This window comes from Macaca fascicularis, chromosome 13 (assembly GCF_037993035.2).
Source record: "Macaca fascicularis isolate 582-1 chromosome 13, T2T-MFA8v1.1".
In the NCBI taxonomy this organism is placed as follows: domain Eukaryota; kingdom Metazoa; phylum Chordata; class Mammalia; order Primates; family Cercopithecidae; genus Macaca; species Macaca fascicularis.
The window spans coordinates 93,413,735-93,485,823 of record NC_088387.1 but is presented as its reverse complement, the minus strand read 5'-3'; the positions used below and the strand labels follow the sequence as shown (position 1 = coordinate 93,485,823).

Sequence of the window (72,089 nt, the reverse complement as noted above, 5' to 3'; positions counted from 1 at the left end):
TGGCCTAAACAGTCTCCTGCAGGAGAGCTATGCCTACCGGATCCAAAGTGTCTACTTGACTCCACCCCATTTCACTCGTGTGCCAGTTCCTGCTAAACATAGCCCAGCTCCCAGCTGGCAAGGCTCTGAACTATTTTTAGCTGGGTCCAGGGCTCAGGCCAAGAGATCTAGATAGGTAGCTGAGATTCAGCTCTAGTGTTTTAAAAATAATAACCTTTATTGTTTTTCTTTTCATTATAATTTATGTCTTCAGTTTAAACTTTTGGAAATATAGCCGAGAAAAAGGTGTGACCACTTAGAAAACAGCAAAAAGAAGAAAATTAAAATTTTCTGTAATAGTCTTTATCAAGGTATAATATATATAGCAATGTGTACCAATCTTAAATATACATTTTGGTACACTTTTATGTAAGTATATTCTTGTTTAACTGCCACTTCGATCAATATAAAGAAGACTCTACATAGTGGGACACCATCTCTACAAAAAATTTTAAAATTAGCTGGGCATGGTGGCACACACCTATGGTCCCAGCTACTTAGGAGGCTGAGGTGGGAAGATCACTTGAGTCCAGGAGGTGGAGGTTGCAGTGAGCCATGTTCATGCCACTTCCCTTCAGCTTGGGTGACAGAGCAAGATCATATCTTAAAAAAAAAAAGAAAAGAAAAGAAAAGAAGAAAAAGAAAAAAAGGACATTCCAGCACTCCAAAAAGGTCTCATTCGTCCCTTCCCAGCCAATATCCCTATGACCCAGAGATAAATCCTTTTCTGACTTATAGCACTTTTTATTAGTTTTACCTATTTTGAATTTCATAAAAATGAAATCATACATACTTTTTTTGAAAAAGGGTCTCACTCTATTGTCCAGGCTGGAATGCAGTGGCATGGTCAACAGCTCACCGCAGCTTCGATCTCCCTGGTTTGAGTAGCTGGGACCATAGGTACATGCCGACATGTCTGGCTAAATTTTTTATTTTATTTTTTGTGTAGATGGGGTCTCACAATGCTGTCCAGGCTGGTCTTGAACTCCTGGGCTTAAGCAAACCACCTCCCACCTCGGCCTCCCAAAGTACAGGATTACAGGTACAAGCCACCGTACCCAGTCCATATATACTTTTTAAGTCTGTCTTTGTTCACTCATAATGTCTGTGGGGTTTATCCATGTTGTTACATGTAGTAGTAGATGGTTTTTTGTTTTTACTGTGAAAAATTCTACCACATGAATAAACTGTAATTTATTTATTAGTTCCCCACTGAGTTATTTGGCTTATTTCCAAATTTTGGTTATTAAAAATAAAACTGTCAAGAACATTTTGTCCACATCTTTTAATGGTCATATGCATTCATTTTGGGGGGTATATACCTAGGAGTGAAAGTGCTAAGCCATAGAGAAGGCTTAGATCTAGCTTTCATAGATGTGCCAGTTTTCCAAAGTTGTTGCACCATTTTACAGTCCCACCAGCAATGTGTGGAAGTTCTAATTGCTCTATATCCTCACCAACACTTGATATCATCAGTCTTTTCAATTTTAGCCATTCTGGAGAGTGTGGGTTGGTATCTCATTGTGATTTGCATTTGCATTTGCCTGGTGACTAACGATGTCTTAAGTACCTTTTTCACATACTTACTAGATATTTGGACATCCTCTTCTGTCAAATGCTTGTTCAAGTGTTTTGCCCATTTTATAATTGGGTTGTCTGTCTTTTCCTTATTGGTTTATAGAATTTGAATTCTTCATTGGACAGAGAAAGAAAGAGGGGGATTGCAAATAACCTTCTCTCAGTCTGTGACTTGCCCTTTCACAAAAGTTCTTAATTTTAATGAATCCATCAATCTTTCCTTTTATGGTTAGTTTTTTTTTTTTTTTTTGGATCTTGTTTAAGAAATCTGGCTGGGTGTGGTGGCTCATGCTTGTAATCCTAGCACTCTGGGAGGCCGAAGCAGGCAGATAATTTGAGGTCAGAAGTTCAAAACCAGCCTGGCAAACATGGTGAAATCCTGTCTCTACTAAGAATAAAAAATTAGCCAGGTGTGGTGGCAGGCGCCTGTAATCCCAACTGCCCAGGAGTCTGAGACAGAAGAATTGCTTGAACCTGGGAGGCGGAGGTTGCAGTGAACCGAGATCACACCACTGCACTCCATCCTGGGCAATAGAGACTCCATCTCAAACAAAAAAAGAAAAAAGAAACCTTTGACTGCCGTAAAGTCATGAAGATATTCTTCGTGTATTCTTTCGAAGCTTTATTGTTTTGCCATTTAGGTCTACGATCCATCTCAAGTTAATTTTTCCCATACGGTATGAAAAAAGGCCAAAGTTCATTTTTTTTAATAAGACCATTCAATTACTCCAGAATCATGTATTGAAAAGACCATCTCTTCCCATATATATATATATATGTATATATAAATAAAATTATAGTGTATTCATGTGGTAGAATTTTATACAGTAAAAACAGGCAACTCTATACTGTCTTCTATTGATTTCTCTGTTCTTGTACTAATATCACACTGTCTTAATTACTATAATTTCATATTAAATTTTAAAATCTGATAGTATAATCCACCAACTTTGTTCTTTCTCTTCAAGATGGTCTTGTCTATTTTAGATCTTTTGCAGTTCTATATACATTTAAGAGTCAACTTGTCAATTTGGGGGTTTTGGGAGGTTGTTTTGTTTTTGTTTTTGTTGTTGTTGGTTTTATTTTTGAGATAGAGTCTCACTCTGTTGCCCAGGCTGGAGGGCAGTGGTGTGACTTTGGCTCACTGTAACCTCCGCCTTCTGGATTCAAACGATTCTCCTGACTCAGCCTCCCCAGTAACTGGGATTACAGGCACCTGCCACCATGCTTGGCTAATTTTTGTATTTTTAGTAGAGATGAGGTTTCACCATGTTGGCCGGGCTTGTCTCAAACTCCTGACCTTAGGTGATCTACCCGTCTCAGCCTCCCAAAGTGCTGGGATTACAGGCGTGAGCCGCCACGCCTGGTCTGGGGCCTTCTCCATTTTAGTAGGAAAGAGTAGACCACATTCATTTATTCCATGAAGTTTGGATTGTGAAAATTGAAGGAGAATCTCAAACTTGAAAAACTAACAAGGAAAGATATCTTGGAATCATCTTGGACTCATCATTCTCCTTTGTCCCCGTGAATCCTGGGCCACCAACTTCTGGCAATCCCAGCTCCAAGGCAACTCTAGATGCTTCCTCTTCTCCATTCCCATCACTGTGGAGTAGCCTGGGTTAGCCCATTCCTTCCAAACCTGGTCTGATACCAGGCGAAGAATGTACTGTTCTTTGCTCATTCTGCTGTTTCTCTGATGAAGCATTTTGAGAAGGGATTCTTTAGGATTTTCTAAGGCAATGGCTTCCTAAGCAGTCTTGCTGCTTCCACTCGTTTCCATCACCTTCTGCTCTCAACCTTCTTGTGGCTCCCAATACACTCCGAATGTAATCCAATGTCCTTGACACAGCTCACTCCATCTAGACCTTCTCTACTTCTGACTTCTTCTTCTATTCCTCCAACCTTTCTACCTAATTGCTGTTCTTCATCTATGTCAAGCATGTTTCCAGCTGGGGGCCTTCACAAGGTAGTTATTTTTGCTGGTAATAATCACTGCCTCCCCAACCCACTCTCAGATATTTACATGGCCTGCATTCTCATTTTTTTTTTGCAGATTGCTGCTTATTTATTTATTTTGAGATGGAGTCTTGCTCTATTGCCCAGGCTGGAGTGTTGTGGCGTGATCTGGCTCACTGCAACCTCCACCTCCCAGGTTCCAGCGATTCTCCTGCCTCAGCCTCCTGAGTAGTTGGGACTAAAGGTGCCCACCACCTTACCACACCAATTTTTGTATTTTTAGTACAGACAGGGTTTAACCATGTTGGCCAGGCTTGTCTTGAACTCCTGACTTCAAGTGATCCACCCGCCTTGCCTCCTAAAGTGCTGGGATTACCGGCGTGAGCCAGATTGCTGCTCATGTGTCACTTCCTCAGAGAGATCTTCCATGACAACTCTGTCTAAAGCAGCATTCTTCTTTATCCCAACCTCTTATCCTGTTTCATTTTTCTTCCTAGCCTTTAGCACTAGACACACACACACACACACACACACACACACACACACACACACACACACAGTGTTATCTCCTAGAGAACCAACCATTCTGGTTTATCCAGGGAGTTCCTGGGCAGAATTTGAGTGCTAAAAGCAGGAATGTCCCAGGCAAAGTAGGATGGATTGGTCATTTCTCCCCTCCTACCAGAATATAAGCTTTATGAGGGAAAGAGCTTTATTTAATTCTCCACTGTCTCCCCAGTCCACGACACAGTGCCTGGCACAGAGTAAGTGCTCATAAATATTTATTGAACAAATGAATGCATGAATAACTTCTTATTTCAAACAACATCTGGTTTAAACTCTCTGACCTAGCATTCCAATTTCTTCTTGACTTTCCCATCTTAATTACCCCAACCTATTTCCTACTACTTCCTCTGATGCACCCTCTGCTCCAGGCACCCCAGTCTCCTCTCTTTCACAATCCTTTCACATGAAGAGCCCTCCCCTATCTCTTCTAGCTGAATCAGTCTCTTTCACATCTTTTATTTTTTGAAATCTTTATCAGTGAAAAGGCCTGAGGGATGAATGGGTCCCTATCAGAATTTCCTTGAATATTGTTACAAAATATATGCTCCTCTACTCCCAATGCTGAGAAATAGTTAAGATGTTCTTGGGGGAGGAGGATAAATTAAACATTGATATTTTGAAAAAGCTCCCTAGGTGATTCTGACAACAAACATGCAGCTACTTCAATAAAAAAAATCACTTATCTAGTCCATCAATGGATTAATGGAAAAAGAAAATGTGGTATATATTCTACAAAGGAATATGATTCAGCTATAAAGAAGAATGAAATATGGTCATTTGCAGAAACATGGATGCAACTATAGGTCATTATGTTAAGTGAACTAAGCCAGAAGACAGAAAGACAAATATTGAATGTTCTCACTCATATGTGGGAGCTAAAAAAGTTGATCTCAGGGAGGCAGAGAGTAGAATTATGGTAGCTGGAGGCTAGAATAATCCCCAATGGGTTGGGGGGATGGTGGTGAAGAGAGGTTGGTTAATGGGTACAAATGCACAGTTAGAAGGAATAAGTTGTAGTGTTCAATAGCACAGTAAATGACTATAGTTAACAACAATATACTGTACACTTCAAAATAGCTAGAGGAGAAAATTTGAAATGTTCCCAACACAAAGAAATGATAAGGTTTCAGGTGATATATATCCTAAACACCCTGCCTTGATCATCACACATTGTATTCATGTATCAAAATATCACACATATCCCATAAATATACAAGTATTATGTATCAAGAAAGCCACCAATCCAAATCCCATAATATTTCACAACCCAGTTCAAATCCTTTAGTGGAATAACTGCTATTAAGGCTTTGCCTGACCTCATTGCCTCCCCCTCTTTGGGATTCTAAAAAACTTAGGATCTGAACCACACCTCTGAGCACTGGTCATACAGGTCTGGCATAGGAATGTGGACAAAACTCCTCCAGCTTTATTTTTTGCTTAGGATTGCCTTAGCTATTCTTTTTTGGTTCCATATAAATTTTAAAATAATTTTTTCTAGTCCTGTGAAGAATATTGTTGGTAGTTTGATAGAAATAGTGTTGAATCTGTACATTGCTTTGGGCAGTATAGCCATTTCAATGATATTGGTTCTTCCTATACATGAGCATGGGATGTTTTTCCACTTGTTTGTGTCTTCTCTGATTTCTTTGAGCAGTGTTTTGTAATTTTCTTTGTAGAGATTTTTCACCTCCCTGGTTGGCTGCATTCTTAGGTATTTTATTTTTGTGTGTGGCAATTGTGAATGGGATTACCTTTCTGATTTGGCTTTCAGTTTGGTTGTTGTTGGTGTATAGGAATGCTAGTAATTTTTGTACATTGATTTTGTATCCTGCAACTTTGCTGAAGTTGTTTATCAGCTGAAGGAGCTTTTGGGCTGAGATTATGGGGCTTTGTAGATACAGAATCATGTTGTGTTCAGAGATAGTTTGACTTCCTCTCTTCCTATTTGGATATCCTTTATTTATTTCTCTCACCTGATTGCTCTGGCGAGGACTTCCAATACTATGTTGAATGGAAGTGGTGAGAGGCCATCCTTATCTTGTGCTGGCTTTCAGGGGGAATGCTTCCAGTTTTTGTCTATTCAGTATAATGTTGGCTATGGGTTTGTCATAGATGGCTCTTATTATTTTGACGTATGATGTTCCTTCAATACCTAGTTTACTGAGAGTTTTTAACATGAAGTGAGGTTACATTTTATCAAAAAGCCTTTTGAGAGAATTTTATCAAAAGGCTTTTATTTTATTTAAATTTTATCAAAAATCTATTGAGAGAATCATGTGGTTTTGTCTTTAGTTCTGTTTATGTGATGAATCACATTTATTGATTTTTGTATGTTGAACCAAACTTGCTTCCTGGAGATGAAGCCTACTTGATCATGGTGGATTAGCTTTTCAATGTGCTGCTCGATTTGGTTTCAAACTACACTACAAGGCTACAGTGACCAAAATAGCATGGTACTGGTACAAAAACAGGCACATAGACCAATGGAACAGAATAGAGGCCAGGTGTGGTGGCTCATGCCTGTAATCCCAGCACTTTGGGAGGCCAAGGCAGACGGATCACGAGGTCAGAAGTTTGAGACTGAGTTTTGAGTTTCAGCCTGACCAATGCAGTGAAACCTCATCTCTACCAAAAATACAAAAAGAATTAGCTGGGTGTGGTGGTGTGTGCCTGTAATCCCAGCTACTCAGGAGGCTGAGGCAGGAGAATTGCTTGAACCCAGGAGGCGGAGGTTGCAGTGAGCAGAGATCGCACCACTGTACTCCAGCCTGGGCGACACAGGGAGACTCTGTCTTAGAAAAAAAAGAATAGAGAGGCCAGAAATAAGACCACACATGTAAACCATCTGATCTTTGACAAAGCTGACAAAAAACAAGCAATGGGGAAAAGACTCCCTATTCAATAAATGGTGATGGGATAACTGGCTAGCCATATGCAGAAGATTGAAGCTGTACCTCTTCCTTACATCATACGCAAAAATCAACTCAAGATAGATTCAAGACTTAAATGCAAACCCCAAACTATAAAAACCCTGGAAGACAATCTAGGCAATATTATCCTGGACATAGGAATGGGTGAATATTTTATGACAAAGACACCAAAGCAATTGCAACAAAAGCAAAAGTTGACAAATGAGAGCTAATTAAACTTAAGAGCTTCTGCACAGCAAAAGAAACTATTAACAGAGTAAACAGACAACCTACAGAATGGGAGAAAATATTTGCAAACTATGCATCTGATAAAGGTCTAATATCCAGCATCTATAAGGAACTTAAATTTACAAGAGAAAAACAACCCCATTAAAAAGTGTGCAAAGGACATGAACATCTAGACACTTCTCAAAAGAAGACATACATGTGGCCAAGAAGCATAAGAGAAAAAGCTCAATCATTGGGGAAATGCGAATCAAAACCACAATGAGATACCACCACACACCCGTCAGAATGGCTACTACTAAAAAGTCAAAAAATAACAGATGCTGGTGAGGTTGCGCAGAAAAGGGGACCCTTATACACTGTTGGTGGGAGTGTAAATTTATTCAACCACTGTGGAAAGCAGTATGGTGATTCTTCAAAGAGTTAAAAGCAGAACTACCATTCGACCCAGCAATACCATTACTGAGTATGTACCAAGAGGAATATAAAGCATTCTAAGATAAAGACACATGCATGTGAATGTTTACTGCAGCACTGTTCACAATAGCAAAGACATGGAATCAACCTAAATGTCCATCGATGACAGACTGGATAAACAAAATGTGGTACATATACACCATGGAATATTATGCAGCAATAAAAGAACAAGAAGATCAAGCCAGGTGTGGTGGTTCATGACTGTAATCCCAGCACTTTGGGAGGCCAAGACAGGTAGATTATCTTAAATCAGGAGTTCGAGACCAGCCTGGCCAACACGGCAAAACCTTGTCTCTACTAAAAATACAAAAATTAGCTGGGCATGGTGGCAGACACCTGTAATCCCAGCTACTCAGGAGGCTGAGGCAGGAGAATCACTTGAACCCAGGAGGCAGGGGTTGCAGTAAGCTGAGATCATGGCACTGCACTCCAGCCTAAACAACAGAGTGAGACTCTGTCTCAAAAACAAACTAACAACTACAACAAAAAAACAAGATCATGTCTTTTGAGGGAACATGGATGTATGGACAGAGCTGGAGGCTATCATACTTAGCAAACTAATTCAGGAACAGAAAACCAAATATCACATGTTCTCACTTATAAGTGGGAGCTAAATGCTAAGAACTTATGAACACAAAAAAGAAAACAACAAGCACTAGGGTCTACTTGAGACGGAAGGGTGAGAGGAGGGAGAGGAGCAGAAAAGAGGACTATTGAGTACTGAGCTTAATACCTGGGTGATGTAATATATGTACAACAAACCCTGATGACATGTGTTTATCTATGTAACAAACCTTCACGTGTACCACCAAACTGAAAATAAAAATTTTTAAAAAAGGAATGTGGACAAAAGAGAGTTGCTTATTGTGAATGTTTGTCTGGCCAAGAAGCCCCCTCAGATGTGCAGGGAAGGCATTCCCTACTTTTCCCCTGAGGTAGCTGGGGATGACCTCTCCTTCTCATTTCTGAAGACTCTGTCCCACTGCCAGAACCACCCATATTCTGCTCCGCCTCACCCATTTTCCTGCTGTAAGTTAACAATCCTTGCCATCAAGTTACATCCGCTGCCCCATCCCACCGCCACTCACTTTTTCTCACAACAGAGTCCCAGTTCTACTCCCTGCCACTCACTTTTTCTCACAACAGAGTCCCAGAGCTAGTCCACCTAACTAGCCCAGCATCTCTAAATCACACTGAGTGGGTATTCCAGACAGGGCTTTAGAATTGGACTGACCTGGTGCCTAAAGACAAGTCAAAGCCTCTGAGCCTTGATTCATTACCACATCTATAAAAGGGAAACAACTTACTTCGCAGGATTTTCTGAGGGATTAATCGTGATCATGTCAATAAAAATTCCCAGCACATGGTACACTTACGAACCTCCAGCCAGGAACCTTTCTGACAAAGGAGCAATGCCTGTCACCTGGGCATTGGGACATAGGCTCTCCCAGCCAGGTTGGGCTCTACTAGAAGTACCCAAATGTTCCTAGAGCTTGGGATCACTCAATCACATTCTCTAGGTGGTTTGTTAAAACCTGGACTGGCATATTAGGGGCGAGAGCAACCTCTTTTTAACAACAATAAAGTCATTCTTTGAGCTGATGGCACCATTAAAACACACAGGGGCAAAACAGAAAAATGCTGTGCTAATCGCTGACCAGGTTGGCCTGAAAAGCACAGAATGAAAAATAAGAATAAGGGTGGGCATGGGGACCCGAGGTTCTAGGGTGTTCTTGTGCAGGAAGGAGAGGGGACAAAAAGAGTAGGCTCTTGCACAGTATGAAAGCTTTCGAGTAAAATCTTGAGATGGAGAGACTGAGATTCAAGTCCTAGTTTTCTCAGCAAATCAATGCAATTTAACTTTCTTTTTGTTTTCTAGAGACAGGTATTGCTGTCACCCAGGCTGGAGTACAGCAGCATGATCATTGCTCACTGCATCCTCAACCTCATATGCTCAAGGGATCCTCCTGCCTCAGTCTCCAGAGTATCTAGGACTACAGGTGCATGCCACAGGACCTGGCCAAGTTTGAAATTTTTTAGTAGAGATGAGGTCTTGCTATGTTGCCCAGACTGGTCTCGAACTCCCGGGCTCACGGGAGCCTTCTGCCTAGGATTCCCAAAGTGCTTGGATTACACATATAAGCCACCACGCCCAGCTATAATTTAACCTTTCTAGATCACAACTTCCTCAATTGCAAAGTGAGTGAGATTAAAAGTAATTGTATAATTTTTTTAAAAGTTCCCAGCACAATATGTTCACTGCCTTTCTTCCTTCTTCCTTCACATTCCCTATCCTTTGGTTTGGGAGCCAGTTCCCTCCTGGCAACCAAACCCCAAGACGTCAAGAACTGTGCTCAGCCCACCACGCCCTGCCCTCACCCCCCCACTCGCCCTGCCCTCACCCCCCCGCCCCCCCAAGGATTCAAAGGTATCAGAGCATCCCTTGCCCTCCATGCTGCCAGCCCAGCCTTTGTCTCCCATATAGGGTCCAGGTCTGTCTGTAAATTGGAACTAGAATTGTCTTCACGCCTATTGCTCAAGGTAGTAGAAAACACTGAGAGATGTTTTCTGACATGCCAAATAGGAATCCTCAATAGATTTTCCCCATCAAGTCTGTTATAATTGGTGGCTAGAGTCCATATTGCCATGGACCCTCTTCTATAGTTACATTAAGGACTAAATTGATTTTGCAGACTGATCTGAGAGTTTAACCACCATTTGTACCACAGTCTCTGTGGGAAAATATATTCCATGTTCCAAACAATTGACCCTTTGGAGTTGATCCAGTTCCTGAGCTGGGGACGGCATGTACAATATTATGTTACATTTTGGGTTTTATTTGTATGTCTTAGAATCATAGACTTGTTTGAGCTGGAAGAAGCTTTGGGGATCATTTATTAATGGGCACATTTTGTAGGTAATGAATCCAAGGTTCAGAAAGATAGAATTGTCTAAGGTTATTCAGCTGCTTTGGTCTCCCACCTCCAAGCCAATGCTTTTCCCACTATCCAAATCATTTTGTGGTCATTTTTCCACATAGTCATTAAACAACTTGAAAGTTGGGAAGTCATTTCTTCTTCAACACAGACTCAGACTCACTAAGTGTTTCATAAATACTTAATTGGTTCATTATTCTTTTTGCTTCAGAGTTCTATTCACTGTAAGGTTTTCTTAAATAACAAGTACCATAGGGCATTTCAATTAATAATTTATTATGATAGACTGGATCTGGTTTAAATCAAGATTTAAATAATAATTAATAAATATTCTATTTAACCAGTGTTTCCTACATCAAAGACCTATTGGTGTTGGATGTAACCCTGATGAATATATTTCACAGCTCACAAATAGTCTGGCTTTAGTTTTAACAGACATATGCTATTAATTTTAATGTGGTCTCATATATTATGAGAAGCTACTCATTTTATAACTACATAAAAAAATTAATGCTTTCCTTGTCTTATCTACCAAAATCCAATTGAAACAGAGACTTATAAAAACCATTTAGGGCCAGGTACGGTGCCTTACGCCTGTAATCCCAGCACTTTGGGAGGCCAAGGTGGGAGGATTGCTTCAGCCCACGAGTTCGAGACCAGCCTGGGCAACACAGCGAGACCCTGTCTCTACTAAAAATAAAAAAATAGCCAGGCGTGGTGGCATATGCCTATGGTCTCAGCTACTAGGGAGGCTGAGGTAGAAGGATTGCTTGAGCCTGCGAGGTCAAAGCTGCAGTTAGCTGTGAATGAGCCACTGTATTCCAGCCTGGGTGACAGAGTGAGGCTCTATCTCGAAAAAAAAATTTAAGCCATTTAGCAGTAAACCTCCAACTGAAAAGGTGAATTATATGTGATTTGGATATACTACAGGAGAAACAGAGCAACAAGAAACAAAATATTGGCCAGGCGCGGTGGCTCAAGCCTGTAATCCCAGCACTTTGGGAGGCTGAGACGGGTAGATCATGAGGTCAGGAGATCGAGACCATCCTGGCTAACTCGGTGAAACCCCGTCTCTACTAAAAAATGCAAAAAACTAGCCAGGCGAGGTGGCGGGCGCCTATAGTCCCAGCTACTTGGGAAGCTGAGGCAGGAGAATGGCGTAAACCCGGAAGGCGGAGCTTGCAGTGAGCTGAGATCCCACCACTGCGCTCCAGCCTTGGCTACAGAGTGAGACTCTGTCTCAAAAAAAAAAGAAACAAAATATTTACAGTACATTGTTTTATTTGTAACAAATATTCACGTATTGTATACTTTCCTTCACCAAACAGTTATTTCCTGGTATCCGTTTCAGTGAGCACGATGGGGGTGGGGGGGAGGCAATAAAAGAGAAACATTCTTACCTGTGTAGATGACTTGCTTTTCTTGTAACAAAGGCAACTGGCCCTGTAATCTAATTAGGAGAAAAAAAGGCCACAGATCAACTCTTCATCAATTAAATAGTCATTACTTGTGGTAGCTGTTCATCTAGCTTTAATTGCCTTATAGTTAACAGTTCTAAATAGTCAGTTAACTCCTTCAATTACTAGACATTTATTTTTCAACCAGTTTATCTTGAAAGATACGGATATACTATGGAGTTAGCTTAATACAAACAGAGAGAGAGAGAAGAGAGAGTGGGTTGGGACCACAGGAGAGGTTATTGACCAAGGGCAGGGAAGGAAGCATTTATTTATATTTGCCTTATAATAATAACTTTATTAAGACCCCAAAGTCATGATGCCCAAACCCCTTACAATCAGGAAGTCTAGATAAAGAATAGGAGTTTCCCTTCATAGACATTTCTGGAATTACCCAAGTATATTAACATGCATGACCCAGATGCCTCCCTAAGCCTAATGGTGTGCTGATAAATGTTTAACAACCATCGTTCAGAAATAAGACAGGAAAACTGCCATCTATGCCTGGTGAGATTACAGGTGATTTTTAAATTTTTTTTCTTCATTTTCCCAACTTCCTTCAGTAAACACATTTTACTTTGAAGGGGGTTAGGGTGGCAGATAATGTTTGGGGTTATGGTGAGCTGCCCCAGAAACTATTGGGTTATTAAGTAACATTTAATTTATGTACCAGTTTCACTTCAAAATCTGAAGCATTCTGAACTCTTAGATAATTATTTTGGAGGGAAATCCCACAGAAAAGTTGGCTGAGCCCCTAGGGATAAAGCTCTTTCTTACAGTGGCCCATTCCTGCCCAAGACTCCAGGCACTGGAAAACCTGGTGGGGGTGGAGAAGGTAACATCAGCAGGTAAGTACTCAGAACCACTCTCCTATGTCTTCAGAACCACTCTCCTATCTCCTATCTCTTCTTCTCACAACCTCCAAAACTCTGCTGAGACCCGCCTCCCTCTGCCTCACTTGTGATCTTCTCTCGGATGCTCACTTTCTCAATGTGCAACCGTTTCCTTTGGGTGTCCTTTGTCCTTTAAACATGTCTGCATACACTTGAACTCTAACGTGGACAGGGTTCGAAGTTCTTTTTCATGGGATTCATTGGCCCCATGAAAATTAGAGGCCAAGTAGGCATCTATTTACATGCTCCCAGGCATTCTGTTACACTTAAAGAGGCTCATGGAAGAGATCTGGGCAAGCGGCATAACTCCACAAGCTGCTATATTCAAGTCCTAGTTCCAGCTTAGCCAAAACACCTACTCTACTTGCAACTGATCTTTTTCTTGGTTGCTAGAAAACTGGGAGTCATATGTGTGGCCTATCTCCAGCAAACCAATAGGACCTTACACCATGCATTTTGCATACGAAACTGCTGGCTTAATCTTATCTTTCCCACTCACAGTTTTCTTTCGTCCTATTTTTCTCTGTACTCATTTTTAATTTACCCTGCTGTACACATTTATGTAAACTACGTTAAATCCTTTCCTCTGGAATAAAGTAGGGTGTAATAAATTTAATAAAACAACAAAGAACGATGATGAGCCAGGTCTTCACTCCTGAAGGCCTCAAAATGAACTGGCAGTGATCTGTGAAAACCACAGAGAACTGCCAGTTCATCTCCACAGATTACTGCAGAGTCTGTGAAAACTGCTCCAGCGAGGACCACCATTATAGCTTGCTGCCTGTTGTGTTCACAATCGATGCACAAACTCAGTCCTGAAATGGAGAGAAAACTAGGGGGAAAAAAGCATTAGGAAATCCTAGCTCTATGTCATCTGGACATTGGAAAGCACTTGGTTGGACAAAGCTGCTTCTCCCCCACAGCACATGCCTGTTTCAGCATCTCAGCCCACATTCACGGAGAGGGAGAATATCGCAATTGTTAAGAATGCAGACTCTAGCACTACATGCCTGGGTTTGAATCCCAGCTCTGCTGCTTATTTGTGTGATTTGGGCTAGGTTTTTTAACCATCTGTGCCTCGGTAAATCCCATCTACAAAGCAGAGATAATAATAGTACCTACCTCACAGGGCTGTTATAAGGATTAAATGAGGTAACGCGGGTGTAACATTTAAAACAGTGGCACAGCACATAACAGGGATATGAACAAATGTTAGCTACTATTAGTGATATGTGAGTGGGGGAAGTACTGCCTTGGACTTGGGGCAATATCAGATCTGAGTTTCTGGAAAAACACCTGTGGAATAAGTAAGGGTTGGCCACCTCCTAAAACAGGACAAAAGATCTGGCTTGCCTAGATCCTTAGCGTGACTGCCTCTCCTCCTGCCTTTCTAGAAGCAGTATTACGTGATGGAAATATTTGGTGGGTGCTGTGGGCACAAAGATAAGTTAGTGTGTTTTTATCCCCTAGGAGCTGAGTCGAGAGTGGGAGAAAAATGCATAAATAATTACCAGGTAGGATGATTAAGCAATATACTGGAAGCAGCAACAGAAACACACTGTGGAAAAAAAGATACCCACGGCGTGGATGGAGATACAAGATGTGTGAAAGCGCTAAACACAGGCAGCCATATGCACCCATGTAAAATTGTATTATTGCTGACTCCTACAGGGCCCACTTTAACTCTTCTTTCAAACAGAATCCCTGCGGAACTAATTTTGTAGAACCACTGGGGGTAAAGACCTTTATTTGCAATGTCGAACTCCAGCAGAGTTAACCCCTTCTTGCTTTTCACAAGCGCAAACCCGGGTTCCAAACGCTGCAGTTCGCGTTTCCCGGCTAGGAAGAAACACGAGGAACTGCTTGCAGATCTAAGGTATGAAGCCATGAAAAGGAAAGCGAGGCCAAAAGGGTGCAACCACCACGTCTGGAAAGCGCCAGTGAAGCAGAGGAGGAGGAAGGTGAGCCCTGCCCCAGCCCGCTCTGCGTAACCGGGGCTTCCTCCGAGCGGCAAAGCCGGGCACCTCCTTGGCGCCTGCGCCGCGGCGGCGAAACTCGGCGCCGTGGACGTAGAGAGAGAGGGCGACGCACCTGCGCGAAGACGGCGGCGGCAGAAGCCGCTCCAGTGCGGCTGCGCGGAGGCCCAGGCGTCGAGGGGAACCTCGGCGGGGAGCGCGCCGGGCGCCTGCGCGGAGAGCTGCGTGACGCGGTGGCGCGCAAGGGACGTGCGGAGTGAGTGGCGCTGCGGGTGGGGCCGTCGGCGGCGCTGGTGAGCTTTGCGGAGCTGGGCGGTGCCGAGGACGAGGAGGTGGCGGCCTTGGTCTGACGCGGCCCTGTTTGTGGGGGCCCCTCTTGTTTATTTATTTATTTTCCGTGGGTGCCTCCGAGTGTGCGCGCGCTCTCGCTACCCAGCGGGGAGGGGGTGGGGGGAGGGCCCGGGAAAAGGGGGAGTTGGAGCCGGGGTCGAAACGCCGCGTGACTTGTAGGTGAGAGAACGCCGAGCCGTCGCCGCAGCCTCCGCCGCCGAGAAGCCCTTGTTCCCGCTGCTGGGAAGGAGAGTCTGTGCCGACAAGATGGCGGACGGGGAGCTGAACGTGGACAGCCTCATCACCCGGCTGCTGGAGGGTGAGTGCGCGCCGGGCCGTGGGACGGAGGGAGGTCGGGCGCCGCCGCCGACCCCTGCGTCCACCTCCGCCGCCGAAACGCGAGGGGACCTCTTTCCCGCCCCGAGGCTGTCTCTGGGAGCGCGGCGCGGCAGACCAGCCGAGGAGGGGGCGAGGAGGCTGCTGGGCGCCGGGGAGCGGCCTCCGGGAGCGCGGTCAGGGGAAATCGGGGGAGAGGGGGCCGTCCCCGCGGACCCTTGGTGGCCAGGCCCGCCGGCCGGCAGCTGTGCGGAGCGGGTCTGCGGGAGACAGCCTTTCGGAAAGGCCGCCGGGCTCCGCGCGCCGTCGTGCTCGCCTCCGGTGACTCCTCCGAGGAGGGGGAGAGGATGCCTGCCACCGGGCTTTGTGTGTCCGTGGAATCAGTGTTTCTTCTCTCTTTGTGCATTGCCCTTGGCTGCCTCCGATTGTCGTTCCGCGAGTGAATTTTATGTATATATATAAAAACCTGTCCGTAACAGGAATGCTTCGTCTGCTCTGCATTTTTACACGATGCCATAGAATGGATTCTTCTTAGAGAGGATAAAATTAGCGGGAATTTATCTACCATTTGTTATTCGGCCTAAAAAAATTGTAAGACAAAATATTTGATCAGGTTGAAGATGCACGTAAGAAATGTGATGTATGTAGATGTTGGCTTTTGCGTTTGATTTGAGCAGAGCTTAATTTCTGCACAACTTAGTGAAGATCTATTTTTAAAGCCTGTCTTGTGTTCGAAAGGTATTTGCAAGTCTACGCAGCATTTGAACTTTCCGGGCCCTGGTGTTCTTATCGAATAGTTTTATGTTGGTGGGAAGGCAAGGGGGGGGAAAGCCAGGAGTTAAATGTATTGATTCATTGCAGGATATTATTCAAAGTTAAATGCCAAACAGTCCTTCTACCCTAAAATGTTCGTCATCACTAATTGTTTTGTGAGTGTGTAGAAAAGCCATTAATCCCTTTTAAACAATTTAGAGGCCTCTTTGTTAGCCGCCATCGAAGGATTGCATATGTACTGTTTGCTTTCAAATTACCTTAAGATAATTGTTTGCTACAGTAAAGCAACATGTACTTATATTTGGAAAATCATCAAAGAATATTTTAATGGGGGAGGGGTAACTCGTTTTTTTCAACGAATGTGTCGGTATCTAAAACCCAAGTTCTGTGTGTAGCCGTTCTGTAACTAAATACTGTATATTTGCTCCAGAAGTGAAAGCCATCCAGCAGTCTTAAGACTGAATAGGAAGCAAAAGTTTTACCAGGAACTCTTATTTACCTTTTCCTTTACTATCAAGTTATTCCTGGGAGGCCCCCTGGTGCCTGCAGTCAGTGTTCACTACCTAAGACTTTGTTTCAGATGTGAACGTCTTGCTGGGTATTTGAGAAATTTGCTTTGAAGAAAAATTGTATTTTGTAACTGTTCTATGAGAGAAATACAGTTAATTTAAAAATGTATATGTCTTGTTTACATTTGGGAAAGTAGAGGCCTACTCTCCCCCCCCCTCCCCCCACGGAGTCTCACTGTGTCTCCCAGGCTGGAGTGCAATGGCACGGTCTCGGCTCACTGCAACCTCCGCCTCCCGGGTTTGAGCGATTCTTCCGCCTCAGCCTCCCGAGTAGCTGGGATTACAGGCACTCCGCCATCATGCCCGGCTAATTTTTTTTTTGTATTTTTGTAGAGACGGAGGTTTCACCATCTTGGCCAGGCTGGTCTTGAACTCTTGACCTCGTGATCCACCCGCCTCAGCCTCCCAAAGTGCTGGGATTACCGGCGTGAGCCATCGCGCCGGACCCAATTTTATATATTTTAAACTTTGCTTGTAAATTTAAATATTTTAAAAATATGTTTGTATCTCAACTTTATATTTTATTTCATTTTCCATCTATTTTATAGGCATAAAACAGATTTATGTTTTAAAATGTTTGTATCCTTTTAAATTAGATGCACCTTTTTATGATTACAGGTACTTAAACTTCACGAGTGGGTTGTGCAAGGTTACTGGAAAAGACATTGGGGGAAAAATAGTCTAAGTGATTCAATTTGTTTTTGTGAATTCAAATTAAGTATTTGGTTTTGTACAATCTTTTTTCCTTTTTGGGGGGCGGGGGTAAGAATTGTAGTCCAGACACATTTCTCTCAATTTAGCAAGCGTTAACATGTTGACCTCCTCCTTGCCAGGCACCAGCAATCCTAAAACAAGACACAGTCTCTTCACTCAAGGAGCTCCGAGTCTAAACAAGTGGCTTTCAGGCTTTTTCAGCCTTCTCTCTGTCCTGTGTTCAGCACACATTCTATCAGTAGATTTCAGTACTTCTTCATCCTACAGAAGCATATTTAGTTTGACAGTGCTACCCAGGGATTCTTAAATATTCTGGGTTTTTCACCTCCTTCCCAAATCGAGGCCTATGGAAAGACTTGTCCAGAGCAGACTTGAATTTTCTAGTAAATAATTATTTTTAATCTTCAAAGAAAATTTTGTCCACCTGGATTTTCAATGATATTACATTCTAGTTCATGATATTTCATAAAGCTGCCTAGCAAGAGTAACTGTGGTTAGTGTTTTTAGTGTCACATGAACGTGTAAGTAAAAATTTGGCAAGAATTTCTCTGCATTGGGAAGAACATTCAGCAGGATCTGATCTCATTTTAAAATGCTGATTGTAGCCCCACAACATATTCCTGATTGTTTTTTCTTTTTTACTATATAATATCGCCGATCAGTTGTACACACTTCTGGTGACTACATTTTATGAGTTGCTTTTTGTTTTTCTTTTTTAGGTGGACGTATTATTGATACGGTTTTTTTTTTTTTTTTTTTGAGACAGAGTTTTGCTCTTGTCAGCCAGGCTGGAGTGCGGTGGGGTGATCTCAGCTCACTGCAACCTCCACCCCCCCAGGTCCAAGCGATTCTTCTGCCTCAGCCTCCCCAGTAACTGGGACTACAATCGCGTGCCACCACACTGCGGCTAAGTTTGTATTTTTAGTAGAGTTTCACCGTGCTAGCCTGGCTGGTGTCGAACTTCCGTCCTCAAGTGATCCACCCGCCTCGGCCTCGCAAAGTGCTGGGATTACAGGAGTGTGCTACCATGCCCGACCTTGATATGATATTTTCAAAGAGTCCTTTAGGTCATTTTAATACATACATGCCATTTAATGGAAAACAAATACTGATTTTATTATTTGGATGGTGCATATTCTTTCAGTATGTTTTCTTGGATTAAGTTTTGCTTGGAACTAAAAACCAAAGACTTCTACTTTATCCCCTGTAGTGACCCTGTTGGCCACATTCTTGTGGCTTATCATAGTGTTTTGATCATTTAAATTGAAGCTAGTTTGTAGACTATTCTGGAAAATCCCGTAAAAGCTTCTTTCTTAGATGAGTGGTTCTCAAAGCGGGGTGGGAAATGAGAGTATAGCAGAATCACCTGGGGGAACTTCGTTCAAACTATAAGTGCTAAGTTTGTTTTGGAGGAAGTGAAGTGAAATGAGTAGAATCTAATGCATTTGGGAGGAAGTTAGTATGGAAAACTGCTGCTGGGTGAATAAGATAGTGCCAGCTCTGTTCCCAACCACAGTCTTGATCCAGGTATTTAAAAACTGGAATGTGCTAGTTCATATAGTATGTCTATTATGTATCATATATGTTATAATATGAAACTGTTTAGAATTTGCTTTTTTCTGATTATGAAAGGGCAGCATTCTTTCAAGAAGTCCCCTGTAATTCCACAATCAAGAGCTAACTTGTTGAAATTTTGATATGTTTTTGTTTAAAGTGTACTTTGTAAAATTCATGTGCTTTACGTCATTAGAATATTTCTTACATAGCTTTATGAGTTAATTTTTCATGTAGTGTTACATCATGAACATTTTCCCTTGTCATTGAATTGTCTTCAGAAATACCCAAAAGCGATTTGCTGTGTGATAGAAAAGTTTTTCTTAAAGTGTTTTTTAACATATTACCACGAAGCCGAACTTGACTATTACAATATGAGTTGTAGAATATTAGCACTGTGTAAAGTTCCATAGCAAAATGTGATTGTGTTACATTTTTGGCCCACTTAACAGTTTTATGAAAATCTTGGGATATGTGTGTACCTGTTTTGTTTTTTAAATTCATTTTTCATTTAACTTTGACCTGTCAGATGTCTGAATTTGTGACACTGCTTGTGATCTTTTAGTGTCTTTTCTTTCTTGTGAAACATGTATAGTACTCTTAAGATTTAGTTAGGCTGACAGGCTACACTTTTAACTTTTCCTTTTCAAGACAGGCTGGAGTGCAGTGGCTTGATCATGACTCACTGCGGCCTCTACTTTCTGGTCTCAATCAGTCCTCCTGCCTCAACCTCCTTAGTGGGTGGGACCACAGGCACATGACACCTCGCCTGGCTAATTTTTTTTATTTTGGTAGAGATGGCATCTCCCTATGTTGCTTGCCCAGTCTGGTCTTGAACCCCTGTGCTCAAGCAATCCTCCAGCCTTGGCTTCCCGAAGTGTTGGGATTACAGGTGCGAGCTGCTGCACCCAGCTTTTAGTGTCCTTTTGAAGGCTAAAAAAAATAAATGAATGGATTTGAAAAGTGAAATAGATTTTTTTTTTTTTTTAAACAGAGTCTCACTTTGTCGCCCAGGCTGGAGTGCAGTGGCACGATCTCGGCTCACTGCAAGCTCCGCCTCCCGGATTCAGGCCATTCTCCTGCCTCAGCCTCCCTAGTAGCTGGGACTACAGGCGCCTGCCACCACGCCCGGTTAATTTTTTGTATTTTTAGTAGAGATGGGGTTTCACGGTGTTAGCCAGAATGGTCTCGATCTCCTGACCTCGTGATCTGTCTGCCTCGGCCTCCCAAAGTGCTGGGATTACAGGCGTGAGCCACCGCACCTGGCCGAAAAGTGAAATAGATTAATGAAAGCATATTAAAGCCCTCTGTTTTAAGATGACAGCTTTATCCAGATATAATTCACATACCATACAGTTTGCCTATTTACAGTATACGATTTTTAGTATACTACAGAGTTGTGCAGCCATCACCACAGTGAACTTTATAACATTTTCATACGCAAATACCCCCCAAAAAAACCCTGTTTCCAGTAGCAGACACTTCCCATTTCTCTCCATTCCCTCCTGGCTCCCACTAATCTACTTTTTTTGTCTCTTAGGTTTGCCTATTCTGGATGTTTCATACAAATGAAATCATACAATATGTTGTCTTTTGTGACTGGTTGCTTTTAATGTTTTTAGCATTCATCTTTGTTGTAGTATGTATCAGTAATTTATTTTTTTATGACTGAATAATATTCCATTGTATGTATATATCATATTTTTAATTCATTCATCAGTTGATGGACATTTTGTTTTCTTTTGGCTGTCGTGAATACTTGTAGTGCTGCTGTCAACATTTGTGTATAAGTTTTTTTTGTGGGCATATACTTTCAGTTCACTTGGGTATATAGCTGGGAGTGAAATTTCTAGGTCATATGGTAACCCTGTGTTTAACTTTTTGAGGAACTGCCAGATTGTTTAAGGCCACTTTACTGATTAAATTGTTTAATTCCGACCAGCACTCTAAAGGTTAGGCAGTTTGAAAGAAGTGTCAGTTGTTCCTGACAACCTCCACTTCTGTAGGGAAAGTGTTGTGTGTGGATGTACAGCTAGACTTGTTAGAAAAAAAGAGCACGTTGGGGAGTGGGGGAGATCACCCGAGGAATATTTTATCTCGTTGATTCTTCTGGATGAGATACTCGAGGAGACATAAAGGTCGTGGTTTATTTTTTAACTGATTCAGAGATTAGGTGTTTGTTTTCTCTGAATTAGTTCAGCTAGTAAGGGAAACTGACAGTTTGAAGAAGTAGCCCAAGGGTGTTTTTATTTTGCTATCTGAAGGCAGACCTGGAGCTTTTCTGGTCAATATCTAAATCCAAGATGAAAATTCGTTGGAATTTATACATTATTTAAATTGAGTCTAGAGACAGAACTATATTAAGATTCAGGATTAATGGGGAAGATAGTTGCATCTAGTAGGTCTTTTTCTTTCTTACTCTCCAGGTTTATTACTTTTAAAAGAGTATACATTCCAATGCCATGCATTTTTTATTTATTTTGTTTTTTTTTGGTGGCAGGATCTGGCTCTGTCACCAGGTTGGAGTGCAGTGGCATGAACACGGCTCACCTGCAGCCTCAACCTTCTGGGCTCAAGTGATCCTTCTACCTCAGCCTCACAAGTAGCTGGGACCACAGGCATGCACCACTAATTTAAAAAAATTGGTAGACACAGAATCTCACTTTGTTGCCCAGGCTGGTCTCAAACTCCTGGGCCCAAGCAGTCCTCCCACCTTGGCCTCCCAAAGTTCTGGGATTACAGGCACCCAGCCCCATTTTCAAACATTTCTAACAGAGGTAAAATAATACAGGTATGAAGGAATGTTAAGCTGTTTAGAAATACTGACTAAAATTCTGTTATATATTTCTGAAAGGTTATTCTGGAATCTTGGTGGCATATAGGGAGGCAAGGGGAAGAAATAGTTCATAAATGTCATTAAGTTTAGCAGTGGTGTGGTGGATAGGGATTCCCAGTCGAGTCTTCTAGGATTTGTGATTGGATACAAATTTATACCCTTAGGCAGCAACCACTGCTTCTAGCAGTTTTAAATAGCCATTTCAAGGCTTATTCAAGTGTAAATAACCAGTAGCCATTTTTTTCCTGGTTTGATAGAGGAAGTCAGTCTTTGGTCTAGATGGGTACTTGTCATACAGGAGGGAAAAGGGCGGGGGCTGTTGTCCTTTATTCTGCCTCTAAACTATTCATGTAGAGCACAGTGATTTATGAGAGTATGTATAACCCTCATGAATATCACTGGCCTCAGAACCCTCCCTTGCCAAAGTTACCTGCATCTGTGCAAAGACAAATGGAGATATTAATGATATGTGCATATCCTAGAGGGAATAGCCTTTGGTTTTTGATGCATAACCACACTTGCATAATTGGGAGGTTTTAACATAGCATATTTCACCATAAAGGAATTTTGTTCTAAGAATGTTAATCAGAATATCCCTAAGTAACAGAAGTTCCCATCTGGTCAGTTGCAGGGTGACCAAAACACTTTCTTGCTTTGAGTATAGTCATATGCTCCATCAAATGATGTTGTGGTCAACAATGGACTTCATGTAAGATAGTTAGTGGTCCTGTAAGATTAGAATGGAACTGAAAAATTCCTGTCACTTAGTGACATCATAGGTATAATGTCGTAGTGCAACGCATTACTCGTGTTTGTGGTAGTGCTGGTATAAACCTGTTGCACTGCCAGTTGTGTAAAAGTATAACACAGGCCAGGCGTGGTGGCTCATGCCTGTAATGCCAGCACTTTGGGAGGCCAAGGCAGGTGAACCACTTGAGGTCAGGAGTTCGAGACCAGCCTGGCCAACATGGTGACACTCCATGTCTACTAAAAATACAAAAATTAGCTGGGCTTGGTGGCATGCATATGCCTGTAATCCCAGTTACTCAGAGGCTGAGGCAGGAGAATCGCTTGAATCTGGGAGGTGGAGGTTGCCAAGAGTGAAGATTGCACCACTACTCTCCAGCCTGGGTGAAAGAGTGAGACTGCATTTCCAAAAAAAGAAAAAAGTATAACACAATTATATAGAATACATAATGTTTGATAGTGGTAATAAACAGCTATGTTATATATTTACTTTTTTTTTTTTTTGAGACGGAGTTTTGCTCTTGTTGCCCAGACTGGAGTGCAATGACATGATCTCAGCTCACCACAACCTCCGCCTCCCGGGTTCAAGTGATTCTCCTGCCTCATCCTCCTGAGAAGCTGGGATTATAGGCGTGCGCCACCACACCTGGCTAATTTTTTGTATTTTTAGTAGAGGTAGGGTTTCACCGTGTTAGCCAGGATGGTATTGATCTCCTGACCTCAGGTGATCCGCCCACCTTCGCCTCCCAAAGTGTTGGGATTACAGGTGGGAGCCACCACACCGGGCCCTGGGCTCTGGAGTGTATTCTTATTCTTAAAAACTAGTTAACTTAAAACCACCTCAGGCATGTCCTTCAGGTGGCATTCCAGGAAAAAAAGCGATGTTATCCTGGGAGGTGATGGCTCCACGTGTGTTACTTCCCCTGAAGACCTTCCAATGAAGATGTGGAGGTGGAATATTGATGATCCTGACTCTGTAGGCCTAGGCTAATGTGTGTGTGTATGTCTTAGTTTTTAACAAATGTTTAAAAAGTAAAAAATATTTTTAAAAATAGGAAAAGGCTTATAGGATAAGGATATAAAGAAAATATTGTACAGCTGTATATGTTTTTGTTTTAAGCTAATCGTTACTGTAAAATTCAAAACGTTTAAGAAAATTTTTAAGTTTCTAAAGTAAAAAATGTTAACAGTAAGCAAAGCTTAATTCTGGAAGAAAGAAATATTTTTATCTTTATTACTGTATATATATTGTGCCTTTTCTGTGTTTAGATACACAAGCACTCATTGTGTTACAGCAGCCTACAGTATTCAGTACAGTAACATAGTGTGCATCATGCTTTGTAGCCTAAGAGCAATAGACTATACCATCTAGGTTTGTGTGAGTCCGCTCTATGATGTTTGCACAACAACAAAATCACCTAACTGCATCTCTCAGGAAGTATCCCTTTGGTAAACGTATAACTGTATTTGTCTGACACCATTTTAACCTTTCCCCTAGTCCTACCTCTCATTCTCAAGATTTGGAGAAATCAAAATCTAAGTTTTCATATCAAAGGTTAGGGATGTTGGATATTACATAACTTTCACTAATGTCATATCTAGCAGTTGTAATCACTTATTTTAAAACTTTAAATAGTAAATTAAGAAGGAATCTTTATAGGTACTTGTATGTTTCCTCAATGTGGTTTGCATCGAGCCTTTTATTTGAATTACTATCGATACTTGAGCCAAACTAGCGAGACAAAAAGACCAGACTTTTTTTTTTTTTTTTTTTTTTTTTTTTTCTGAGACAGACTCTCACACCGTCGCCCAGGCTGGAGTGTAGTGGCGCAATCTTGGCTCACTGCAGCCTCTGCCTCCTGGGTTCTAGCGATTCTCCTGCCTCAGCCTCATGAGTAGCTGGGATTACAGGCGCCTGCCACCAGTGGGCCCAGCTCATTTTTTGTATTTTTAGTAGAGATGGGATTTCAGTATGTTGGCCAGGCTGGTCTTGAACTCCTGACCTGATGATTCACCCACCTTGGCCTTCCAAAGTGCTAGGATTACTGGCATGAGCCATCGCGCCTCTGAGGGGGAGAAACTTGCAAACCTGTCAGTGAGAAAGAGTGAGGTCTAATTTTAGATGACAGGAATCGCTTTTGTGAATTTCGGACCCCCAACTACTAGAATTATGTGAATCCTGAATGATAATCAGATGTTTACTCAGTTAAGTGTTTACTCAAGAAATATTAGTAAATATTGAGACATTGGGATGCCATCTTATATAATGATTAAGGACACAGATTCTGGGTGTATTTCAGCCCTGCCCCGGTTTCTTCTGCATATATGATAGTGCCTTCAAACAATTCTTGACACATTAAAGGTCAGAAAATGTTAGCCGTCCTTATTGCTTAGTACAAACCTGAGCTAGGAAATATGTAACAGAGAGCTCTTTGTGCCACTGAGTCCTGGAACTTCCCTATACTAATTTCGAGAAGGCTTTCTTGTAAGTATGTGACAGATACTGTTTCCTGCACTTTCTGTTTATTGCATATGACCATCATTCTAGTATGTAAGTATGTATAACAGTTTCGTTACTATTCCCGTTATTCAGTGTTTATAATCTGGTTTGACATATCAGTGTTGGTGCTGAGAGGGACAGGTATTTCTAGGTAGGTTAAAATGGTGAAAAGTGATTTTGTGCTCTTGTGTGCTTGCTTTTGGCCAAGAACTATAGGGCAGTGTTTCTTAAACTTTGAGTCTTGAGACCCCCTTACTCTCAAATTCTCCATATGTATAAAGAATTGAAAACGAGCTTTTATTTATGTGAGGTATTTAACGGGCGGATCACGAGGTCAGGAGATCGAGACCATCCTGGCTGACACGGTGAAACCCCGTCTCTACTAAAAAATACAAAAAACTAGCCGGGTGAGGCGGCGGGCGCCTGTAGTCCCAGCTACTCGGTAGGCTGAGGCAGGAGAGTGGCGTAAACCCGGGGGGCGGAGCTTGCAGTGAGCTGAGATCCGGCCACTGCACTCCAGCCCGGGCGACAGAGCCAGACTCCATCTCAAAAAAAAAAAAAAAAGTTAAAACTGAGAATTTAAAACTTTCTGTTCTTGGCTGGGTGTGGTAGCTCACACGTGTAATCCCAGCACTTTTCGGGAGGCAGAAGCGGGTAGAATTGCTTGAGGCCAGGAGTTCAAGACCAGCCTGGTGCAACATGGTGAAATCCCATCTCTTCTAAAAATATAAAAAAGTTAGTTGGGCATGGTGTCACATGCCTGTAATCCCAGCTGCTTGGGAGACTGAGGCACAAGAAGTGCTTGAACCCAGGGGGCAGAGGTGGCAGTGAGCTGAGATGGCGCCACTGCACTCCAGCCTGGGCGACAGAGCGAGACTCTGTCTCTAAATAAATAAATATCTGTTCTTTAAGTAGCAACTTATTACATTTTAGCATAAATGTTTTTTATGAAGATAACTTTTCTAAAGCAAAAATGTGAGAAGAGTGCCATCATTTTACACAAATCTAATGTAGTCTTTTAAACAGAAGACAGCTGAATTCACATCTCTGTTTTGTTTCAGTCTTTTGATACCTTGTTTTAGTTGAATATGAAGAAAATCTGTATTCCTACAGATACGTAGTTAGAAAAAGGAGTAGTAGTTTAATAGCTCTTTTAGATGATTGTGGGTATTCTCTGATGTTTTTACCAACAATCAGCAAGTGGTGGTTTTTTAAAGGTTAATTTTAAAAGAGATGTGGAATCTGAAATTATATCCATGAATTTTTTTTGTTCTCTTACATTAAAATCCATTGATCTTTCTTGTACTTTAAATGGATCTTACACATGACTTTATAATATGCATTGTTCATTTGGATAATACTGATTCAGCTGAGTTATGCAGATGTCCAGATGTTGAAACAGCTTGTTACGTAATACAGTATACAAAAATGACATTTGTTGATGTTACAAGATCTCATCAGAAGAGTCCTTAACTACGGGGAGGCTGTCAGATTCATGGTGCTGATTTCTAGAATTTTGGTTTGTAACTTGAAAGCTTGAATTTTACTGTTGGCAACAAGTACTGTCAGTTGTTTTCCTTGAAATGACAGGGTCACTTTGTTCATTTTCACGCATATCTGTTGAATATCTAAGTCTGAATAACCATAGTTTGTCAGTTATACTTTCCAGTAAAAGTGTTTAGTGAAAAAAAGTGTCTAGGTCAGCTTGGAACTAAAACAGTCACAGGAGTGCTTTCCTTTGCGACAACCATTGTACTTTGGGATGCAGTGGGAGTGCTTTGTGGGCATTTCCCTTTTATCATGTAGATTGTTAAATAGGTGTATTCAAAGATCGAAGTTTAATCAAGTTGATCATTTTTACTGCTTTACCGAAGGGCATACATGAAGCTGCCTTTTTCGTGTTTCACTTTTGTGTGTTGCAATGAACAACACAGTGACTACCAGTGGGGTTTGGTGCCACTGACTTGGTGTGTATTGAGACACTAACAGTTTTACCCATCCTTGCTTTTGTACTATCAAAGCAGATGTCAGTGCAGTTAAAAAAAAAAAAAAGTCCTTTATTCCTGAAATGTCTAGCCCTCACCTATATCTGTCACTTTTCTTCTTCACCCTTTTCTCGTTATATTTGGTATTTGTTTACCAGTGTACCTGAACTGATTTTTAACTTATGCTTTGTGAATTCATGAAAGCCATGGGCCTTCTCAGAAAAATATTTTTATATATACACAATGTTACAGACAATTTGTGGTATTATACAGAGCTGCTAAAGGCCATTTTGGGCTCTGAATCCACGTTAGTTATTCTTTTGTTTTGAGGCGGAGTCTCACTGTCACCCAGGCTGGAGTGCAGTGGCACCATCTCAGCTCACTGCAACCTTTGCCTCCCAGGTTCAAGTGATTCTTCTGCCTCAGCCTTCCGAGTAGCTGGGATTACAGGTGCCCGCCACCACACCTGGCTTATTTTTGTATTTTTAGTAGAGAAGGGGTTTCACCATGTTGGTCAGGCTGGTCTTGAACTCCTGACCTCATGATCCGCCCACGTCAGCCTGCCGAAATGCTGGGATTACAGGTGTGAGCCACCGCGCCAGGCCCACATTAATTATTCTTAACAGGCAGGCCTAAAATGAGAGGGAAGTATGGCAGCTGCCTAATTTTTTTTCACTTAAAACCATGTGTGTGTTGTGTGCATAGAGAAAGACGAGGAGGAAAGGAAGACAGAGTGGGAGATGGAGAAGGAAAGCGAGAGAGAAAGAATGAAAAAACAAAGGGGGCCGGGTGCGGTGGCTCATGCCTGTAATCCCAGCACTTTGGGAGGCCGAGGCAGACAGATCAGGAGGTCAGGAGATTGAGACCATCCTGGCTAACACAGTGAAACCCCGTCTCTACTTAAAATACAAAAAAATTAGCCAGGCATGGTAGCATGCACCTATAGTCCCAGCTACTTGGGAGGCTGAGGAAGGAGAATGGTGTGAACCCGGGAGGCAGAGCTTGCAGTGAGCCAAGATTGCGCCACTGCACTCCAGCCTGGGCAACAGAGCGAGACTCCATCTCAAAAAAAAAAAAAAAAAAAAAAAAAACAAGACTCCACATTTTAGCCAATGGTAGAATTTTTATTTTTCTGCCTTTTTGTTACTTAAAAGCAAGCTTTTGTGCTAAATATGGCGAAAATGCTAGGAAAAAATTAGGATGTCTAGATTTAACTGCCATTAATTAGTAGGTAATCTTAGGGGTGGGGGTTGAGTGAGAGTTAGAATGCCAGTGGTCAGTGAAGATTACTAAGATTTTTTGAGGCCAAGGTGGGCAGATCACTTGAGGTCAGGAGTTCGAGACCAGCCTGGGCACAAGACAAAACCCCGTCTCTACTAAAAATACAAAAAATTATCTGGGCATGTTGGCACACACCTGTAATCCCACCTACCCAGTAGGTCGAGGTAGGAGATTCACCTGAAACCAGGAGGTGGAGGTTTCAGTGAGCCAAGATCATGCCATTATACTCCAGCCTGGGCGACAGCGTGAGACTCTGTCTCAAAAAAAAAAAAAATTTTATGAGACACCATGCATAGGTGTTGGAATTAGTGCTTTTTTCTTGCCATCCTTTCTGTTTTAGGTAAGTAAGAACTTGCTGGGGAAAGTAGCAGAAGGTTAGTGAAAAATTTAGTATACACACAACACACAGACACGTATATATCACATCCCTTGGATATGTGCATTGGAAAGACAAACCTGCAATGGAAAAATTTTTACACTGATACAAAATGTGAAATATAACGGTTGAGTAAAGGACAGAATTCTTTTGGGAGAGGATAAACATTTTGCTTAATTAAGATTCAAAGTTAATGTTCTCTGTCATCAAAATTGATTGCAAGTGGTCATCTCTTGATGCTGATCTGTAGTGAGATTCTATTTATTTCATGTTAGAAGATGTCTTTTTACACAGATAGGAACAAACTGCATATTCATCACTTGGAAAGCATTTATGGAATTCTCCTGATATTTGCCTTTTAGCATGTCATTACATTGCAGATTAATCACTTCCAATAGAGGGTTAGGTGGAAGCTCCTCAGCTGCACAGTTAAATGGATTTTGATATATGGAAATTTTTTTGCACTTGAGTCAAGGTTTGAAGAATGCTAGTTTGAGTTTGAAAAATGTGTCTGCTGCAAAATTGTGTGGGAATGAAGATCTGACTTGTTTTAACTTGACAGCACGGGTTATATATATAAAGCAGTTTGCTGACCGGGTGTGGTGGCTCGCACCTTTAATCCCAGCACTTTGGGAGGCTGAGGCAGGACGATCACTTGAGCTCAGGAGTTTGAGACCTGCCTGGGCAACATAGTGAGACTTGTCTTTACAGCAAATTAAATTAGCCAGGTGTGGTGGCATGTGCCTATAGTCCCAACTACTTGGGAGGCTGAGGCAGGAGAATGTCTTGAGCCAGTAGGCTGCAGTGAGCCTGATTACACCACTGCACTCTGGCCTGGGCAGTAGAGCAAGACCCCATCTCAAAAAGTAAAAAATTAAACAACTTCTTTAATTCAGACAGTATTAGTTGTCAGAATGACTTACCACAATAAAACTTTCTCATATATATTTTTTTTGCATTATAATTTTAGGCTGAATTTATTTTAAAACATTCAGGGGAGCTTTCATTCTATTTTGTAGAATGGAGGCTACCTGAAATTAAAAGGGTGAGAAATTACTAGATTTGCTGCAAAATCTAATTTCTAAAACTCTTCTGTGTTTGGTAATAGTGATTGAGGGTGGTTCTTCTTGTTTAGAAAAAATTCAGTATCAGCCCTGAATGCAAATAAATTGCAATAAAGCTGTCACTGCTAAGCCATCAAAATCCTGTATGGTTGGCCAAATGAGGATATACAGCTTTTATTACTTGCAAATACTCATGAAACTGACAGTGGTTAAGTTCATGAGAACAAATGAAGTTGATCCTTGATGCTTCTGGTTCAGTAATACCTGATTAAGATATTTTTCCACAAAAAAACTGCATCAGACTTCAAACATCCTACATTTTCTGAGATTTTGTAAAATAGTCCAACTAAGTATTTTTCTACTTTACCATCATCAGTTGTGACATATTTTAGCAGATTCCACTTCAGGTTGTACTAAAATAGTTTTTCTCAGCTGCTTTGAGAATATTCTTGCCTGTAGTTGGTTCCACATAGATTATTTATAGAGGGTAACTTTTCAGTCACTTCAAATCAGGATTGGCTCCCCAAATAACAAGTATTGCTAACACCTGTCATCAAGAGGCAGGGAACACCACTCAGAACCATTTGTCTTGTTTTTTAATTGTTTACTAATTTTGCTCACAATGTCTTCAACTCTTTTTTACACCCTATTTACAGAAAGGCTGATGGCCTTTAAAAGTTTATTGTCTCAAGACATACGTAATTCTTCAGCTTTTCCAATCGGACACAATTTAATTAACCCACCATTGATGAATGACTTAACTTGGCTAACAAATGGGCCACTTGGAAACTTGAGTTGCGGACTCATTTTCATTTTTGTGAAGAAATCCTGCTGTGATGAGATTTCGTTTTAATTTTTTAAAAACCTCCCTCACCATTGCTTTACTATGAATTGGGAATGCTGTGGTGAGTGCTCCATCTGATAACATCAGTATATGTTGTGTTTTTTTTAGCACAGCTACATAATGACTGCAATGCCTTAGCACCCAATTAAATAATAAAATAATCAACACTTTATTGTGTCTTACAAAACACAACATTCAAAGTCCACTTTTCTTGCTTTGACTTGATGAGTATGCACTGGTAGTAAAAGTAAGTAAAATGTTGCTGTGCAGCAATAATCGTGACACCTATGACACTGCCAGGTTGTAACCTCATCTCTATAATTTGTGACGTACCAAAAAGCAGTGTGAAGTGATGAGAGTACCATGTGTGGTCTATCACAGCTGCTCAGCTCTGCCATTATAGCATGAATGTGTCGAGTGATAAATAAATGACTATGCTCCAGTAAAACTTTATGGCCACTAAAATTTGAGTTTCATATAATTTTTATATGTCACAAAGGATTCTTTTGTTTTGCTTTTTGCAATCATTTAAAAAATGTAAAAAAATATTCGTAGGCCCCAAGCCATGCAAACACTGGTATTGTGCTAGATTTGACCCCTTGGCCTTAGTTTGCTGAACACTGGTGTTGTTTTTCTGCCTTTCCTAACGTGAACATGATTGTAGAAAGATTACCTTACTGGAAGTCAGGAAACCTTGGTGCTCCCACCAAAGTTGTGTGACTGATTAAGTCAGGTGAAATAAATTGGAGTTAGGAGCCATGGTGTCTAGTCCTTGACAAGTCATTCCTCAAATTTTTTAATGTAATCACCTGAATTTCTAGTGTATGCATAATCACATTTTTGTGCTTCTCAGCAGCCATTCCATTGTTGAAGAGGCAACCAACACAGAAAATTGTTGAGACGTTTTGATCTTTGACAAGGGAAGCATGTAGTGTGAGCTCACCAGTCATCCTGGCTTCTTTCCCTGGAGGCATTTCCTAGTTTGTGGCATAGGGAAAATGATCCCAAATAAAAAGTGACAGTCTCACTGGGCTAAGGAAGAAAGGTGGAAGTTTGGGACCACTAAAGCAGTTGAAGCTTAAGTCCAGGAGAGGAGAGAACCACATAGAATCTAACCTCAAGTCTGCAGTCAGATCCCTCTAAAGTCATTGACTGACTTCAGAGGTACACATAAGCAAGAGAAGAAACCCAGCAGAAAACAGTAGCTGAGAAGCTAAAGATCTGAACAGACATTTCAGTATCTATCTAATGCCAGAGAGGCAAAAATGGAAGTTCAAATCCTGCCAAGTTAGAGAGGCCTTATTACACCGTGAGTTGTCCATTGTGACCCCATCATGACCACTCCTTAAGATTGAAGGCAAAACTAAAACAGACCAGCCCTCAGGAAAATGAGTTACTGCTATGCTGCTGCTAAAAGGAAACAACCTTCTTTGGAGAAAGGTCTTATCTAAAATTTCTACAATTTTGTACCCATAATTCAGTATTTCATTCACCAAAATAGATATGCTATTTTGGACAAGCTAATGAAACTGAATTGTCCAAAAAACCAACAGAAATTATCTAGTGCTGACAGAAAAAAAACAAAGTAGAGAAGAGAGCGTGAGAGACTAATATATTTCTGATAGACAGTGGAAAGGTCTATCAGGTATAATAGGAATCCTAGAAAGAGAGGAGATAGACATACAATGGGATGGGAATATTGACTAATAATTTTCCAAAACAGAGGTATCAGCCTGTATTAAAGAAGCTGTGTGATTCCGAGCAGGGTAAATAGAAAGAAAATCATGGTGAACACAACTGCTAAAAATCCAAGAGAAAGAAAATCTTAAATGCTGTCAGAAGAAAAAAGTCATTAGCTTCAGGGAACAATAATACGAATGATGGCTGATCTATCACCTGAAACTGTGGAAGACAGAAGACAATAGAATGGCATTCTCTTTAAAGTAGTGAAAGAAAAAAACGACAACGTAGAATTCTTTATTTTGAGATGGAGTTTTGCTCTCGTGGCCGAGGCTAATGGCGTGATCTTGGCTCACTGCAACCTCTCTACCTCCCGAGTTCAAGCAATTCTCCTGCCTCCAGCCTCCTGAGTAGCTGGGATTACAGACTTGTGCCCCTACGCCTGGCTAATTTTGTATTTTTAGTAGAGACAGGGTTTCTCCATGTTGGTCAGGCTGGGCTAGAATTCTAAATCTAGTGAGCATATTCTTCAGTAGTAAAGTAAAATAAAGGCAAACTAAAACTGAGAAAATATATTGCTGATATGCTGGCACTAGAGAATATTAAAGCAAGTTCTTCATGTTGAAAGAAAATAACATAAAAGCAAAGAACTACAGAAAGAAATGGACAATGGTAAGGATGAATGTGAGTAAGTACAAATTCTGTTTAAAATAATAGTTGTGGCTTGTGGGATTTAAAACGTGGAAACAAATACAACTGTAGAACAAAAGATTGGAGGGTGGTAATCAGTCAAAAGTATTTGTAATCTCTAGAGCAGCCTCTGAATGAAAAAAGAATGTTAATGAAAAGCTAGTAGAGGAGAAAATGGAATAGTAAAAAAATAGTTGATTACTCTAAAGAAATGCAGGAAAGGAGAAAGGAATGAATAGATGGGACAAACAGAACAAATGACAGAATGGTAGACTTAAACCCAACTTCGTCGGTCATTATATTGAGTGTGAAAAGAGCAAACATTGGCCGGGTGCAGTGGCTCACACCTGTAGTCCCAGCACTTTGGGAGGCCAAGGCGGGCGGATCGCCTGAAGTCAGGAGTTCAAGACCAGCCTGGCCAACATAGTGAAACCCCGTCTCTACTAAAAATACAAAAATTGGCTGGGCGTGGGCACTTGTAATCCCAGCTACTTGGGAGGCTGAGGCAGGAGAATTGCTTGAGGCAGGAGAATTGCTTGAAATCTGGGAGGCAAAGGTTTCAGTGAGCCGAGATCATACCACTGCACTCCAGCCTTGGTGACAGAGTGAGACTCCATTTCAAAAAAAAAAAGGAGCAAACATTGAAATTAATGCAAAGATCAGAAGACCTAACTATTATAGATACTGTTTACAAGGGATATATTTTAAATCTAAGGACACAAATGAGGAAGTAAAAAAAAGGGGGGGCAGGGGGAGGGAATATCATGCACACATTAATCAAATGAAATCTGAGTTGGCTATATTTATGTTGGAAAAAGCTAAAACCGGAAGTAACACTAGAGGCAAAGAAGGGCATTGTATAATGCTAAAAGGATAAATTTAATGGAAAAATATCTTAAATTTTTATGTATGTAATAATATAGGTCTAAAACTAAAAGGAAAGGTTGACAACTGTTATAAAAAGTTAAAATAAAACCACAACTGTAGTAGATCAGTGCCCCTCTTTCAGTAACTAGTAGAGCAAACAGGAAAAAATCAGCAAGGATAAAGGTTTCAACAACACAGCCACCCTGACCTACTTGGCAGACATCGAACACTTCACTCAATAATTGCAGGATATATATGCTTTTCAAATATGTATGAAACATTTACTGAAATATACCATATACTATACCATAAAGCAGACCTCAGTACATTTGAAAGAAATGACATCACAGATGTCAGCCAAAATCAGTTTAATGAAAAACTGAAAAACTGCCATACTAGAGTGTACAACATTGCTGAGAGAAATAAATAAATGGAGAGATACCATATTCGTGGATTGGAAGACTTGAAATTGTGAACATGTCAATTCTCTCTAGATTTAACCTATTTATTCCTTTTCTTTTTTTTCTTGAGACGGAGTTTCACTCTTGTTGCCCAGGCTGCCGTGCAATGGTGTGATCTGGGCTTGCTGCAACCTCCGCCTTGTGGGTTCAAGCGATTCTCCTGCCTCAGCCTCCTGAGTAGCCGGGATTACAGGCGCCCGCCATCACGCCTGACCAATTTTTGTATTTTTAGTAGAGGGGGGTTTCACCATGTTGGCCGGGCTGGTCTCTTCCTGACCTCAGGTGAATCACCCACCTCGGCCTCCCAAAGTGCTGGGATTACAGGCATGAGCCACCTCACCCAGCCTTATTCCCAATTTAAAACCTCACAAGTTTGGGGGTGGAGGGGATAGACACAAGCCAATTTTAAAACGTATTTGAAAGTTCAAAAGGAAAATCTAAATAACAAAATTGGGATGTTTATATTACTAGATACCGAGACTTTGTAAAAAGCTATAGTAATTAAGACATTGTGGTATTGATGAAAAAATAGACAAATGGGGTAATGAGCTATATAAGTGGCTAGAAACAGACCTGTTCCTGTATGGTCACCTGATTTTTCTACAAAGCTGCCATTGCAGTTCACTGGGGAAAAGGATGATCTTTATGATAAATGGTGCTGAATCAACTGGATAGCTGCTTGGATAAAAACCTTGACCTTTACATCAAACCATGCACAAAATTAATTTGAGATGGGTTATAGAATGAAGTGGGCTATAACAATAAAATATCTGGAAGGAAACATAAGGAAATATCTTTAGGGAAGGCAAACATTTATTGAATAAGATGCAAAAAGCCTTAACCAAAAAAAGATTGAGTAAATTAAGATGTTGTAAGATTTAAATTCATTAAAGAACTTCTGTTCATCAAAAGATAGCGTTAAGAGATGGAAAAAGTCCAGTTTTAAAGAATGAACAAAAGACTTAAAATGGACTTGTCAAAAAAAAAAAGAAAAAAAAGAAAAGGATAACCTAAATGGTCTATTAAGCACATGAACAAGATACTCAATGGCCAGGCGCGGTGGCTCACGCCTGTAATCCCAGCACTTTGGGAGGCCGAGGTGGGCAGATTATTTGAGGTCAGGAGTTCGAGATGAGCCTGAGCAACATAGTGAAACCCTGTCTCTACAAAAATTAGCTGGGCGTGGTGGTGTGCACCTGTAATTCCAGCTGCTCAGGAGGCAGGAGAATCCTTGAACCGGGGAGGTGGAGGTTGCAGTGAGCCATGATCATGCCACTACACTCCAGCCTGGGTGACAGAGTGAGACTCCATCTCAAAAAGGAAAAAGAAAAAGGGTACTCAACAACTTTCGTCCTTGGGGATATCAAATTAAATCCAACAAATACCACCATACACCCAACAAAATGACTAAAATTTAAAATACTGATAATTTGCAGTATCGGTAAAGATGTGGAGCAATGGTGTTAGGAGGATTATGAATTGGTATAGCCACTTTGGGAAACTGATGGTGTCTGCTACTTAATAAAATAAGCCTTCTCTGTGACCTGAGAAGTTCTACTGCTTTGTTATATACATGCCTAAGATAAATATGTCCATGGCTATTCATAGCATTTGTAATAGCCCCAAACTTGAAATAATCCAAATAGAGTAGTAAAGATACTGTCATATATTCATACAATGGAATACAGATTGAATATTTTTTATCCAAAATGCTTGGGACCCCAAGTGTTTGGATTTTGGATTTTTTCAGATTTTTGAATATTTGCATTATACTTACCAGTTAAGCATCCCTAATTGGATAATCTGAAATCTGAAATGCTCCAGTGAGCATTTTGTTTGAGCATCATATTAGCACTAAAAAAGTTTTGGGTTTTGGAGCATTTTGGATTTCAGATTAGGGATTCTCAGCTTGTATTTCAAGTGACTGTTAAACACAATTATATGGGTGTGTGTCACAGATGCAATAATGAGCAAAAGAGCATTCTCATGTTTCTTTTTGTCTAAAAGTCTAATTCATAAATATATCAAATCAATATATACTGGTAGCCAGTAAGGATAGTAACCTTAGGCATTACTGTCATGGTTAGGGCACAAGGGAATCTTCAGGGTTGCAGGAATCATTCTGTATCTTGATCTGGATGGTGGTTACTCAGGTATATAGATAGTTTAAAATTCATTGAGTTACACCCGTAAAGTTAGTATACTATATGTATGTAAAATGTTAAAATATTTTCTAAACAGTAATAAGTATGGTAGATATTTGCTATAATGGGATTTTATCTGGTCTGAAATTACAACATGCTGAAAATTTCTAGGAAATTTTTGATCCAAAAATGTTACGTGGTGAAGTGGAAAAAGTACTGGCCTTTGAGTTAGAAGACTGATTCTGAATCCTTCTCTGCTGCTTCTCACTCCCATCAGTCTTATAAAACCTGGGCACTGTGATCTTATGCGAGTTATTTAATCTCTGTCATTGTGCAGTGGAGATAATCGCTTCCCTTTTCAGATCCTGGAGTGTGAAAAGGATTGAATGAAATGATTGATGTGAAGGTGCTTTGTACCTAATGAAGTATGCCGGTTTATAGTGTCTTAAAATCCAGCAAAGTTCAGATATCCAAACACTGGAATCCCTCATGGATGCTGCGATAGCAGTCTAGTTGCCCTATGTAACAGGTTGCCTGGATGATTTCTTCCTTTTTTCAGAACTCTTGAGAGTACATAAAGGAGCAGGACTTTTGAATTGGAAGACAGCTGGGATTGCCCTGAGACATCTGCCTTATTCTGTCCAACCTTTGGCTAATTTATTTCTAATTTCTAAAACTCATCAGAGTTTTAAACATTGGGAAAACGTTTAGCTTCTCTAACTGCATTCATCAATTCTTCAGATGTGACTGATTATTAAATACACTTTTATGTGCCACTAAGTTGGGGGGGGACTGCCAATTATAATTGTAAGAAGCTTTTAATTGCAAGAGTCTCACAACTTCAGAAATATTAATTAAGGGAGAAATGTGCATCCTACAGTCAAAATTTCTGTGCAGTGTGTTTTTGTTTTTTGTTTTGGTAAATTTTTAGTTTCTGTGGATTTGCATGACTTACGAGTTGAAGCACTTTATAGCTCTGTAAAAATGTTAGTTACACAGTTACTTGAGAAGTCAAAATTATACAGAGGGAGTAAAATAAATACTAGGTAAAATATTCACCACTGTCATTTGAATGTTTTAAATTGACATACTGAAGTGACTCACATTAGTCTTTTGACTTAGTAGTCAAGTTACAACTAAGTTTTGATAATTTACTGTTTTTCTTGTTCATTGCTATTATCTCTATGAACAACTGATACGTAGTAGGCTCTCAAGCATTTGTTGAATGAGTTAATACAGTTTGTAAGTACTTTTAGCTGTGTGTTTGTTGTCTGAAAGCAGTCTGAGACCTTTAATTCTTCCAAGGCAAATACTTTTTTTTTTTTTTTTTTTTTTTGAGACAGAGTTTTGCTCTTGTCTCCCAGACTGGAGTGCAATGGCACGATCTCAGCTCCCTGCAACCTCCACCCCCTGGGTTCAAGCAATTCTCCTGCCTCAGCCTCCCAAGTAGCTGAGATTACAGTCACCCACCACCACTCCCGGCTAATTCTTGTATTTTTAGTAAAGACAAGGCTTCACCATGTTGGCCAGGCTGGTCTCAAACTCCTGACCTCAGGTGATCCACGCACCTCGGCCTCCCAAAGTGCTGGGATTACAGGTGTGAGCCACCGCGCCCGGCCACATTTTTTTTTTTTTCTTAAACTAAAATCTTCCACATTTAAAACTAAAGCTGAGATGTCTTTTTGGTGTTAGAAAACCCCAAATGTGCATCAGAAGTAGGTAATTGATATTTGAGAATGAGCACTAAAGAAACGACGTCAGTTCTCATAATAAAAGCAGTTCTGCTGGATCATTGTTTTGAATTTCAGGGATGGTCTTATAAACTAGCATATTTGCTAAAGCACATTTGAATGTTATCTGTGTCTCCTCTTTATTGCCTCCTTTTTGCTTTTATATTAACATATTAATGGAATATATAACTTTTGCATGTGGAGGCCTTTTTTTTTTTTTTTAAAGCCTCTTATTGACCTGACAAAGGAATCAGCAATTTTTAGCAGGAAATATATGGACTTTTATTTTATTTTACTTTACTTTTGAAATGGGGTCTCACTCACCCAGGCTGAAGTGCAGTGGCACAATCTCAGCTCTCTGCAGCCTCCGCCTCCTGGGGTCAAGTGAACCACCTCAGCCTCTGAGTAGCTGGGACCACAAGCATGCACCATCATGCCCAGTTAATTTTTTTGTATTTTGGTAGAGATGGGGTTTCATCATGTTGCCCAGGGCGACCTTTCACTCCTGAGCTCAAGTGATCTGCCCACCTTGGCCTCCCAGTGTGTTGGAATTACAGGCGTGAGCCACCATGCCCAGCCTTTATTTTTATTTTGCAGAGACAGGGTCTTGCTCTGTCACCAAAACTGAAATGCCCTAGTGCCATCATAGCTCACTGCAGCCTCAACCTCCTGGCCTCAAGCAACTCTGCTACTATGCTAGGCTAATTCTGTTTTTTAAAAAAGTCTTTTGTTGACACAGGGCCTTGCTTTGCTGCCCAGGCTGGTTTCGAACTCCTGGCTTCAAGCAGTCCTCCCGCTTTGACCCCCCAAAGTGCTGGGATTACAGGTGCAAGCTATTGCTCCCAGCCTATTTTCTTTTCTTAAATGCCCTTTCACTTAAGATTAAATGAGAGCTCAGCAGTAAATTTAAGGTTAAAGGGAGTCAGGGGAGATGGTGATGAGAGAAAATGATTACAAGTTGAGTTCAGTGGAGCAAGTAAGGAACTCCTCTCTTTCTCCATGCACCATTCCACTCCCTTTCATCCCACAAGTTACTGGAAACCATATTATCTTATGGTTCAGTAATGCAAAAATGCCTCAGTCCATCTAAATAGCCTTTAGAGGTTTTAATATAATGCTCTATTGGGAATATTAACAATATGTTAAATTTTAATACATAGCTGATATCTTTTTTGTATTTGTTTTGATCAGAAAGTGGAGATAGCAGTAGCTAAAATTTTGGGGACTGCTGGTAACATTCCAAGAAAGTGTGAAGCTAAATCACCTACTAAAAATTACAATTTAATCTCCTTTTCTTCATAGCACGTTGTTCTTAATGATGCTATTCTGACATCCTACTAGATGCAGGATAAGAAAACAGGCCACACTTTAAAGGGTGCGGGCTCCGAAACCTTTTTTTTTTTTTTTTTTTTTTGAGACGGAGTCTCGCTCTTCTTGCCCAGGCTGAAGTGCAATGGGGCAATCTCAGCTGATTGCAACCTCGCCTTCCAGGTTCAAGCGATTCTCCTGACTCAGCCTCCCGATTAGCTGGGATTACAGGCATGCACCATCACACCTGGCTAATTTTGTATTTTGGAGAGATGGGGTTTCTCCATGTTGATCAGGCTGGTCTTGAACTCCCAACCTCAGGTGATCTGCCCGCCTCAGCCTCCCAAGGTGCTAGGATTACAGGTGTGAGCTACTGCGCTCGGCCTTGAAATCTTTTAGGTCTCTTTGGCTACTAGGCCCCAGGATGGCCACAGTACAGCAAAAAACAGGACTGCATTTCATCAACAGCAGACTTAAGGAGCATCATCAGGAGCCAGTAACATTGAAAATAGAAGTCAAAGATCATAGAATAACATTATTTTAAACCATGGGGCCAAATAGGGTCGTTTGCTGCCTGTGTGAGTTTTCTGATTTTTAAAATATGGGCATGACTCTTTGTAAAAGATTATTATATGAGTAAATTTTAGAAAACTGACTGTTTTATTTATTGTTTGTCAGTACGAGGATGTCGTCCAGGAAAGATTGTGCAGATGACTGAAGCAGAAGTTCGGGGCTTATGTATCAAGTCTCGGGAGATCTTTCTCAGCCAGCCTATTCTTTTGGAATTGGAAGCACCACTGAAAATTTGTGGTATGTAAATGGGTAAAGTTGGAAACAACTCTTTCGAATCATGTTTTTCCTCCCATGTTTACATTGAGGATGATCTAGAGAAAACATTTTCTGAAAATTTTGTATAAAACCGATCAGTAGGCTTTACTAAATAAAAGTGTATAAAAATTGAAACTTATAAAAATGACAAGTTACAGACAAGATGAAAGTACTTGCTATATATACAAGAGATAAAAGGAGTTCTATTTATAATATATAAAGAGTTCTTAGAAATAAATAAGAGAAAGACAGTAGTATATAAAAGTAACATAGGAAGTGGAAGATGTTAGAAGAAATTCAAATGGCCAGTAAGCATAAGGACCTCAGCCTCTTTAGTAATCAGTGATGTGCAATTTAAAACAAGTCTCCAACTCTAGTCAGATTACAAAAGAAAACCAAAGATTGATGTTTAATGTTGTCAAGGATGTCAAGAAAAGGGCATTTTACTACACTGGTTAGAGAAAAATAGGTGTATAATTTAGAGGGTCAGTATGGCAACATCTGTGTCTTCTAACTTTTATGTTATTTAAATTTGTTTTGAAGATTATGCTACTTTATAACTTGTATTCTTTTAAGTTTTACAGTGGCTTTTTTACAGTGCCCAGCAAATAAGAAATACTAGCTAAGCAAATGTTTGTTTTTTGGTTGGTTGATTGGTTGGTTGGTTGGTTTTTCTTTGAGACAGAGTTTCACTTTTGTTGCCCAGGCTGGAGTGCAATGGCATGATCTCGGCTCATTGCAACCTCCAGCTCCCGGATTCAGGTGATTCTTCTGTCTCAGCCTCCTGAGTAGCTGGGATTACAGGCGTGTGCCACCATGCCCAGCTGATTTTTTGTATTTTTAGTAGAGACAGGGTTTCTTCATGTTGGCCAGGCTGGTCTCGAACTCCTGACCTCAGGTGATCCACCCACCTCGACCTCCCAGAGTGCTGGAATTATAGGCATGAGCCATGCAGCTGGCCAGTAAATGTTTGTTGAATGGATCAATGAACTTAGAATATCATACCTTTAAGTAAGAGGTAGTAGTTCAGAATTTGGGGAAAGTAATCAGTCCCCTGTATAAACTTAAATGAAGCAAATGTAGTCATAGAGGTGATCTTAAAATTAGAATTAAGTATTAAAGTATTCTTTGAAGGTTTCTTTAAAATGTAATATAGAAATAACTTGAAGGTAATAGAAGTTATTTGTACTACGTATTTCTAAAGTTTTACTATTTGTCTCCATATTTGGCGTTAAAAAGTGACGTAAGTTAAACTACCAGATAATAAGATTGTTTTAGTTATCTATTGTTGTATAATAAATCATTCCAAAACTTTGTGGCTTACAGCAACATTAATTTACCATCTCACAATTTCTGTGGGTCAGGAATTCAGGAACAGCTTAGTGGGTCCTCTGGCTCTGGGTCTCTCACAAGGCTCCAATTAAGGCGTGATCTCGGGCTGCAGTCATCTGAAGGTTGAACTGTGAAAGGATTCAGTTCCTTATAGGCTGATGGACTAAGAGCCTCAGTTCCAAATGAGCTGTTGGTCAGAGGCCTCCCTCAGTTCTTTGCTACGTGGGATGCTTCATTAGACAGCTGGTTTCATCAGCGAGCATGGAAGAAGGTGAGAGAGTGCAAGCAAGATGAAAGTCACAGTCTTTTGTAACTTAATCTTGGAAGTTACAGCCCATCTCACTTTTGCTTGTTAGAAGTCACTAAATATAGCCCATACTCAAGGGCAGGGGAGGATTACACAGGATGTGAACATTGGGAATCATTTCATAGAAGCTGCTTATAACAGTAACCAGTTTTTCTAAAACTGACTTTTTCTCTTTTTAGGAGATATTCATGGACAATATACGGATTTACTGAGATTATTTGAATATGGAGGTTTCCCACCAGAAGCCAACTATCTTTTCTTAGGAGATTATGTGGACAGAGGAAAGCAGTCTTTGGAAACCATTTGTTTGCTATTGGCTTATAAAATCAAATATCCAGAGAACTTCTTTCTCTTAAGAGGAAACCATGAGTGTGCTAGCATCAATCGCATTTATGGATTCTATGATGAGTGTAAGTGAAAATAAAGACGTAGAAAAGTAATTTATGGAAATATTGCCTAATAATTTTCCAGTTCAAAAGAATTCCTTTGATTCAGAGTTTTTTCAAAATAAGATCTATCAGGCATAGGCCAGGAAGAGGAACCTGAAACTGGGAAACATGTTACTAATTAAATTGGTTCCTTGAGATCTCCTTGGTCATGTTTCAGATTGACTGGCTGCAGCTTACCTGGCTGAAGAGGCTCTTTTAAAATTAGTTTATTTAGAAACTATTCAGGTGAAACAGAAGTCACCGTAGACGGTGGCCCTTGGTTTTCTAGTGTCCATTAAGGTTTTAGCTCTCAGCATTCTTGTGGTATGACAGAAGCTCTATTAGTCCTGTGTCATCAGAATTATTGAGAAATTCTGTGAAACTCTTTAAAAGTCAGAGTTTAATATTATTAGAATTTAAATATGTGTCTATAAACCTTGGAAGACAAAGATACTGAATACTCTGGGGTATCCTTATTTTACTCTCTTTTTCATTAGTAGGAAATCACCGGTTTGGTATTGTATGTTTCCAAGTGTTATTATTAAAATACCCTACTAGATTCAAATTTGGTCTTTTGGTTTTATTAGAGTACGGGAGTAAGTATATGTTTGGTTAATTAGAATCAATTATAATTTTCAAATTGAATTCTTTTTTTTATTGCTGTCTTCCCTATTAGAATCTATTTTTGCTTTTTTTCAGTCCTTAATTATGTTAGAGACCTATTCAAACTCATATCTCCTTGATTTACATAATGATTTGACGAAGTTTGAGGGTGTGTTATATGTGCCAGGCACGATTGTGAACACAGTGCATGAAGCAAGACGCAATACAGATTATCTCTGTTCTCATGGAGCTTATATTCTTTTTTTTTCCCCCCCAAGTGTTTATCCAGCACTGATTGGCCTTACCTGTCCACCCAAATAGCAGGTCATCAGCCTAGCTGGGATTGTATGTCCTTGTAGTGAAAAAAGGCTCTATCAGGCTTCCAGTGCTTAATGAAAATAGCCTTTCTTTTTTCTTTTCTTTTTTTTGAGACGAAGTTTCGCTCTTATCACCTGGGCTAGAGTGTAATGGCGCGATCTCAGCTCACTGCAACCTCCACCTCCCGGGTTCAGGCGATTCTCCTGCCTCAGCCTTCTGGTTAGCTGGGATTACAGGCACGCACCACCTTGCCTGGCTAATTGTGTATTTTTAGTAGAGATGGGGTTTCTCTGTGTTGGTCAGGCTGGTCTTGAACTCCCAACCTCAGGTGATCCACCCACCTCGGCCTCCCAGAGTGCTGGGATTACAGGCGTGAGCCACTGCGCCCGGCCATGAGCTTACATTCTAATAGAAATGATTATGTGTTTGATTTTATATTGTATTTTATTTCTGAGGTGTAGTGTGTGGTTTGAATTACTTAGACTAACAGAGGAAATGGGTTGGAGTACATCAAACTACAACATTCTTCCTAAAGCTACATCAGAAATGGAGGTATATTTTTAAAGGATAAAAGATGGGCAAGAATGTCCTTGGGGGTAGAAATGACATCAAATGAAATAATGTATGGGAGAGCAACTTGTAAACAGTGCTTTGAGTTATGTACTTACTCATTAAGGGGCAGGTGGCGGCATAAAAGCACAGGAAGTTAGTACTTGTGTCTTTCATCCCTTCCTTGGCTTAGTAGTTGTACCTTATTACCAAATTCAGAAAAATTGAGTAACTCTAAAAAGGTGAACATACACTTGAGGTTGTCTTTGTCGTAGCTTTTTATGCTAGGCTATAGGAAAATTATAGCCTTTGTGCCTCTATTTATACTTCCTATAATGCCAAGTTGTAATTCACACAAGAGAGAATACCAGTTAAACACTTGGAAATTTTCCTTCCTTGGCAGTAAGTTTATACTGTGTTACTCAATGCATTAGTGTTAAAATGGACAGTTTCCAGAGGCACCCTTTCACTTCTGCTTGCTTGTTTGGCTAGGTATTTAGTCCACATATTGAAGGGAAAAAAATGAGCCAAGAGCCTATTAGACTGTTTAAAAATTGCTGTATTATAGTGATCTTAAAAGACAAAAATTGTTTGATGTATTTCATAAAACACCTAGCACAGTCTTTGGGTTTTGTTTTTTAAGTGTTAAATTTGATTAGGTTTAAGTTGTCAGAAATTGTATGTATTTATAATGTACAGCATGATATCTTAAAGTATATATACATTGCAGAATGGTTAAATCTAGCTGATTTAACATATGCATTACCTCAAAAAGTTAGCATTTTGGGAGAAAACAACACTTAAAATTTAGTGTTTTACAAGGATACAATATAGTGTTAACTGTAGTCACTATGTTATACAATAGATCTTCTGTTTATTCCTACTACCCAACTGATACTTTGTATTCTTTGACCAACATCTTCCCATCCCACCCCTACCCCCCAGCACAATCTTTGAAGTCTTGGTAACTTTACTGAAGGTATTGAATGTTTATTATAGTTGTTGCCTTTTTAAAAGTATGTAAATAATATTTATGCATTATAGAAAAAGTTCTTTATAGATAAACATGAAGAAGAAAATTGAAATCATTCATAATCCTGTGGCTTTGAGATAACTGATGAGAACAGTTTTAGATTTTTAAATTCATTCTATCTGTTCTTTTTATAGGCAAACGAAGATTTAATATTAAATTGTGGAAGACCTTCACTGATTGTTTTAACTGTCTGCCTATAGCAGCCATTGTGGATGAGAAGATCTTCTGTTGTCATGGAGGTAGACTAGTAAATTTACCTTACAGATTTTTTGTATTCTTCTATTATTCGGAGAATACCTATAATAATTAAGAGACTGTGGAAAACAAAGCAGTGCTGGTGTGAAAACTCAAGTGATTAAAACCGTTTTAAGCATGGCTAAACCTCTTTTAATAATTAGAAATTTATTTATAAATGAAAATGTAATACTTCTTTAAATACAGTTTCACATATAAAGAGGATAACTAGAGTTGTTTGAGAAAGTCTCCTTTGCCTCAAGTTTTAACAGAAAGACACCCCTGCTATTTGTTAGTGAAAATGAGAGGATCGCCGGGCGCGGTGGCTCACGCCTGTAATCCCAGCTCTCAGGGAGGCAGAGGCGGGAGGATAGCTTGAGCCCAGGAGTTCGAGACCTGCCTGGGTAATATAGCGAGACCCCGTTCTCCACAAAAAGGACAAAAAAAAAAAAGAAAATGAGAGGATCATTATCTTTCTGCCCATATTGAAATCTTTCATCAGAATCCAAATAAAATTGAGTTTAATATTAACATATATCAAGAATTCTAAGCTTCATATAGTATGTTTGCTTTAGTGTTAACAATAAAATAAAATAATTTTTGGTAGATTGGTAAGTTACTCTGTGTGGCTTATGAAATAAGCTTGAAGTTTATTTTGAAAGTTTATTTGAAAAATTAATGTATATGTCTAACACCTGGCTAGATGCCATGAAAATATGTAGATAATGTATGATCTGACGATCTTGAAGAGTTAAAAACCTGTTGCTAAGATATTTATGGAACATAATTGAATAATAAAAGGTACTTAATATGTCAGAACTTACTAAGACACTAATTATGAGAAGTCAGGAGGAGGAAAGACTGAGCACATACGTATATGGAGGCATGGGTTTTAGAGGATAAATAGACTTTGGAGAAGTTAAAAGGACTTGAGACACTCTTTGTTGCTAGTTTAGGGAGTGTGTAAGAACTGGCCTGACTAGATAGAAGGTCAAGTACATGCTGGGAAATGATGGGATCAGATTGTGGAGATTTGAATATTGAGCAAAGGAGTTTGATGAATGATTTAATAACCATATTGGGTTTTTGTACAGGGAAGTAATTTAATGGAAATAGTGTTAAGAAAATTAGTTTTTCATCAGTATATGGGAAGAATTAAACTGGAAAAACGCTGAAAAGCTAGATGCACTTGCCTAGGTCTGAGGTAATAAATGGTTTATTCTCTGGCAGAACATAATTCACTGTATTAATTGAAATATGTTTTCCAGTAGATACTAAACACGTAATGAATTGTAGTTTGTGTACATTAGTCTAGCTAAGGATAGAAGTGTAGCAGTATGGATATGAATGTTTAGCTTCATTCCTTGTGATGATACTTGGATTGCCTACCAGAGAGGAATAGTAGCTTATATACCACTTTAAAGATTGCAAAGTATTTTTATGAGCTTTTCCTGTTAATCCTTCTGATCAGTAGTTTGTGACTTCATGAAGATAATGAACATGTTGGAGTGGGATGTGAGAAGAAGGTCTTAGTCTTAGGGAACCAAGTGGGGCACTTTCACTTAGAAGTTGAAATGTTTAAGATTAGTGGTAAGAACTGGCAAAAGTGGTAGGAAGGGTTGCAGTTGATTATGTTTCTATGAAGGCCAGGGAATGATTGGAAAAAAGAATGGTGGGTTTTTTTTTCCTTAGGAAGTCTTTTGAAATACAAAGGAATTTCTTTTCCCTAGTAGGGAAAAATGGAAAAAAAAATTATAATGCTTTATTGTATCAGAGTGGGATTCCTAATAACACTATGTTGCCCTTTAAGACGTTAAAAGGAGCCAGGCGCGGTGGCTCATGCCTGTAATCCCAGCACTTTGGGTGGCCGAGGCAGGCGGATCATGAGGTCAAGAGATCGAGACCAGCCTGGCCAACATGGTGAAACCCCGTCTTTACTAAAAATACAAAAAATTAGCTGGGTGTGGTGGCGTGCGCCTATAGTCCCAGCTACTTGGGAGGCTGAGGCAGGAGAATCGCTTGAACCCAGAAGGTGTAGGTTGCAGTGAGCTGAGATCACGCTACTGCACTCTAGCCTGGGTGATGGAGTAAGACTCTGTCCCAAAAAAAAAAGACATTAAATGGGACACTTTTCAGTATCTTTGATTTCACATGGTGAATCTATTTTGATTGTATGCTTTTTATTCAGTGACTATTAAAATATTGAAATTTTTAGCTATCAGTACTATGTCTCATCTTTTTATTTTTAGGATTGTCACCAGACCTGCAATCTATGGAGCAGATTCGGAGAATTATGAGACCTACTGATGTCCCTGATACAGGTAAGTATAGCTCTCTATAGTTTAATTATTTCGTGTAAAGTGTTGTCATATTTGAACCTGATTACATTTAGCGGAAGTAGGATTGGTTTATGTAATAAATAAAAGAGTTTTTTTTATAGTCAGTAAGCCAGCTGCAGATTACTTTATTTGCAGTAATACAAAATTTTTCACTTTGCACTGATCCTCAAAATGTGGAACCTTTTTATTTATAGTCATAATATGGTTCTGTCACCCTTATTTGATCACAAAAAAAGATTTTGCTATTGAGTCCTCATCTATTTTTCTAAATTCCCTCGTTCATCCTGGCATTGGTTGTTTTTCAAAAACTTGTTAAATTAGCCAAAAGTTTTTTAACTAAAATAATCTGTTCTTTGCTTCTTAGGCAAGGATACAACTACCTTCTTTTGAATTGTCTAGTAGTTTTTTGTTATTTTCTGCATCCTCTATTTCAAATTTTTAGAGCTTTTTTTCAAGGGGATGTGGGAGGGATTTCTTTTTGTTGCCCAGGCTGGACTCGAATTCCTAGGCTCAAGCAATCCTCCTGCCTCAGCTTCTGAGTAGCTAGGACTCCAGGCATGGGCTGTACCTGGCTTAAATTTTTAGAGCTCTTAAGGCTCTAGAGACCTGTGGTCAGTTTTGTGAAAATTACATTGGAAATCTGTGGGAAGACTGGGAGCAGTGGCGCTCACGCCTGTAATCCCAGCACTTTGGAAGGCTGAGGTGGTCAGGATCACTTCAGGTCAGGAGTTTAACACCAGCCTGACCAGACAAGACGAAACCCCATATCTACTAAAAATAACAAAAATTAGCTGGGCATGGTGGTGCGTACCTGTAATCCTAGCTACTCAAGAGGCTGAGGCATGAGAATCACTTGAACCCGGGAGACAAGAGGTTGCAGTGAGCCGAGATCACACCACTACACTCCAGCCTGGGTGACAGAGTGAAACTATCTCAAAAAAAAAAAAAAAAAAAAAAATGAAACAACCACCACAAAAAATGCTACTCAGCACTACACATCAACCATTATAAATGGTATAGATCCTCTGATGTCAGTAGCCATGTAATACACTGTATGTTGTAATAAATTGTGTTATAAGCTTTTTTTTTTTGAGACAGAGTCTTTCTGTGTTACCAGGCTGGGGAGCAATGGCGCAATCTCAGCTCACTGCAAGCTTCGCCTCCTGGATTCAAGTGATTCTTATGTCTCAGCCTCCTGAGTAGCTGGGACTATAGGCACCCACCACTGCGCCCGGCTAATTTTTTGTATTTTTAGTAGAGGCGAGGTTTCACCATGTTGGCCAGAATAGTCTTGATCTCTCGACCTCGTGATCCATCCGCCTTGGCCTCCCAAAGTGCTGGGATTACAGGCGTGAGCCACTGCTCTGGCCTGCGTTGAGCTTTTTTACATAACACGACTTGTGTTGATTATTTTTAAAAGTATGCATTTTATCACAGTTTTTTATTGTCATTATAGAATACATTTGACTTGATGTAATAGAAACTAGTATTTAAATAGTATTTTATTTAAAATGCTGTTTTTAGGCCTTGTGCACTAGTTTGTGCTTGTAATTCCAGCACTTTGGGAGGCCAAGGCAGGAAGATCACTTGAGGCCAGGAGTCGAGACCAACCTGGGCAACATAACACCCACCTCTACAGAGAGAGAGAAAAAAAAATTTTAATTAGCCACGTGTGGTGGTGCCCCAGCTACTCAGGAGGCTGAGGCAGGAGGATCACTTGAGCCCAGGAAGTTGAGGCTGCAGTGACCTGTGATTGTGCTCCTGCACTCTAGCCTGGGTGACAGAGTGAGACCCTGTCTTTCAAAAAACACCCAAAGTGCTTTTTTTAAAATAAGGTATAATATAAATATGTATTAGTCATTCTTCAGAATTTGTTTATAGTTCAGATGTAAATTTCAAGTGTGATATGCTAGGCTTCTATTTTTAGCATATTTTATTTTAGCATATTTTAATGAGAAGTTTTTGAGATGCTGAAAACGATTATTTTAATCTCTGATAGCGTCTGCAACATTCAGAAATTTAATTTATAAATTAATACATTATTTGAAACAGTCTAGTTGATTGCGATGCTAGCTCATTAAACAATGAACCTTGACTGAAAACCTTTTTTTTTTTTTTTTTTGAGACGGAATTTCACTCTTGTTGCCCAGACTGGAGTGCAGTGGCGCGATCTTAGCTCACTGCAACCTCCGCCTCCCAGTTTCAAGCAGTTCTCTTGCCTCAGCCTCCCGAGTAGCTGGAATAACAGGCACCTGCCACTGCCCAGCTAATTTTTGTATTTTTAATAGAGATGGGGTTTCACCATGTTGGCCAGGCTGCTCTGGAACTCCTGACCTCAGGTGATCTGCCCACCTTGGCCTCCCAAAGTGCTAGGATTACAGGCATTAGCCACCGTACCCGGCCTGAAATTCTTATCTTGACCCTGTTAAGGTTAAAGAATTCCAGATTGTTGTTGCTACCATTATTTGATTTTTTTAATGCATCCACACTGTCATATTTCCTAAACCTTAAACTGTATTCTAATTTTATACAGTTATTGTCAGACTGAAATTATAGATTCTTAATACCTTAGCTTTCTACTGGAAACAGGCTGGAAAGTATGAGAGCTTTATTAAGCACTGGGTGTGTGTATATTTTCAAAGAGTCAGCTTCAACCAGAAAGGGCTTACGATTTGAGACTGACTGTTCCAGTGGATTTTGTGTGCTAGTGAATTTCTTAAAACATCATACAGGAAGCTTGGGATATATCAACGATAGAAACTGAGTACATTGCCACTAATTCTACAGATGGTTTTATAATGCCTCTGTCAAGATACGATGTACTGTAACTGAAAATGAAGATGTCCTTCCCTCCTAAACCATACTGTGATGTTTATGGATTCTTTAAAATTCTTAAAACTGACTGACTTTTTTTTTTTTTTTTTTTTGAGACGGAGTCTGGCTCTGTCGCCCAGGCTGGAGTGCAGTGGCCGGATCTCAGCTCACTGCAAGCTCCGCCTCCCGGGTTCCCGCCATTCTCCTGCCTCAGCCTCCCGAGTAGCTGGGACCACAGGCGCCCGCCACCTCGCCCGGCTAAGTTTTTTGTATTTTTAGTAGAGACGGGGTTTCACCGTATTAGCCAGGATGGTCTCGATCTCCTGACCTCGTGATCCGCCCGTCTCGGCCTCCCAAAGTGCTGGGATTACAGGCTTGAGCCACCGCGCCCGGCCAAAACTGACTTACTTTTTAAAAAATATCTTCTCGGCCGCGCGCGGTGGCTCACATCTGTAATCCCAGCACTTTGGGAGACTGAGGCAGGCGGATCATGAGGTTAGGAGATTGAGACCATCCTGGCTAACACAGTGAAACCCTGTCTGTACTAAAAATACAAAAAATTAGCTCGGTGTGGGGTGTGCGCCTGTAGTCCCAGCTACTCAAGAGGCTGAGGCAGGAGAATGGGATGAACCCGGGGGTGGAGTTTGCAGTGAGCCGAGATTGCGCCACTGCACTCCAGCCTGAGACTCCGTCTCAAATAAATATACACACACACACACACACACACACACACACATATATATATATATATCTTAGCCACTAATTCTTAGAAAATCACTATCATCTCAACATCCACCCTTCTTTTAATATCACTACAGTTGGACTTTTACCCACTCTGTTACCCTCAATCACCAAGAAACTTGCATTAAGTTCTGATGATTTAATTGTAAGTGGCACATTTTTGGTCTTTGTCCTACTGCCCTTGTTCATGGCACATGTCCTACTTTAGGACAGTTGTTTCCCCTTTCAGGATACCTTTACTGAGCCTTTTGTCTTGATCATTCCTTCTCAATACTTATGTTCATTCTCCCTCACCTGCCTGCCTGTTAAATGTTTGGAGTCCTCAGAATTCATTTACTGGTCTTCTCACTTTGTATTCCCAAGGTGGTCTGAGTGCCTCTTAAGATTTCCATTACCATTAATATGATAACAATACTCAGGTAAATATTTTTAACCGTGACCTCTTTTCCAAGGCTCCAGACATTACCAAAGTGAAGGATCTGATCTGATTTTGTTCTTCCACATTTAAAAAAAAATCCTCAGGCCCTCAGTAGAAAATGGTTTTTTTTCCCCCTCAAGTGATCTATAGATCAAATACAATTCCAATGAAATCACAATTGAGTTTTTTATGGAATTAGGCAAATTGTTTTTAATGTTTATGTGGAAGAACAAAAGATCAAAAAGTAACTGAGACAATCTTGAGAGAAAAAAAAATGGAGGATACTAGCCCTGCTGAATATAAAGACTTGTTTAAAAGCTCTAGTCTGTTACTGGCTCAGGGATGAATCAAATAGACTAACGGAATAGACTGGTGCTCAGAAACAGTGGAACTGTAAGGAAAGGATGAACTATTGAGGAAATGCTGCTGGGTTCTTTGGTTATTCATATGGAGAAACTACACAAAAGATGAACAGTGTTTTCCATATATTATTGTGCTATAAGTGCCATACACATATTTCCTATATGTGGAAAGGGTTGGAAAGCACTACCTTAAGAGGCCATGGAAGATTATATTTGTATGGTTGCTTTAACAAAAATATGAGTTACATAGGCTGGGCAAGTGATTGTCATTGTTTAGTAAAAAGTAAGAGGGTCAGAGAGGAACTGAAATTTGATGTAGATGTGCTATAAATCTGTAAATTTTGTTCTTAATTGCTGTATTTCTGTCCTTTAAAGGTTTGCTCTGTGATCTGCTATGGTCTGATCCAGATAAGGATGTGCAAGGCTGGGGAGAAAATGATCGTGGTGTTTCCTTTACTTTTGGAGCTGATGTAGTCAGTAAATTTCTGAATCGTCATGATTTAGATTTGATTTGTCGAGCTCATCAGGTATGAAAGATAAGACTCTTAAGTGTTTTCTTTTTTCTTTCTTTTTTTGGGGGCAGACGGGGAGGGCAGACAGCATCTTGTTCTGTCATCCAGACTGGAGTGCAGTGGCGCAATCTCTGCTCACTGCAACCTGTGCCTCCTGGGTTCAAGCAATTCTCGTGCCTCAGCCTCACAAGTAGCTGGGACTATAGGTGTGTGCCACCACACCTGGACTCTTAAACGTTTATTATTTGTTAACTTCACATAAGTCCTTTCATTTTGTTTTGAGGAAACATATCCAAGAAACCTAAATGAGTTGTACAAGGAAAGCAGTAGGAGAGGCGGCAGAGCCAGTTCCTGCATCTCACACTTAACGATCTAATGATTTGTTAACCTTTTATCACCCTAAAAGAGGAAATGTTTAGAAATATTTGGGGACTGGGCGTGGTGGCTCACATCTATAATCCCAGCACTTTGGCAAGCTGAGGTAGATGGATTGCTTAAGCACAGGAGTTTGAGACCAGCCTGGGCAACAAAATGAGATCCCATCTCTACAAAAAAATAAAAAATTTAGTTGGGTGTGGTGGTGCATACCTGTGGTCTCAGCTACATGGGAGGCTGAGGTGGGAGGATCGCTTGAGCCTAGGAGATCAAGGCTGCAGTGAGCCATGTTTATGCCACTGCTCTCCAGCCCTTGTGAAAGAGCCAGACCCAGTCTCAAAAAAAAAAAAAAAATGTGTTTTTGTAGTATACAGCAAATCTAACAAAATTTTCAGTGAGGCTTTGAAGCTTTGTAGACATGATTTAGATTTTTTTTTTCTTTTCTTTTTTTTTTTTTTTTTTGAGATAGAGTCTCAGTCTGTTGCCCAGGCTGGAGTGCACTGGCACGATCTCTGCTCACTGTAACCTCCACCTCCCAGGCTCAATCCTGCCTCAGCCTCCGGAGCAGCTGGGATTACAGGCGCACACCACCACGCCTGGCTCATTTTTGTATTTTTAGTAGAAACACGGTTTCACTATGTTGGCCAGGCTGGCCTTGAACTCCTGAGCTCAAGTGATCTGCCCGTCTCGGCCTCCCAAAGTGCTGAGATTACAGGCCTGAGCACACTGTGCCCAGCCTCATTTTTGTATGGTCTTTGTGCATAATGGCAATTTTGATAAGAACAAACCACACTTTAAAAAAGCATTTTTTAGACCATTGAAGAATTTGATTGTGGCTGGGTGCAGTGCCTCATGCCTGTAATTCCAGCACTTTGGGAGGCTGAGGTGGGTGGATCCTTTGAGCCCCAGGAGTTGGAGACCAGTCTGAGCAACGTGACAAAACCCCATCTCTACAGAAGATACAAAACTTAGCCAGGTGTGGTGGTGTGCACCTGTAGTCCCAGCTTACTTGGGAGGCTGTGGCAGGAGAATCGCTTGAGCTCGGGAGGCGGAGGTTGCAGTGAGTGTAGATTGCACCATTTCACTCCAGCTCGTGCAATGGGTGTGAAACCCAGTCTCAAAAAAGAAAATTTGATTGTAGACTCGGTAATAGGTATCAATTATTTAATCTTTTAATTGTTTATTTTTGTTTGAGGCCGAGTCTCAGTCTGTCACCCAGGCTGAAGTGCAGTGGCGCAATCTCTGCTCACTGCAACTTCTGCCTCCCGGGTTGAAGTGATTCTCCTGCCTCAGCCTCCCAACTAGCTAAGACTACAGGTGCCTGCCACCACACCCAGCTAATTTTTGTATTTTTAGTACAGACAGGGTTTCACTATGCTGGCCAGGCTGGTGTCAAACTCCTGACCTCAGGTTATCTGCCCACCTCAGCCTCCCAAAGTGCTGGGATTATGGGTGTGAGCCACTGCTCCTGGCCGGTATCAATTATTTTAGCTGTGTCATAATCATTAATTGTTATGTAAGAAGAATGTCTGTGTTTTTCCAGGAATGCATACTCAAATGTGTAGAGGTAAAATGACATGCCTGAGATTTGCTTTAAAATAATATCAGCAGAGAGAAAGGGGGAGGGGGAAGATAAATGAAACAAATGTTGCAAAATCATGAAAGGTATTGAATTAGGCTGATGAGTTAATGGGAGTTAATTCAAGTCTTCTTGATCTACTTTTGTGTATATTTGAAATTTTTCATTATAAAAACATTTATACAGTTTAGGGTTTTTGGTTATCTTTTATGTCCTCCACCACTAGGTTGCATACTCTCTAAGGAAGGGATTACGACTTGTTTTTGAATCTCTGTTGATTTGTACAGTTGCTGACATTGTAGCATATTGTATCATGCACACATAGTGTTGAATAAATTAACTAATAAAAGCATATTTAATTAAGTATATGCTGTCCCACAGTACTTCCCTTTTTTTCTGGAGCTTTACTCCCCGTGACACACACTGCTGCTGCCTCTTTCTTTGATCCTGAGTGATACAAGTGCCTGGCTTTTCATTCTTTGCATATTGTATATTACATGCCACTTTTATTTAGCAGGATTTTTTTGTGGTTCCGTTGAAATGAGGTCATGTTCCCACATCCTTTGCTTTTGACAAAGTAGTATTTTGTTGTTGTTGTTTGGCAAAGTAGTATTTTGTTGTTGGTGGTGGTGGTGGTGTTTTGTGAGACAGTCTCACACTGTCGCCCAGGCTGGTGTGCAGTGGCACCATCTTGGCTCGCTGCAACCTCCGCCTCCCGGGTTCAAGCGATTCTCCTGCCTCAGCTCCTGAGTATCTGGGACTACAGGCACACGCCACCCCACCTGGCTAGTTTTTGTATTTTCAGTAGAGACAGGGTTTCACTGTGTTGACCAGGCTGATCTTGAACTCCTGACCTCGTGATCTGCCTACCTCGGCCTCCCAAAGTGCTGAGATTACAGGCGTGAGCCACCGCGCCCAGCCCAGCAAACAGTTTTTTAAATCAGTAAAACTGTGTTTATGATTTTGATAAATATGCCTTCTATTTATTAGATAACAAGGCAGAATTGCCAAGTTTCGTAACTAAAATGACCCCTGATAATCAGTTTTTTTCAGCCATAGATCTTTATTCACTGCTCTTTTCAGAAATAAATGATGATTTTTAAAAATCAGGTTTCTGAACTACACTAGCTTGCTGGTCTTCTGTTTTCCAGAAACTGCCAAAATCCTCCTATTGTGCTTATTTTCAAATATTGTCTCTCAAATTCTACAAATATTGCCTTTAAAAAAGAAAATTTGAAAGTATGAACAAGTAAGCAAACTAACAAACCAAGAACTAAAAACATGGAGTGCGTGACCAGCCTGGGCAGCACAGTGAAACACGAAACCCTGTCTCTACAAAAAATACAAAAAATTGGCCGGGCGCAGTGGCTGACACATGAAATCTCAGCGTTTTGGGAGGCTGAGGCGGGTGGATCACCTGAGGTCAGGAGTTCGAGGCCAGCCTGACAAACATGGAGAAACCCCATCTCTACTAAAAATACAAACTTAGCCAGGCATGGTGGCACATGCCTGTAATCCCAGCTACATGGGAGGATGAGGCAGCAGAATGGCCTGAACCTAAGAGGTGGAGGTTGCGGTGAGCCGAGATTGCACGGTAGCACTCCAGCCTGGGCAACAAGAGTGAAACTCTGTCTCAAAAATAAATAAATAAATAAATAACAAAAAAATTAGCCAGGCATGGTGCTACACACTTGTGGTCTCAGCTACTCAGGAGGCTGAGATGGAAAGATTTCTTGAGCCCCAGGAAGTCGTGACTGCAGTGAGCGAAGATTGTGCCACTGCACTCCAGCCTAGGCAGCAGAGCGAGACCCTGTCTCCACACAAAAACACACAGAAGCAACTAAAAATATGAGTACCATGCGCTCTGTCGGTCAGGAGTCACAGGGATTAGATAATGTGGCTGTGGTCTTAGGAGAAAAGGTTCATCTAAATTGTACCATAAGGTAATTTCAACAGAAGCATGTTTCTAGTACTGAGGTAGGAGTTATTTTAATAAGTAAATGCCTTTGTAATTGCTTTTTTGTGTTAGCAAGTGGTGTAGGATAGTTTTGCTAATTAAAGAATCTCTAAAATAAATTTAAAAATAATCTTGCCCACCATAAACAAACATAAAATATTTACATATTATTGCGTACCTCAAATTTGTAGACTGAGAGAAAAGTTGTTTAAATTACTCAGAAATTGACAACTGGTTCTAGAAATGTTAACTCATCAAGGCCAGGCACGGTGGCTCATGCCTGTAATCCCAGCACTTTGGGAGGCTGAGGCGGGCAGATCACCTGAGGTCAGGAGTTCGAAACCAGCCTGGCCAACATGACGAAACCTCATCTCTACTAAAAATACGAAAATTCGTCGGGCTTGGTGGTGGGTGCCTGTAATCCCAGCTATTTGGGAGGCTGAGGCGGGAGAATGGCTTGAATCTGGGAGGCAGAGGTTGCAGTGAGCCGAGATCATACCACTGCACTCCAGCCTGGGTGACAGAGCAAGATTCCATCTCAAAAAATTAAAAATAAAAATAAAAATACAGTCTGTTGGCAGTTAATTTAAGGAGCATGATCTGTGTAAATTAAACTCAACTTAGCAATATTTTCAGTGTGTAGCCAGTAATGTTTTCAGTATGTAGCCATATAATAAATAATAATAGATATTTTTAAAAGCAAAGCAAGAAGTAAGCTCTTTGCAAAGTCTTTCATTGTCTGGTTGTTGCTCATTTAATGAAGGATTCTGTAGTTGGATTATAATGCCCTCATCAAAGTAGTAATTGGTGTCCCTCCAAAACACATGTAGATTAATTAAAATAAAATTAAATTAAAACTTAAATAAAAGTACTTAGTGTCCCAGCTCCCTGTAGTCATGATACCTATTAGTATATTTTGTTTCGTGGGGAGCCTTGCAAATGGCATGATTTTTAAGCTTTCAGGAGTGATGAATTTAGTATTCCAATTAAGCTAAATTGTTGCCATTATAGAAAAGGCACACCAATTTTAATGTTCTAAGCAAAGTTTTAGAATAAAAATCACAACTTCCAAAACAAAACAGGGTGGTTTGAGGGTAAGGTGGGGCACAGTCTTTGCCACCTTAATCTTAATTAGTATAGATGGTTCAGAATTACTTACCAATAGATGTTTTTTCTTCTGACATTTCCTTTAACAGGTGGTGGAAGATGGATATGAATTTTTTGCTAAACGACAGTTGGTAACCTTATTTTCAGCCCCAAATTACTGTGGCGAGTTTGATAATGCTGGTGGAATGATGAGTGTGGATGAAACTTTGATGTGTTCATTTCAGGTATGATGTAAACATAAATATATAAAAACTAGAAATCTAATAAAAACTATTATCAGAATTCCTTTTAAATTTAGGAACTTTCCTTGAGCAAGTGTTGAAAGTCTATTTAATTCAGAAGTGATTACCACTCAAACTCATTAGATAGTTCTGTTTTCAGTCACAAAGTTTCCAGCATTTGTGGTGTATATCAAATACCGTTTTAGGGAACCTAAGTTATGTCAGTCATTCTTGATTCAGATGTTTAAATTGTTAAAATTCCTGTATGACCTGTTGAATAGTGGCTTACTAAAAGAATGTGAATGTAATGAATAGTTTAGGCTTTTGTTTTCTTTTGCAAAGTAAATGGGTAGAACAGACACTGGGAAAAGAGAATTACAAACTCTCTCGATGTTTATAATTCTCTTGATGAAAATAAAGTAAAATAGTTCTCTGGCTGGGTGCTGTGGCTCATGCCTATAATCCCAGCACTTTGGGAGGCTGAGGTGGGCGGATCATGAGGTCAGGAGATCAAGACCATCCTGGCTAACACTGTGAAACCCCATCTCTACTAAAAATACAAAAAAACTAGCCGGGTGTGGTGGCACACACCTGTAGTCCCAGCTACTTGGGAGGCTGAGGCAGGAGGATGGTGTGAACCCACGAGGCGGAGGTTGCAGTGAGCCGAGATCACGCCACTGCACTCCAGCCTGGGCAACAGAGCAAGACGTGGCCTCAAAAAAAAAAAAAGTTTCCTAAGGAAAAAAACTTTCAAAATAATATTAAACTCCCCATTTATGTCATAGGAACATTTTTTTTTTTGATAATACTCAGATTCCTTTTTTTTTTTTTTTGATACATGACATGGTATCAGTCAAATCCAGAGTCACCCACAGTCACATCAACTTTTTCCAGCATTTTTACTAATTTACTGGAGTTTGAATTAGAGAGCTTTTGGCCATAATCATAATCTATCACTTAATATTTTTCTTTTTCGGTATTGGACAAATTGTGCTTAAAGACATTGTGCTTAAAAACATTCTAAATTAAGAACAATCTAGAGTTTTTTGTTTTTGAGGAAGCACATTGTATACCATGTACAGGGGTTCTTTGCTCACTTTTGTTGTAATTTATATATGCTACTAGGTTCAGGGGGTACATGTGCAGGTTTGTTCCATGTGTAAATTACATATTGCTGAGGTTTGGTATATGAATGATCTTCCAGGTAGTGAGCATAGAGTTTTTCATTTCACACCCCCCCTCCTCACCCTTTCCACTCTAGTAGTACCCAGTTGCTGTCTTTATGTCCATGTTTACCCAGTGTTTAGCTCCTGCTTATGAGTGAGAAAATGTGGTATTTGATTTTTCTCTTCCTGCATTAATTGGCTTAGGATAAAGGCCTCCAGCTGCATCCTTGTTGCTGCAAAGGACCTGATTTCCTTCCTTTTTATGGTCACATAGTATTCCATAGTGTATATGTACCACATTTTCTTTATCCAGTTCACTGTTGATGGACATCTAGGTTGACTACATGTCTTTGCTATTGTGAATAGTGCTGTGACTAACATACAAGTGCTTGTCTTTTTTTGTACCTACCCAAAGTAGTGGGATTGTTGGGTTGAATGGTGGTTGTTTCAAGTTCCTTGAGAAATCTACACACTGCTTTCCACAGTGGCTGAACTAATTACACTCCCACCAGTAATGTTTGAATATTCCTTTTTCTCCGCAAGCTTGCTGACATCTGTTATCTTTTAACTTTTTATTAATGGCCATTCTGACTGGTGTGAGACAATATCATGTGGTTTGATTTACATTTATCTAATGATTAGTGATGAGCATTTTTTCATACGTTGGTTGGCTGCATGTTTGTTTCTTGAGAAGTGTCTGTTCTTGTCCTTTGCCCATTTTTAATGCGGTTGTGTTTTGCTTGTTGAATTAAGTTCCTTATAGAGTCTGGATATTAGACTTTTGTTGGATGCATAGTTTGTATTTTCTCTCATTCTATAGGTTGTCTGTTTATTCTGTTGATAATTTATTTTGCTGTGCAGAAGCTTTTTAGTTTATTTTGGTCCCACTTGTCAATCATTGTTTTGGTTGCAGTTGCTTTGGGGGACTTGGTCACAAATTATTTCCCAAGGCCAGTGTCCAGAATGGTATTTCCTAGGTTTTCTTCTGGGATTTTTATAGTTTGAGGTCTTATATTTAAATCTTTAATCCATCTTGAGTTAATTTTTGTATATGGTGAAAGGGGTCCAGTTTCAGTCTTCTGCATATGGCTAGCCAGTTATCCTAGCACCATTTATCAAATAGTCTCTTCCCCGTTGCTTGTTATTGTTGACTTTGTTCAAGATCAGATGTTTGCAGGAGTACAGCTTTATTTCTGACTGCCTCCATCCTATTCCATTGGTTTATATGTCTGTTTTGGTACCAGTATGCTGTTTTGGTTACTGTAGCCTTATAGTATACCTTGAAGTTGGGTAGTGTGATGCTTCTGGCTTTGTTCTTTTTGCTTAGGATGCTTTGACTATTCAGGCTCTTTTTCAATTTCATACGAATTTTAGAAAAGTTTTTTTCTAATGCTGTGAAAAATGACGTTGGTAGTTTGATAGGAAGAGCATTGAATCTGTAAACTACTTTCGGCAGTATGGACATTTTAACAATATTGATTCTTCTATCCATGAGCATGGAATGTTTTTCCATTTGTTTGCATCATATCTGATTTCTTTGAGCAGTGCTTTATAGTTGTAGAGATCTTTCACCTCCTCGGTTAGCTGTATTCCTTGGTATTCTTTTTGTGGCTATTGTAAATGCAGTTCTTGATTTGGCTCTCAGCTTGGATGTTTTTGGTGTATGGAAATGCTACTGGTTTTTATACATTGATTTTGTATCCTGAAACTTTATCAAAATTGTTTATCAGTTCTAGGCACGTTTTGGCAGAGTCTGGGGTTTTCTATGTATAGAATCATTATCATCAGTAAAGATAGTTTATCTTCCTCTCTTCTTATTTGGATGCCTTTTATTTCTTTATCTTGCCTGATTACTCTGGCAGGGACTTTCAGTACTCTGTTGAATGAGAGTGGTGAGAATGGTCATTCTTGTCTTTTGTTCCAGTTCTCAAAGGGAATGCTTCCAGCGTTTCCCTTTTTAGTACGATATTGGCTGTGGGTTTGTCAGATGGCTCTTACTATTTTGAGGTATGTTTCTAATTTTTCGATGTCTAATTTGTTGAGGGTTTTTAACATGAAAGGATGTTGAATTGTATTGAAAGCCTTTCTGCATCTATTGAGATGATCATATGGTGTTTGTTTTTAATTTTGTTTATGAGGTGAATCACATTGATTTGCATATGTTGAAACCTTGCACCCCAGGAATAAACCCTTCTTGATTGTGGTGAGTTAACTTTTTGATGTGTTGCTGGATTCGGTTTCAGTATTTTGTTGGCGATTTTGCATCTGTGTTCATCAGGGACATCGGCCTGAGGTTTTCTTTTTTCACTGTGCCTCTGCTGGGTTTTGGTATTACAATGATGCTGGCTTTGTAGACTGAGTTAGGGAGGAGGTCCTTTTCCTGGATTGTTTGGAATAGCTTCAGTAGGTTTGGTACTAGCTCTTTGTACATCTGATATAATTCAGCTGTGAATCTTTCTGGGCCAGGGCTTTTTTGGTTTATAGATTTTTTTATTACTGATTCAATTTTGGAACTTGTTATTGTTCTGTTCAGGATTTTAATTTCCTCCTGGTTCAATCTTGGAGTTTGTGTGTGTTTCTATGAATTTATTCATTTTTTTGGGAGGTTGTGTTTCTTGAATTTATTCATGTCTTGGGAGGTCGTGTGTTTCTATGAATTTATTCATTTCTTCGGAGGGTGCGTGTTTCTGTGAATTTATTCATTTCTTCTAGGTTTTCTAGTTTGTGTGCACAGATGTTTATAATCTCAAGATATTTTACATGTCTGTGGGGTTGGTTGTAATGTCACCTTTGTCATTTCAGATTGCGCTTATTTGGATCTTTTCTTAATCTAGTTAGCAGTCTATCTTGTTTATTCTTTTGAAGAACCAACTTTTGGTTTCAACATTTACATTTTAAAAAGAAGCCAGTTTTAGCTTTAGTGTGCTACTACAGATCATTCTTGTTCACTGAGTAAAACGGCTTCAGTACTTTGCTCTTGCAAAGGCTATTCTATGTCTATGATGTACACACACTATATTTCTCTTAAAATGCATTGGGGCTTTCCCATTCCTCTTTCTCTTTATCATATTATACTGTTTCCATCAATTAGTACAATTGAATGGTAAATGGTTGCTCATTTACAAATTAAATATAGTAACCATACCTTATCCTTCCAGCAGTTGTCATAGTGGTGTTGGATTAATATCTTCTTTTCACTGAGGCACTATTATGTTCTAAATAGTTTTTTAAAAAATACTTTGTCTTTCTATACTGTTTTATTTTTGGAAAATCATGACTTTTTGATGTATAATGTAAGTTAAATCTCTATTTACATCCACCAGAATTAGTATAATAAAAAAGCCAGACAGTAACTAGTTTTGGCAAGGATTTGGAGGCATTAGAATCTTCATACATTAATGGTAGGGATAGAGTTCTCATATGATGCAGCAGTTTTACTTCTAGGTGTATACCCAAGATTATGAAAACATGTTCACACAAAAACTGTTACATAAATGTACACAACAGCATTATTCCTTATAGCTGAAAAATTCACACAATTCAGATGTCCATCAGCTACTGAATGGATAAATGTGGTACATCCATACAATGGACTGTACAATGTACAACTCAGCAATAAAAAGGAATGAAGGACTGATACTTCAAAACTGGTTTTGAAAACCTAAGTGAAAGAAGCCAGTCATAAAAGACCACATATTATATGATGCCAGTTATATGAAATCTTCAGAATAGGCAATTCTGTAGAGACAGATAATAAATTAGTAATTGCTTAGAGTTAGAGCAACTAACTCTAAAAGTTAGTTGGAGAGTGGAGAGCAGGAATGGGGAGTGACTGCTGATGGGAACAGGCTTTCTTTTAGGGGTGACAGAAATGTTCTAAAATTAGATTTATATCAATAAAGCTGTTTTTTAAGTAAAAAGATCTATTTATATGTAAATAATAAGATCTGAAGAGTTTGTGACTTGTAAGTTAGTTACCCTCCTAAGTTACTATATCAGAATTATGATGACAACATAGATCTTCTGACTCTTAAACCAGTGTTCTTTTCCTCACAGCACAGATACACTAATTTTAAAAAGTTTTTTACTTAAATCTAAGGATTGGATAGTTGATAGAGTTAGTGTACTTTTGTTATTAAAATATGAGTGGAATGAGAAAGTTCAGACATTTGCACACTTTAAATGTAAGAAATGTTTATGGAGCTTTGCTATTCTACATTTTTATCGCACTTTTGCAGTTTATGCCATTTATTTAAAAAACTCGCAATTGTAACAATTTTCTTAACTTACTGTATATGAAAGAATAACATTATTTGTTAATAATTTACTTTAAGATATTGAAACCATCTGAAAAGAAAGCTAAGTACCAGTATGGTGGACTGAATTCTGGACGTCCTGTCACTCCACCTCGAACAGCTAATCCACCGAAGAAAAGGTGAAGAAAGGAATTCTGTAAAGAAACCGTCAGATTTGTTAAGGACATCTTCATAATATATAAGTGTGCACTGTAAAACCATCCAGCCATTTGACACCCTTTATGATGTCACACCTTTAACTTAAGGAGACGGGTAAAGGATCTTAAATTTTTTTCTAATAGAAAGATGTGCTACACTGTATTGTAATAAGTATACTCTGTTATAGTCAACAAAGTTAAATCCAAATTCAAAATTATCCATTAAAGTTACATCTTCATGTATCACAATTTTTAAAGTTGAAGAGCATCCCAGTTAAACTAGATGTGATAGTTAAACCAGATGAAAGCATGATGATCCATCTGTGTAATGTGGTTTTAGTGTTGCTTGGTTGTTTAATTATTTTGAGCTTGTTTTGTTTTTGTTTGTTTGTTTTCGCTAGAATAATGGCAAATACTTCTAATTTTTTTCCCTAAACATTTTTAAAAGTGAAATATGGGAAGAGCTTTACAGACATTCACCAACTATTATTTTCCCTTGCTTATCTACTTAGATATCTGTTTAATCTTACTAAGAAAACTTACGCCTCATTACATTAAAAAGGTATTTTAGAGATTGATTGTTTTAAAAAACGCACATTGTCCAATCCAGTGATTTTAATCATACATTTTGACTGGGCAAACTTTACAGCTGATAGTGAATATTTTGCTTTATACAGGAATTGCCACTGATTGGGATTTGTGCACTCTAATTTTTAACTTATTGATGCTCCATTGTGCAGTAGCATTTCATTTAACTTTAAGATAAGGCTCATATAGTATTACCCAACTAGTTGGTAATGTGATTATGTGGTACCTTGGCTTTAGGTTTTCATTCGCACGGAACACCTTTTGGCATGCTTAACTTCTGATAACACCTTCACCTGCATTGGTTTTCTTTCTTTTTTTTTTTTTTTTTTTTTTTCTTTTTTTCTTTTTCTTTTTTTTTTTTTTTTTTTTTTTTGAGTTGTTGTTGTTGTTGTTGTTTGTTTTTAGATCAACAGTACATGAGAATCCTTTTTTGACAAGCCTTGGAAAGCTGACACTATCTCTTTTTCCTCCCTCTATACGAAGGATGTATTTAAATGAATGCTGGTCAGTGGGACATTTTGTCAACTATGGGTATTGGGTGCTTAACTGTCTAATATTGCCATGTGAATGTTGTATACGATTGTAAGGCTTATGTCACTAAAGATTTTTATTCTGATTTTTTCATAATCAAAGGTCATATGATATTGTATAGACATGCTTTGTAGTGAACTATAGTAGCAATAATTTCTGTACCTGATCAAGAGTTTATTGCAGCCTTTCTTTTCCTATTTTTTTTTTTTAAGGGTTAGTATTAACAAATGGCAACGCGTAGAAAAGTTAACATGAAGATTTTAGAAGGAGAGAACTTACAGGACACAGATTTGTGATTCTTTGGCTGTGACACTATTGGATGTGATTCTAAAAGCTTTTATTGAGCATTGTCAAATTTGTAAGCTTCATAGGGATGGACATCATATCTATAATGCCCTTCTATATGTGCTACCATAGATGTGACATTTTTGACCTTAATATCGTCTTTGAAAATGTTAAATTGAGAAACCTGTTAACTTATATTTTATGAATTGGCACATTGTATTACTTACTGCAAGAGATATTTCATTTTCAGCACAGTGCAAAAGTTCTTTAAAATGCATATGTCTTTTTTTCTAATTCCGTTTTGTTTTAAAGCACATTTTAAATGTAGTTTTCTCATTTAGTAAAAGTTGTCTAATTGATATGAAGCCTGACTGATTATTTTTTTCCTTACAGTGAGACATTGAAGCACACATTTTATTCACATAGGTACTATGTCCTTGACATATTGAAATGATTCTTTTCTGAAAGTGTTTATGATCTACATATGATGTATTAGGTCACAAAGCTTTTATCTGAGGTGATTTAATTAACTTCCTGATTGGAGTGTGTAAGCTGAGCGATTTCTAATAAAATTTTAGTTGTACTCTTTTAGTAGTCATAGTGAAGCAGGTCTAGAAAATAAGCCTTTGGCAGGGAAAAAGGGCAATGTTGATTAATCTCAGTATTAGTTAAACCACATTAATCTGTATCCCATTGTCTGGCTTTTGTAAATTCATCCAGATCAAGACTAAGTATGTTGGTTAATAGGAATCTTTTTTTTTTTTAAAGACTAAATGTGAAAAAATAATCACTGAGCTAATTAATATTGGTCATTAAATTTAAAGGATGGAAATTTATCATGTTTAAAAATTATTCAGGCACTCTTAAAACCACTTAAACAGCCTCCAGTCATAAAAATGTGTTCTTTACAAATATTTGCTTGGCAACACTACTTGAAATAAATAAAACTTTGTTTCTTAGGAGAAAATTATTCTGTAATTCCAGTGTCACTAATTTATATTGGTCTTCCCTCTGATTTTTTTCAGGTTAGTGATTTTTTTGTATACAATTTAATCCAAATGTTATGACATTCAGAAATCATTGAAACACGGTAGATATCTGTTATAATGTGGTGTATCACATGAATTATAAAGCAAAGTTATGGTTGATTTCTATTCTTGAAAGAATCAACTACAGTGAATCCTTTGCATTTGAAGCCTTAACATGCGCTGCTTTAATTTTGTCCAGGGACAAATTTTAATAATCAGCAAGACTAGTTTGTGCAAAGCATTGAGTCATCAGGTATTTAGAGCCTAGCCAACTACCCAGTATCCATGCTGCCATGTCCCTTCATTGTAAAAAGTACCTAAACATTCATGAAATTATTATTATTTTTTTTTGCTGAAAAATGCTGGCAAGAAGAATTTTAAAGCTTAAAATAGGTGGTAAATTTGAAATATGAGTGTGTTCAGGAGAAACATACGCTTTTCAAAAAAATTTGTATTCAAGGCAAAGCAAGGAACATCTTGAGATATGTCTCCTAAGAATATAAAGATGTATTATTTTAAGCCAAGGAACTGAAATGTGTCTCAGTTTATAAATTCAGGTATATTCTTTTTGTCTCCATGGCAACCATAACTTTTGAACCAAAAAAAATTTTTTTTACATCTTTATGCTGAAAATGTGTTTAGGAATATGGTCAGGCTGAATTTGCTGTTGCTCCCTAACCAAATCCACCTCCTGTTTTCCCTGTGAGTCAATGGCTAAATCAAAGATGCCCCTGAGAAGAGACTTAATCCAAGCCTGGTTGTACTAGTGGCATCACTTAGAAATAGGCTGTCCCTCTTCCTAGTAGATCTCAATGTTTTATAATTTCTTAAAACAGCTGAAAATTGGGACAACATACTTTACGCAATGAACAGTAGTTAAATAGGAAATAAATTAGTTCCATATAAGTATAGGCCTAGAGTTTTAATTACCTTTATAATGTTTCTTCAACAAAAGTGAAACTTAGATACAATTGTGATTGGATACTTAGATACTAAGTGAAACTTAGTGTAACAATTTTGATCTGTTAAATTGGATTTTACATGTACATTTGAATGCCAGAATTTCTAAATAAATCCCCTGGTTAGGAAATTTTAAAAGTCAAAGCTTGTTTTCTTCAACCAGTACCTTCTACATTGGTTGACTTAGACCATAAGCTTTTTAAGTTTCTCATTGTAATTTACCTTCTCATGCAGATTGCTGATGTTTTATTAAACCTTATTTTTACAAAAATGACCATAAATCTTTGCTTCTTTCCTCTTAGGGATCTTTGCTAGCTTATGTGGTTGTGAAATCTTACTTATAACACCACATTGTGTGGGGTATACAGGGTGGAAGATAGCAAGTGAACAGGGGGTGTGGGTGGGGAAGGGGTGTGTGTGTGTGTGTGTGTGTCTGTGTGTGTGTAAAAGAGAGAACAAACTAACTGCCTGAGGCTAATAGGTTCAGCATTCCTTTCAGATATTACATGCAAAAAGGTGGGAACCCAAGGTCTGTTCCTGGAGGCTTTTCAATCAAGCCTGGCATAGGATCGGCAAGTTAAAGTATGTATTAATTTTTACAGCTGCCTAATCAGAATGATTCAGCAGATTTACAGGACAAATTTTTCCTCCAAAAGCAGTGACATCACAGCTAAATATCTAGAACTTTCATAGATTATTGTACAAATTTATTAAAAGGCACACTAATTTATGGTCTATCATGTAAACACTGATTCTCGACAAAGCCACAAAGGCAAGTAATACAGTGCAACAGAAAAAAGCAGTCCAGAGGAGTCTTTCTTTCTTTCTTTCTTTCTTTTCTTTTCTTTTCTTTTTTTTTCTTTTCTTTCTTTCCTTTCTTTCTTCTTTTTTTTTTTGAGACAGAGTCTTGCTCTTGTCACCCAGGCTGGAGTGCAGTGGCACGATCTTGGCTCACTGCAACCTCCACCTCCTGGGTTCAAGTGATTTTCCTGCCTCAGCCTCCCGAGTAGCTGGGATTACAGGCATCCACTACCACGTCCAGCTAAATTTTGTATTTTTAGTAGAGACGGGGTTTCACCATGTTGGTCAGGCTGGTCTCCAACTCCTGACCTCATGATCTACCTGCCTTGGCCTCCCAACGTGCTGGGATTACAGCCATGAGCCACCTCACCTGGCCAGGAGTGTTTTATTAATGTAACAAGTTTAATCTGAAGTAAGTCTTATATGTCCTAGTATGTTTTTTGGAAAAAAAAAAGCCAAGGGAACAAAACCAGAGTGTTGAAATGCTACCTCAAATATATATATAACTCAAACTGACAATTGGCATAGTTTCTGACAGTGCTGCTGCTTGCCAGCAGATTATTGACAGACTGACACTTGTTCCATTCTTGAATAAATATAAACTTTGTCTCTCTAGCTCTTAGTTTAATAAAAATCCCTGAGAAGGAGGATGTGCAGGGTGGAGTTGCTGGAGAAAACTTATGTCTTGTAGAAACTCATAACTACTCAATTTACCAACTTAAAAATTAGCTACACATTAGGAAATGTAGCTTGTCACATTTAATAAGGAACTGAGATTATCAGGAAGTCTTGTGTGAGGCTCAGGATCCAACATATAACTGGGCCCAGCATATATTACTGTTACCTGACTTCAATAAGAAATTTTAGAAACACAAGTCTGCCTCCCAGTGTAATTGCCTCAGATTTTGTAGCACATCTCTTAACTGGAGCTTGATAATTCCCCTGAAATTAATTCTATTGGTCATATTAAAGAACTAGGTTAAAAAGTCTTTATTGCTGTACTGTAAAGCCTGTTTTGCGTGGAAGACCCTGATCTGCTTTTAGTGAATTCCCCAAACTCTGGGTATGCTCACTGACAACACAAGTTGTAATCCTTTTTTGAGACAGGGTCTCACTCTGTCACCCAGGCTGGAGTGCAGTAGCCCAATCACAGCTCACTGAAGCCTCAGCCTCCCAGGTTCGAGTGATCCTGCCCCCTTGGCCTTCCAAAGTGCTGGGAGAATTACAGGCATGAGCCACCATGCCCAGCCCATTTTAATTTTAACATACCAATTATTTGTTATACAGATCCATTAGGATGTTGAATGCTCCTTTAAAACTTTGTTGTATTTGTCGGCTGGGCGCGGTGGCTCACGCCTGGAATCCCAGCGCTTTGGGAGGCCAAGGTGGGCTGATCACAAGGTTAAGAGATCGAGACCATCCTGGCCAACATGGTGAAACCCCGTCTCTACTAAAAAAAAATACAAAAATTAACTGGATATGGTGGCGCACACCTGTAGTCCCAGCTACTTGGTAGGCTGAGGCAGGAGAATCACTTGAACCTGGAGATTGCAGTGATCCAAGATGGCACCATTGCACTCCAGCCTGGGCAACAAGAGGGAAACTCCATCTCAAAAAAAAAAAAAAGCAAAACTTTGTTATATTTGTCTTTAAAAGCCGTAAGGCCTAGATCAGTCTTGTATGTGACTAGAATGTAGCTCCTATGGGCAGAGTTTGTTGTTGTTTTTTGTTTGTTTGTTTGAGACAGGGTCTTGCTATAGTGCCCAGGCTGGAGCACAGTGGCACAATCTCAGCTCACTGCAACCTCCTGGGCTCAAGCCATCCTTCCACCTTAGCCTGCCTAATAGCTGGGACTACAGGCATGTGCCCCCACACCTGCTAATTTTTGTAGAGTGGGGTGTTTTACCATGTTGCCTAGGCTAGTCTCCAACTCCTGAGCTCAAGTGATCCTCCCACCTCAGCCTCCCAAAGTGTTGGGATTACAGGCATGAGCCATTGCACCCAGGCAGGTATTTGTTTCCTCTTTTGTTCAGTGATTCGTATCTCCTCATCGTAGAGTGGTGCCTGCCACATAGAAGGCCTGCAGATATTTGCTTAATGAATGGCAAGTGGGTGTCAAAAATCTGTACTCGTATTACTATTTTGACACCTTGACCTGAAGAAATTAACCACAAATAATAGAATTCCAGTTTTTCTTTATCCTCATGTCTCTTGTCTCTTACGACAAGAATGCTGCTTTTGTCTCTTATGACAAGAATGCTGAAGTCTCAAGGAGAAAATTGATTTGAGTCTGTTTGGCCAAAATAAGTGGTTTATCAAAACTCTGGCCCCTACTTTGTAAAATATTGGTAAATACAAGAACTCGGCCAGACACAGTGGCTCACGCCTGTAATTCCGACACTTTGGAAGGCCTTGGCTGGCAGATCACTAGAGATCAGGAGTTCGAGATCAGCTTGGCCAACATGGTGAAACTCTGTCTCTACTAAAAATACAAAAATTATCCAGGCGTGGTGGCACACACCTGTAATCCCAGCTACTCGGGAGGCTGAGGCAGGAGAATTGCTTGAACCTGGGAGGTGGAGGTTGCAGTGAGCCAAGATCACGCCACTGCACTCCAGCGTGGGTGACAGAGCGAGACTGTATCTCAGAAAAAAAAAAAAAAAAGCCCTAAGTATTCAGATACTTGAAGGAGCATTTTGCAGCTAGCACCTGACAGGCATAGTGGAGAAGTTGCCTGTTACTGAGAACAAACATTGCAAGATCCTTATGATTACTTTCTTGCCTCCCCTTTTCTGTAGTCTCCTGTTTTATTGATCTTAATGTCACCTTTGTAGTGAGCCACCTCACATATTTTAGGAAAGTTGTATAATTTGTGTAATATTTTGTCTTTCAGAATTCATCCAGTAAGTATGAGCACTTAAAACTAGGAATCAAACTTGGAGAGGCTGTTGCCTCATCTAGCACAAGTGTTATGTCGTACGCAGTATGGAGAAAGATCAACTATCTTTTCTGTAAGGAACAAAAAAGTCTGATACAGTGGAGAAAACTATTCTAGACAGAAATTGAATACAGTTTTCTTGTTAGAATGATTGTTCTTTTTTGTTATTGTTGCTTTTGTTTTGTTTGTTTTTTGAGAAAAGGTCTCGCTCTGTCACCCAGGCTGGAGTGCAGTGGCGCCATCTCTGCTCACTGCAGCCTCCGCCTCCTGGGTCCAAGCAATTCTCCCACCTCAGTCTCCCGAGTAGCTGGGATAACAAGCGCGCCAGCGCGCCCGGCTAATTTTTGCATTTTTAGTAGAGATGGGGTTTCACTTCACGTCAGGTGATCCACCCACTTCGGCCTCCCAAAGTGTGCTGAGATTACAGGCGTGAGCCACCGTGCCCTGGCAATTGTTCTATTTTTAGTACTTCTCAGAGATTTTAATTTCTTTAACTTAGAAGAACAGTCACCCAGGCTGAATACGTGGTCTCAGTGCAGAATTACATGAAAGAAATTTGGCCCAATTTATCTCAAAGGCCCTTACAACTCCATCAAGTAAGAGAGGGAAGGGATATTGCATGAACACAGCAACTATCCCTGCATTCAAGTGGTTTAGGAGGTTGGGTAGAACCATTTACTAGAAAAGGGTGCTGAAGAGAAAATCTGGAGTTGTCTTCTCTGTTACACTTTAAAAGATCATCTAGTCACAGAAAGCCTGAAAATAAGTTGGCAAGATGTAAACTAATGGGAACTCTTAAAATTGGTAACACTGCTTGGAAAATGAATTTAGCATTTATAACCTTTTATTTTTTTATATTTTTTATTTTTTTATTTTTGAAACAGAGTCTCGCTCTGTCGCCCAGGCTGGAGTGCAGTGGCCGGATCTCAGCTCACTGCAAGCTCCGCCTCCCGGGTCTACGCCATTCTCCTGCCTCAGCCTCCCGAGTAGTTGGGATTACAGGCGCCCGCCACCTCGCCCGGCTAGTTTTTTGTATTTTTTAGTAGAGACGGGGTTTCACCGTGTTAGCCAGGATGGTCTCGATCTCCTGACCTCGTGATCCGCCCATCTCGGCCTCCCAAAGTGCTGGGATTACAGACTTGAGCCACCGCGCCCGGCCTCTATAACCTTTTAAAGTTGAACATGTGCATGCCCTACAACCCATCAACTTCACTTTAAAGCATTTATAGAAAAAGTGCACCATGGTGCATAAACAAGGAAAGTAGTCAAAATATTTGATTTTAAGTCAGAGACATTCACCAATCAGACCAGCAGTTAATCAGAACTTAAACAATACGGCCTTACAGAGGCATTGCTCATGGCATTCACAGTAGCAAAAGGATCCAAATGTCCCCCAAAAAATGACCCAAATGCCCATTGACAGGAGCATTGGAATATTATGGTGTATTTCTAGAACAG

At 39.8% G+C, this 72,089-nt stretch overlaps 1 protein-coding gene across 6 annotated transcripts; it reads left to right on the top strand.

Annotated features, from left to right (window-relative positions):
- The first annotated feature begins 15,249 nt into the window (after positions 1 to 15,249).
- PPP1CB (protein phosphatase 1 catalytic subunit beta) lies at positions 15,250 to 67,163 on the top strand. 6 transcript variants are annotated; one of them, XM_015433838.4, is made up of 9 exons: positions 15,250 to 15,290; positions 15,545 to 15,683; positions 40,503 to 40,634; positions 42,471 to 42,701; positions 45,357 to 45,461; positions 47,706 to 47,777; positions 52,506 to 52,657; positions 57,750 to 57,884; positions 63,382 to 67,163. In XM_015433838.4, exons 2-9 carry the CDS (start codon positions 15,632 to 15,634, stop codon positions 63,484 to 63,486), a joined length of 984 nt encoding a protein of 327 aa, XP_015289324.1. In that variant the 5' UTR covers positions 15,250 to 15,290; positions 15,545 to 15,631; the 3' UTR covers positions 63,487 to 67,163. The 6 variants fall into 6 exon arrangements, with proteins under 6 accessions (XP_015289324.1, XP_005576290.1, XP_065383319.1 ...); XM_005576233.5 differs by having other exon boundaries at positions 15,250 to 15,327; XM_065527246.2 differs by lacking the exon at positions 15,250 to 15,290 and adding an exon at positions 15,337 to 15,366.
- The last annotated feature ends 4,926 nt before the right edge of the window (positions 67,164 to 72,089 follow it).

Coding starts and splice junctions, on each gene's coding strand:
- PPP1CB (XM_015433838.4), top strand. CDS start 15,632: ATGGCGGACGGGGAGCTGAACGTGGACAGCCTCATCACCCGGCTGCTG. Junction 52,658..57,749: donor TGATTTGTCGAGCTCATCAG/GTATGAAAGATA, acceptor TTCCTTTAACAG/GTGGTGGAAGATGGATATGA. Junction 57,885..63,381: donor CTTTGATGTGTTCATTTCAG/GTATGATGTAAA, acceptor ATTTACTTTAAG/ATATTGAAACCATCTGAAAA.